The sequence below is a fragment of the Schistocerca serialis genome, chromosome 9 (assembly GCF_023864345.2).
Source record: "Schistocerca serialis cubense isolate TAMUIC-IGC-003099 chromosome 9, iqSchSeri2.2, whole genome shotgun sequence".
NCBI lineage: Eukaryota > Metazoa > Arthropoda > Insecta > Orthoptera > Acrididae > Schistocerca > Schistocerca serialis.
Genome location: NC_064646.1, coordinates 303,367,841 through 303,439,929, shown reverse-complemented (window position 1 = coordinate 303,439,929; position 72,089 = coordinate 303,367,841). Strand labels below are relative to the sequence as shown.

The window sequence follows — 72,089 nt, the reverse complement described above, 5'->3', positions numbered from 1 at the left end:
CCTGAGACTGGTTTGATGCAGCTCTCCATGCTACTCTATCCTGTGCAAGCTTCTTCATCTCCCAGTACCTACTGCAACCTACATCCTTCTGAATCTGCTTAGTGTATTGATTTCTTGGTCTCCCTCTACGATTTTTACCCTCCACGCTGCCCTCCAATGCTAAATTTGTGATCCCTTGATGCCTCAAAACATGTCCTACCAACCGATCCCTTCTTCTAGTCAAGTTGTGCCACAAACTTCTCTTCTCCCCAATCCTATTCAATACCTCCTCATTAGTTACGTGATCTACCCACCTTATCTTCAGCATTCTTCTGTAGCACCACATTTCGAAAGCTTCTATTCTCTTCTTGTCCAAACTGGTTATCGTCCATGTTTCACTTCCATACATGGCTACACTCCATACAAATACTTTCAGAAACGACTTCCTGACACTTAAATCTATACTCGATGTTAACAAATTTCTCTTCTTCAGAAACGATTTCCTTGCCATTGCCAGTCTACATTTTATATCCTCTCTACTTCGACCATCTTCAGTTATTTTACTCCCTAAATAGCAAAACTCCTTTACTACTTTAAGTGTCTCATTTCCTAATCTAATCCCCTCAGCATCACCCGATTTAATTTGACTACATTCCATTATCCTCGTTTTGCTTTTGTTGATGTTCATCTTATATCCTTCTTTCAGGACACTGTCCATTCCGTTCAACTGCTCTTCCAAGTCCTTTGCTGTCTCTGACAGAATTACAATGTCATCGGCGAACCTCAAAGTTTTTACTTCTTCTCCATGAATTTTAATATCTACTCCGAATTTTTCTTTTGTTTCCTTTACTGCTTGCTCAATATACAGATTGAATAACATCGGGGAGAGGCTACAACCCTGTCTCACTCCTTTCCCAACCACTGCTTCCCTTTCATGTCCCTCGACTCTTATAACTGCCATCTGGTTTCTGTACAAATTGTAAATAGCCTTTCGCTCCCTGTTTTTTACCCCTGCCACCTTCAGAATTTGAAAGAGAGTATTCCAGTTAACGTTGTCAAAAGCTTTCTCTAAGTCTACAAATGCTAGAAACGTAGGTTTGCCTTTTCTTAATCTTTCTTCTAAGATAAGTCTTAAGGTTAGTATTGCCTCACGTGTTCCAACATTTCTACGGAATCCAAACTGATCTTCCCCGAGGTCCGCTTCCACCAGTTTTTCCATTCGTCTATAAAGAATTCGCGTTAGTATTTTGCAGCTGTGACTTATTAAACTGATAGTTCGGTAATTTTCACATCTGTCAACACCTGCTTTCTTTGGTATTGGAATTATTATATTCTTCTTGAAGTCTTTGGGTATTTCGCCTGTCTCATACATCCTGCTCACCAGATGGTAGAGTTTTGTCATGACTGGCTCTCCCGAGGTCATTAGTAGTTCTAATGGAATGTTGTCTACTCCCGGGGCCTTGTTTCGACTCAGGTCTTTCAGTGCTCTGTCAAACTCTTCACGCAGTATCTGATCTCCCCTTTCATCTTCATCTACATCCTCTTCCATTTCCATAATATTGTCCTCAAGTACATCGCCCTTGTATAAACCCTCTGTATACTCCTTCCACCTTTCTGCCTTCCCTTCTTTGCTTAGAACTGGGTTGCCATCTGAGCTCTTGATATTCATACAAGTCGTTCTCTTCTCTCCAAAGATCTCTTTAATTTTTCTGTAGGCAGTATCTATCTTACCCCTAGTGAGACAAGCCTCTACATCCTTACATTTGTCCTCTAGCCATCCCTGCTTAGCCATTTTGCACTTTCTGTCGATCTCATTTTTGAGACGTTTGTATTCCTTTTTGCCTGCTTCATTTACTGCATTTTTATATTTTCTTCTTTCATCAATTAAATTCAATATTTCTTCTGTTACCCAAGGATTTCTATTAGCCCTCGTCTTTTTACCTACTTGATCCTCTGCTGCCTTCACTACTTCATCCCTCAGAGCTACCCATTCTTCTTCTACTGTATTTCTTTCCCCCATTCCTGTCAATTGTTCCCTTATGCTTTCCCTGAAACTCTCTACAACCTCTGGTTCTTTCAGTTTATCCAGGTCCCATCTCCTTAAATTCCCACCTTTTTGCAGTTTCTTCAGTTTCAATCTGCAGTTCATAACCAATAGATTGTGGTCAGAATCCACATCTGCCCCTGGAAATGTCTTACAATTTAAAACCTGGTTCCTAAATCTCTGTCTTACCATTATATAATCTATCTGATACCTATTAGTATCTCCAGGATTCTTCCAGGTATACAACCTTCTTTTATGATTCTTGAACCAAGTGTTAGCTATGATTAAGTTATGCTCTGTGCAAAATTCTACAAGGCGGCTTCCTCTTTCATTTCTTCCCCCCAATCCATATTCACCTACTATGTTTCCTTCTCTCCCTTCTCCTACTGACGAATTCCAGTCACCCATGACTATTAAATTTTCGTCTCCCTTCACTACCTGAATAATTTCTTTTATCTCGTCATATATTTCATCAATTTCTTCATCATCTGCAGAGCTAGTTGGCATATAAACTTGTACTACTGTAGTAGGCATGGGCTTTGTGTCTATCTTGGCCACAATAATGCGTTCACTTTGCTGTTTGTAGTAGCTAACCCGCACTCCTATTTTTTTATTCATTATTAAACCTACTCCTGCATTACCCCTATTTGATTTTGTATTGATAACCCTGTAATCACCTGACCAAAAGTCTTGTTCCTCCTGCCACCGAACTTCACTAATTCCCACTATATCTAACTTTAACCTATCCATTTCCCTTTTTAAATTTTCTAACCGACCTGCCCGATTAAGGGATCTGACATTCCACGCTCCGATCCGTAGAATGCCAGTTTTCTTTCTCCTGATAACGACATCCTCTTGAGTAGTCCCCGCCCGGAGATCCGAATGGGGGACTATTTTACCTCCGGAATATTTTACCCAAGAGGACGCCATCATCATTTAATCATACAGTAAAGCTGCATGTCCTCGGGAAAAATTACGGCTGTAGTTTCCCCTTGCTTTCAGCCGTTCGCAGTACCAGCACAGCAAGGCCGTTTTGGTTAATGTTACAAGGCCAGATCAGTCAATCATCCAGACTGTTGCCCTTGCAACTACTGAAAAGGCTGCTGCCCCTCTTCAGGAACCACATGTTTGTCTGGCCCCTCAACAGATACCCCTCCGTTGTGGTTGCACCTACGGTACGGCCAACTGTATCGCTGAGGCACGCAAGCCTCCCCACCAACGGCAAGGTCCATGGTTCATGGGGGAAGAACATGTCACCTTGAATTTAAATTCCGCTCTCGAATCTTTCTTTCATTTCCGTCGTTGCTTCTTCGATCGTAGACTGAACAGTAGGAGTCAAAGACTACATCCATGTCTTAAACCCTTTGTAAGCCTAACACATCGTACTTGGTTTTCCACACATAGTTTTCACTCATGGTTCTTGTACATAATCTGTTACCCTTCTTTCCCTTTAGCTTACCCCTATTTTTCTCAGAATTTGGAACATCTTGCACCATCTGACATCGTCGAATGCTTTTCCCAGGTCGCCAGATTGTATTAACGTGTGTTGAACCTTTTTTTTTTTTTTGTCATTGCTCAACTATTGTTTGCACTCGGTAACTCACGAGCGATTCCTTTCGCTGATGTCGTGCAATTTTTTGCAACCACTCTCTGCAATGGTGGACATGAGGCATGTCTCATATTTCTTACCTGTGGATGATGTCCTGCATCTTACGTCATAAACACGTCGCCAACAGTCGAAAGCTTGAAATGTCCCTGAAGGCTTTGCTGCTCAGAAGGCATGCAGTCCTAATCCGCGTTCGACATCACTAAGCTGTCCTCACCGACCCGCTCTGCTGTTGCCACTTTTCTAGTGACACCACAATACTCGCTGCATCCTTTTACATTGGACGATCAGCTTCTCGTGACACTGTTCACTTTCGGATTACACACGGGTGTGTCGATACTTTCAATAACCAACATTTTGGTTGTAAACATCCATATCTCTGTGATATTCTATATAGGAACATTACAGCTCATTTCTTACAATATAACTGCCCATTGCATAAAATATTCCACAGTGCTATTTGAAATCAAGAGTGTAACTTTATATTTAAATGTTCGAACTCAGTTTTATCACCGGCCCGAAGAAAGGTATTTTATTATGCTCACGAATTGCACGCCGTCTCTGTCATCCTATGTCCATGTTCAGTGTTCATTGTTTACCGATTTCGTTTGATGACTGTGTAACGCACAAAAGTTCATGTTATGTAGTTTAAACCTATAAGAAAATAGTATTTCTATGATCTAAGTTTATGTACCATAAAAAACTTGGCAAACCAACAGAATGCTGTACAAGTATTTTTTACGTAATTTTTCTTTTCGACCCTTAAATTAATTTCATTTCAAAGACACAATTCCCTGTGCCTGTCGGTATCGCAACATCACTACTTTAACGTCTTTGAAAAGAATGTTATTGTTTCTTTTGTAAAGTTGTTCCACGTTCTGTAAATGTTAAGCTTGTTTGCCTCCATGAAGGGTAGGATGGTGTTTATTCATCAGGTTATCTGAGAATTTTACAGTACTCATATAGTGGACGTGTCAAAGTGTAGAAATTTATAAAGCGAAACATAAAGACACGATGAATGCGACAGCAGAAGTACACACCATATAAACTGCCGCCGCGTATGATGTTTTGTAAATGTAAGATCATTTCAAGTAAGTCTATGCGAAGTAAAATAATAAAAATAAGAATTCCGCCGTAAGTTTGCAGAATTTTCAACCAAAAATCTTTCGTTTTCCTTAGTATGTAAACAACATGACACTACACGAGGACGCCCCAGCAGGAAAGCAAGAAAGGTGGTAAGAGCCATCTGAAGATAGGTTTGTAAGAAATCCGAAACATTTAATCGTTTGCTTTAAAGAAACAGCACTTGTGACTGACTACTGTTTCTAATTATCCACCTTTTCATTATGCTACAGCCAGAGTCATCACAGTGTCTACTTTCGACAATGTAGGAATTTCTTGCCATGTCTCAGAACATAAAGTCTGGTATGCAAGCAGTCTTCTCATCGTATTCCACGCTTTCTCCTTAGCTGAGAAGCCAGATGAGCTGCCAGGTTACCAACATTCCTCAAGGCGTTTATGGTGTGAACTGTAGTGTGGGGGTCTTGCATTATATCACTTGAACATGACATTTGGTACTCTTATCATGAAAGTTGTGACAACAGAGTTTACCATTCTTGCCTCATACCTGAACATTCAGCATACCGTTACCAAATCAGTCCTGTTGATACATCCAGTAGTTCCTCACAGACTGATTCCAGAAGATGGTGAAGTACAGGTCTCAAGGATCGCTGTCTTCTGTCACCGGTCATGCAGGCGCCTGCGGACATGTTTGTGTCTAACTGACCGCCACAGAAGTGAGTCACTGAGCGCAACTCAATGTCCCAGATGGTGCTGGATCTACTCCATGCGAGTCTCTCGTGTGTTGATGTGGTGTCAGTGACAAAAGAAACATGATAGCTCTAAAGTTCTACACAACGCCCAGTAAACAGTTCTCGACGAAGCGCGGTAACACTTTGCCTGTAACCTTTGCCCGATTTCATCTGTTGTCATCCGTCTACCTGCCATAACTAAACGAAGAATCCTATCATATCCTTCTTTTGCAAGAGGCCCGTCCCTACTGTTCTTCCCACAATGTTCTTCCGAGTGTGTACCGTCCTCACTCATTCTGGAATTTATGCACTACATAAAACTATATATTTGATTTATCGGTATGATATTCCCATTTCCCTCAAGCCAATGAGTCGACGCTTCTTAAAAGTCAGAACTATTACGATAAGGTCATGCTGTATTGGATCTCCATCTCAAAGGTTCCAGTTAAGTCAAACACAACCAGTAGCCATCATGTACTCACACCATACTTTATCTGCCGATATGTCATTTAGCTGTACAGAAATGATTGAAAATAAGCTCGTATAGTGCTGAAATTTTAATCACTATATCCCAAACGCATGTAAATGCAGGTCTATAAGTTTGTAAGCGTTTGGTCAAGGCGTTCGTGGTGTAACGCCTTCCATTTGCGTCAGCTCGTTAGAAAGCGAAATGTTCACTTCTTTTTATTCACAAATTTTATTTCCCTTTAACTTCTTAGTGTGGCAACGTCGTTGCCGCAGTGGATACACCGCTTCCCGTCAGATAACCGAAGTTAAGAGCTGAAGTGGGAGGCCGGCACTTGGATGGGTGACCATCCGGGCCGCCATGCGTTGTTGCCATTTTTCGGGGTGCACTCAGCGCCGTGATGCTCCGGTCGAAGAAAACCATCATCACGACCGGGAGAGCTGTGTGCTGACCACACGCCCCTCCTATCCACACCCTCATCTGAGGATGACACGGCGGTTGGATGGTCCCGACGGGCCAATTGTGGCCTGAAGACGGAGTGCTAACCTCTTAGCACAACACCTGAAAGAGGTAACCTCCTAGCGCAACATCTTAAAGAGACTCTTCTGCTATGTGACGGTATGAAGCATTACTCAATTGGCGCAACTTATACCCTTTTCATTATGTTCAGTAGGCATATACATCATGACAAACCCGAAGGTGGCAGTATTATGCTGAAACAGGTAATGCGGATATTACCAGTAATTATGTTATCTTGAAAAAAAGTAAAAGTGAAGTCGAACAGCACGTGTGGCTGGAAGACCCAAAAGGGCAGGTACAGCCGCCTGATTCGAAAGGTTTTTCCTATCCTTGGCACCCGATGGTACCATTCCTTCGCGAAGTACAAGAGTACTTTGGGTTACGTGTATCTGTTAAGCGTAGTGACTGTCATATTTGTATATCTGCCGCATGGTGTCCCATACTCGTGTTGAAGATGATGATAGAAGGGAGGGGCTGATAGTAGTTGCTGGCGCACAGCCTATAAAAATATTACAGAAGAAAAGGCAATAGAGACATGTTACAGATTCGCACGGCTTAGTCCACGAATCCACCTCGCCTGTTGCCTGTTGGGTGCGTAATTGATTAGATTACTAAACACGCCTTCGACGTCTGAATAGCGCCTAAACTGCGAAGGGATTTCCACTTGAAAATGAGCAGGTTTCTAATTTTGTACAACATACCGAACTTTGCTGATGTTTCTCTTATGCTTCGAGTAAGTTTTCTATTCATAACTTAATGGAAATTTTGACACGGTTGCCGTAGTTGGCATTCCTCCTCGTTCGTAGTCGACCTCAGGTATTGCCCTGACTCAAGACCGTTCACCGAACATCCAGTGCGAGACCAAACTGCTCATGTTCTGTGACACAGCAGGCTCGTTCCACACGTAGCGGCAGCAGGAAGGAAAAACTCTACGGGTAGACGAAGACCAGTCCGTGTAAAGCGCGTTTTAGCATCGTATCCATTGCTGTAGAGACAGTTATAGCAACTGATACACTGAACATATGCAAAGTGATAGAGCCAGAAGAAGCTCCCTCTAATCTCCGAGCAACTATATTTCAACTGAACACATTCCCCTACAGATCTAGTTTGGGCACCATCAACGGTACAAGGGAACGACGCCGTGGCTGTGCCTCTTTAACAATTTCTGGGTTACAATTACACACATTTTTTCTGACACGTCAGAGATCGCTGAGAGCTGACACGGAACGAGGTTCGAATTGGTGTTAATCACCGGAGGGCCCGTCATCATTAGGCGGAGGCTCACGTGCGAGCCACGTGCACCGACTGCTGGCTGCGGGGGTGGACGCAGGGGCGCTGGAGGCGACTCATTAAGGCCCCGCTCGCAGTCTGGGGACAGCCACGACTGACGCCGCGGCAGGATGTGGCCAACCCTACTGGTCCCAGGGCAGCGGCATTCCGTTCTCCTCATTTTCAAATGCTTTAGCCACTGTAAGGCACTGTTGGAAGAAATGTCCTTGAATATTACCTACCAAGTGACGTCTCGAAGTAGTAATGTCAGCTACAGCGTGAAACATTTTTCTGGTATCTTTTACATCTACATTGATATTCCGCACGCCACCATATCGTGCATGGCGAAGAGTTCTCTGTAGGACTACTGTTCGACTGGCGAACAGAGGGGGGGAAAATTCAGTATCTACACTTCTGGCCACTAAAAATGCTACACCACGAAGATGACGTGCTACAGACGCGCCATTTAACCGACAGGAAGAAGATTCTGTGATATGCAAATGATTAGCTTTTCAGAGCAATCACACAAGGTTGGCACCGGTGGCGACACCTACAACGTGCTGTCATGAGGAAAGTTTCCAACCGATTTCTCATACACCAACAGCAGTTGACCGGCGTTGCCTGGTGAAACGTTGTTGTGATGCCTCGTGTAAGGAGGAGAAATGCGTACCATCACGCTTCCGACTTTGATAAAGGTCGGATTGTAGCCTATCGCGATTGCGGTTAATCGTATCGCGACATTGCTGCTCGCGTTGGTCGAGATCCAATGACTCATAGCAGAATATGGAATCGGTGGGTTCAGGCGGGTAATACGGAACGCCGTGCTTGATCCCAACGGCCTCGTATTGCTAGCAGTTTGCAAGACAACAACCATCTGCACGAACAGTTCGACGACGTTTGCGGCAGCATAGACAATCATCTCGGAGACCATTGCTGCGGTTACCCTTGACGCTGCATCACAGACAGGAGCGCCTGCGATGGTGTACTCAACGACGAAGCTGGATACACGAATGGCAGAACGTCATTTTTCGGATGAATCCAGGTTCTGTTTACAGCATCATGATTATCGCATCCGTGTTTGGCGACATCGCGGTGAACGCACGTTGGAAACATGTATTCGTCATCACCATACTGACGTATCACCGGCATGATGGTATGGGGTGCCGTTGGTTACACGTCTCGGTCACCTCTTGTTCGCATTGACGGCACTTTGAACAGTGGACGCTACATTTCAGATGTGTTACGACCAGTGGCTCTACCTTGTATTCGATCCCGGCGAAACCCTACATTTCAGCAGGATAATGCACGACCGCATGTTGCAGGTCCTGTACGGGCCTTTCTGGATACAGAAAATGTTCGACTGCTGCCCTGGCCAGCACATTCTCCAGATCTCTCACCAATTCGAAACGTCTGGTCAATGGTGGCCGAGGAACTGCCTCGTCACAATACGCCAGTCACTACTCTTGATGAACTGTGGTATCGTGTTGAAGGTGCATGGGCAGCTGTACCTGTACACGCCATCCAAGCTCTGTTCGACTCAATGCCCAGGCGTATCAAGGTCGTTATTATGGCCAGAGGTTCTGCGTGCTGATTTCTCAGGATCTATGCACCCAAATTGCTTGAAAATGTAATTACACGTCAGTTCTAGTATAATATATTTGTCCAATGAATACCCGTTTATCATCTGCATTTCTTCTTGGTATAGCAATTTTAATGGCCAGTAGTGTATATGCCTCAGTACGAGCCCTAATCTCTGTAATATTATCTTCGTGGTCGTAACGCGAAACACTTGTATACGGGTGGCAGCAGTACCGTTTGGCGGTCAGACTCAGATGCAGGTTCTACAAATTTTTTCAATAGTGTTCCTCGAAATGAACTTCACTTTCCCTCCAGTGATTCCCAATTTAGTTCCCAAAGAATCTGCGTAATTATTGCGTTACTCGAATCTACCGGTAACAAGTGAAGCAGCCTGCCTCTGAATTGGTTCAATGTCTTCCTATAGCCCGTCTTGGTGTGAATCCCAAACACCTGAACAGTATTGAACAATGGATTACACTAGTGTCCCATATGCGTTCTCCTTTACAGATGAATAACAGCATCATGACAAGAGAACTTGAATTCGTCACTTAGATCAGACGCTTGGCGGAGAGGGGAAAGAGCCGCAGTAGTGTATAAAAGAGTGACATCATGCAAATAGAAGAAAGGTAGGGCGTGCATTAACCGCGAGTGGCTCGTAATTTACAACAGACCAGACATGAAGATGCGAAAAAAATCAGTGTATTTCACGTAAAAATGAAATTGTCTGGTGATTTCAGTATAGATACTAAATTAAACACTATTAAATGAAATAACATACTATTCCGACTATTTTTATATTTGTTTCACTAGCAGTTTGTTAATGAAAGCTGTGTTACGGGATATTAGCCCATTGTACTGTAAACAGGTTTACATGAAATAACATACTATCATGACTATTCTGCTATTTGTTTCTCTATCAGTTTGTTTTTGCATGATCTGTTACGAAATATTAGGCCACTGTATTGTGTTACTGACGTAGATGACGTTGTGCATAGCGTTTCAAGCTTAAACAGCAAAAAATATATAATCATACCACATAATTTTCCGGAAACCAAGCCCCATTCTGCAATAGATGTGTTAATATTGCGCTCTGAGCACAATGAACAGAAACTGTCACTGCTTGAAATGATGGAGATCAAGAGCCAAAACCATAAAATCCTGAACAGTTCCCAAATGACTTCATTCACTCTCCGATTCATAATATTGTCGAAACTGACTCATTACCAAATTAATTTTCTGTTAATTTGTGCCCATATACCATTTGAATTGCCAAAAATTTATTTTAGTGTTGAACGGTTGAGACCATGTTTCTTTACAGATTTTGTATTAGCAATTAATTCCTTAGATAATGTGAATTAATTGCTGTTTATATTTGTACTCACATGCACAACAACATCTTTATCTCCAATGCTAGACAGTCGGCTATTAATCCTAAACACATTCGCCGTGCGGTGCAGCAGCAAATCAGGCCAAATAAAACAATTAAACGATTAAAATACGAAACTAAACCAAGGCCGCAATAATAAATAACTAGTGCACCAAGTGTGATTTTACACAAATGCAAGTTTTAAAATGATTTGCGTAATGTTAGCCGAATGTATAATCCACAGCGCATTTCGAAACAATACTTTCCCATATATATATATATATATATATATATATATATATATATATATATATATATATGAAGAAATTACCAACACAGACCAAATTACACGAGAGAACGTCGAGACAAAAGAGTACTCAAGCCACAATAAAGTTTTTTGAGAGACGATTCATTTCACTAGACACTGAAAGATTAAGATCTAGTCGCCGAGCTGGCCGGAGTGGCCGAGCGGTTCTAGGCGCTTCAGTGTGGAACCGCGCGATCGCTACGGTCTCAGGTTCGAATCCTGCCTCGGGCATGGATGTGTGTGATGTACTTAGGTTAGTTAGGTTTAAGTAGTTCTAAGTTCTTGGGGACTGATGACCTCAGAAGTTAAGTCCCATAGTGCTCAGAGCCATTTGAACTATTTTTCTAGTTGCCGAGTTCTGTATTACACTCCTGGAAATGGAAAAAAGAACACATTGACACCGGTGTGTCAGACCCACCATACTTGCTCCGGACACTGCGAGAGGGCTGTACAAGCAATGATTACACGCACGGCACAGCGGACACACCAGGAACCGCGATGTTGGCCGTCGAATGGCGCTAGCTGCGCAGCATTTGTGCACCGCCGCCGTCAGTGTCAGCCAGTTTGCCGTGGCATACGGAGCTCCATCGCAGTCTTTAACACTGGCAGCATGCCGCGACAGCGTGGACGTGAACCGTATGTGCAGTTGACGGACTTTGAGCGAGGGCGTATAGTGGGCATGCGGGAGGCCGGGTGGACGTACCGCCGAATTGCTCAACACGTGGGGCGTGAGGTCTCCACAGTACATCGATGTTGTCGCCAGTGGTCGGCGGAAGGTGCACGTGCCCGTCGACCTGGGACCGGACCGCAGCGACGCACGGATGCACGCCAAGACCGTAGGATCCTACGCAGTGCCGTAGGGGACCGCACCGCCACTTCCCAGCAAATTAGGGACACTGTTGCTCCTGGGGTATCGGCGAGGACCATTCGCAACCGTCTCCATGAAGCTGGGCTACGGTCCCGCACACCGTTAGGCCGCCTTCCGCTCACGCCCCAACATCGTGCAGCCCGCCTCCAGTGGTGTCGCGACAGGCGTGAATGGAGGGACGAATGGAGACGTGTCGTCTTCAGCGATGAGAGTCGCTTCTGCCTTGGTGCCAATGATGGTCGTATGCGTGTTTGGCGCCGTGCAGGTGAGCGTCACAATCAGGACTGCATACGACCGAGGCACACAGGGCCAACACCCGGCATCATGGTGTGGGGTGCGATCTCCTACACTGGCCGTACACCACTGGTGATCGTCGAGGGGACACTGAATAGTGCACGGTACATCCAAACCGTCATCGAACCCATCGTTCTACCATTCCTAGACCGGCAAGGGAACTTGCTGTTCCAACAGGACAATGCACGTCCGCATGTATCCCGTGCCACCCAACGTGCTCTAGAAGGTGTAAGTCAACTACCCTGGCCAGCAAGATCTCCGGATCTGTCCCCCATTGAGCATGTTTGGGACTGGATGAAGCGTCGTCTCACGCGGTCTGCACGTCCAGCACGAACGCTGGTCCAACTGAGGCGCCAGGTGGAAATGGCATGGCAAGCCGTTCCACAGGACTACATCCAGCATCTCTACGATCGTCTCCATGGGAGAATAGCAGCCTGCATTGCTGCGAAAGGTGGATATACACTGTACTAGTGCCGACATTGTGCATGCTCTGTTGCCTGTGTCTATGTGCCTGTGGTTCTGTCAGTGTGATCATGTGATGTATCTGACCCCAGGAATGTGTCAATAAAGTTTCCCCTTCCTGGGAGAATGAATTCACGGTGTTCTTATTTCAATTTCCAGGAGTGTATTTATGTCATATGTATATATGTGTACGTTATCAAAATCAGGTGAAGTACACAAGTAACAATAAATAATCACAGAGGTTGAAAATACAGCTTCAGCTGTAAATTTGTTTATTTTCACACGACCGGTTTTGGACTGTTATAAGCCCATCCTTGTCCTGCACTCATAGGCGGCATACCACGCCTGGTACACGCGGCGCTCGAGGACCACAGTACAGCTACGACACCTGAAGATGGGCTTATAACATTCTGGTCGTGTGAGAATAAAGACATTTACAGCTGAAGCGGTATTTTCAACCTCTGCTATAATGCTTAGTTGCGGATGTTCTTCCAACAGGAATGTTTGTGAAAAATAATTAGTCACTTTATTCTTTTAACACGCCAAAAGCGGGTGAATCTATTTCAAAATGGCCCCCATGGACGATTTTTCGTAGTAATCTGTCATTGTCTTCCCTAATATGCACATCTTCGTGCGTTACGTCAACAACGGTGAAGTGTGTAATGTAAAAATTATTTTAAGAAGCAGACTGTGATAGCTGAATGGCAGCTTCGCAGGCTGTATATTACAAACAATGCATATTACTCTATATGACTAGTCCAAACCAACAACAAAATAACAATTTTGTTCGTCACAAATATATACTGTCTGACATCCATCCGACAATCATCAAAACACGGTCTCTGTGATGATCAGGACTTGTCTTCCCAATTTCCTGACTGCCATTATCATCCCATCCTCGCTTTATGCTAAGCACAGCAACTGACGGATACGTCATTTTGGTAGCGAACAAAATTAAACATTAACTTATTTCCTCTGATCGCTGGTAGGTGTCTCCATCTCAAGGAGTTGGGAGACCAAGATAAATGTTGCTATTATCAGTGAATAGTTTCCAAAACACAGATGACGATTAACAGCGAAAATAAATAGCGTATAGCCACCATTAAAAAGTTAATAGTAAAACCTAAAGAGTTCATTTAAGTTGTACATGGACTTAATTTTCAAGCAACTTACGGACATATGAGGAGAAGGGTAATGTAAGTATTTTGCTACACACAAACTGTAAAGCCGAAACGTTTACCAAAGTGTGAGTATTGCGTAAAACTCAGTATTTTACTCTGATGTTCAACCTGTTTCAATTTCTCGATAGCAGGCCACACTCTAGATAGAATATACAGAGATTAGAAGCAGCTATTTATCACAGTCAGGTGACGACGTGCTAATGGGACAACCTGATGGAGAAAAGATTATACACTACACTAATAGCCTGTTCAAAAACCTTCAGTTACAGTCGGTGGAAACGGAACGTCTCAAGCTCGCACATGATAATGCTGAACTCAGATCTTACCTTCGAGATGACTGTTCATTATGCCACTCTGTCCAGTCGACAGTCTGACTCAAGTTTATCTTCTGAAATGGTACGTGTTCAGCTATAAATCTTGAATTCACTAAACACGTACGATTGATTTTAAACCAAGCGTTCCCACAAGCAGTTCCGCATTAATATATGTTCAGTCGTGCTCAAAAGTATCCGAACGACCTGAATTGCATTTCGCCTGATTCCCATGCAACCTACATAACGCAGCTGTCTAGCAGGTCCTCTAATCGCTCCTTGGTACAGTCGTTTGACTATTCAAAATGGTTCCAACAAGTCACCACTAGAAAACACTGCTCTGTATCGCAATAACTCAAGATGTAAAGTAATACCACGGTACTACAAATATCAGGGAACACCTCATCACAGATAAGACTGTCCTTAAGGCTTGTAAGCTCACATTTATTGCAATAAATGACATACCTTAAATGTCAGCACTCTCATTGTTACGTCAGATAGGTAATGCACGTAGTACGTTCGTCGTATTCATGATTTCCTCTTCAAAGTAACATACCATACTTGTTATTTAACACAAAATGTCATTAAAAATTTACGTTATTCACGAGCAGCTAGTTGAGAATATGTATGAACGTCAAATGACACGACGAATCGCCTTGTTCTATATATGGATTCAAACCCAGGACATGCAGGCTAAGTATTCGTGGCCGACGGAAATTGACAGTCATTCCTGAACAGGCATAAAGAGAGTGATATACCTCGATTTTAGACAGTATCAGTTAACAAATATCAACTTTAAATTACATAACGTAAACATCTTTAGCGGACGCGAATTCCTACCCAGCATCTATTGTCCCTGTTAACGAACTACGAGAGATGTTAAATACTGCTTCTTCACAAGTAACATACCTGAAATGCAGTGAGGTAAAGCTTTGTGTTGGACAGGGATTCGAACCCAGAACCTAATCGGATTGTTAGCGAATCACAATCAACTTTGACATATCGGATTTTCTCGGCGGTAGCTAGATGTATTAACTGAAATGACGAGACGAAACATTAATTTTTTCCTTCCCAGGACTCCAACCCGGCACGTATCGCTGTTATATTCTACAGAAAAGGAACCTTAAGTATGAGTTTGTTACACCAGTAGCGACATGTGAGCATGTTTGAACTAGAAATAATATGACGAATAGTTCAGGACTGACTGAGAATCGAACCCCAAACGTATCGTTGCTGACTACACACAAAGAGACGACAGTTACCGAATTTTTCTCCACCAGCAGCTCGGAATAACAATCTTGAACTTACAGTGATCTCGCAAGGAGTTCTGTGTCTCACTGGGAGTCAAAAACGTCAGATGTCGTTAGTGTTGACAACGAATGAAAATGCTTTAAAAATAAAAATTATTATCCACCAGCAGATAGGTGTTATCTTGCTAGAGCTTGATAATACATGGTGAAACCTTTAGTGCTGGGCCAGGATTCCGGCCCATTCATGCGCAATATGTGGATATGTTGAGGAATCTGCAGTTTTGAACAAACAACAAGTTGTAGTCGAGCTGTATTGTCACGAAGGGCTCAAATTCCGCGTTAAGGGCGGTCTGAGTTGCATTCCCAGTTCAGAACCAATTTTATCGACATACAGAAGCTCAGATATAAGATGGAATAAGTGTCCTATGACCATACACAGGGTTTGTTTCGTCACTAGAAACAAATGACTAGTATACGAAAGGTTACTGGTGAGAGAGTTTCTACATGTCGCCACTCCTTACTTTATTGTGGTTCCACCTAACGTCTACTTGGTAGAGAAGGAATATCGTGTTTAACGTGATTTTCAGGCCACAATGCCATTATACCTTCTTCACTTGGCGAAGCCAGAAGAGAATAGAATCTGCCTCTAGCTATCAAAAAACAACGGCAGAAGTTGGAATAGAAGCCAGACCATCATCACATGAAACTATCATCAATCCAACAGACCACCAAATACTCTTCCCTACGATTCATTTCTCTATCAGAACACCGTTGCAGCACACAAGATGAGAATTCTGACACACAGGTTCCCTGTAGTGTTTTGCAGCATGTTCAGTACATTCATTTACTTGGTTGACCGAATCGCCATGAACTAGCTGCCTTGGCTACCCAGTGCATACATTCGACTCTACTTTGTAATCACCGAAATAAAATAACGTAACTGCCACCTACACAATACTGCCAACAGTGTAGGATGCAGAAATTTAAATAGGAAGCGTTCCTTTCCATTTGAGCTACCCTATTGCGCTATCTGTGTGTTGAAACCGTCGTGCAGTGCAAAAGAAATGTTATAACTGTCTATCTCTCAGAAGTCTATATCCGGCCATATGCATTATCTCACAGCACTGTGGAAAGCCGAAGTTCTGGACGAACTGTTGTTCACTTCCAGAGCTGCCGTAGCTACGTCACAGGTAGAAGCATAACGGTAAACATCGCGCACTTTTGATAAGATGTTGCGTGTTCTATTACATTCGCTGCTACATGTTTTAAAGATGCAATTCTGCTGTCTGCTGAAGTTATCAATTTAATGGAACTTTGAACATAATTCTCTTCACTTCTCAACCCAAGATAGTCGCATGTGGAAAAAAGGCTACCTTCTGCGTCATTTAGTTCTTTTCAGGTTTAATACACGGCCAGGCAGCAGATGCGTCTCGAAGCTTTTGTATTTTGTATGAGGAGAGCGCATCGTGCCAAAATAGTCAGAAAAGTATTTTCTACCTTAGCTGTCGTCTGGTAGTGGCATTTTATTCTTCTTCAAACCTTGTTTGACAGCTTTAACTCAGAACAAGTTTCCTACATGCATGTAATCAATAAACTGCATGTGCATTGTCAGTCTGTTATAGATAACATCAGAGAATTCGCATATATCGTTGATGATTAATTTCTCTTTCCTCTTTAGTATTGTTTTAACAACACTAAAAGAAATCTTCTGAAAACTGTGCACTGTATTGTAAGAAATGAAATAAAACTACCCACGATAACCTTACGACGAAAGTCTGTTTTGACAAAACTGAGTACATGTACACAAGCGTGCCTCTATCTGCACGAATTAGTAAAATACTACTCACTTATATTTAGATTTGGTCTGTGATCAAATGGTATGCTGTGTCATACTCAACAGGTATGCATATGTGGCATTTCATAAACAAAGTTACGTATTCCTAGAAACCCAAAACTTGCTTGTCAGCAGCGGAAAGAGGCGTTACCTGTTGTGCAGCGTTGTAGGTTTTCCACCATTGCACTATGAGCTGAAAGTATTTTCTTGCGATTTGCTGATCAATTTATTTCCTTCATACTTATCACCCTGGCATGTGAGTCTTAAGTGAAGAACAATATTGAATTTCGTATCGACGGTCGATTCGAATTTCTTCAGAGACCCTTGTATTGTATAGCAGCTTGGCAGTCAGAAAGCCGAGATCTACGACAATTAACACAACTTATTGAGACGAGCTGCCAAGAGGAGTTGATGTGTAAAAGTTTTCTTCTGATTTTGTTACAGAATTTTTTCTGGGAATTCGCAGCTCCATGAAATAATGCCCAAAAAATGTTCGCACGCTCTGCCCCTACCACGGTTAAAGCTGACGATTCTCTTAGCCGTTGGAACACGAGACACGCGCGGTACCACGAGGCTGTGGACACACTGCCGCCACTATCCCACTCTCATCATGCTATTGGTCTCTCAGCCTCATAACGCATCGTGAAAAGATATTAAAAGTTGTCACTTATGTGAAGAATAGCATTTCTTTCGCCAAAAAATTGAAATTTCTGTCTCAATGTCTTAATTTACTTGAGGATTATATACCACGAGTCATTCAAACGGAAAGGGAATTTCAAGTGAATGTAGCAAGTCAATTCAGTACCATACGCGGAAGTGATTGCACTGTCACATCGTTGCCAAATGTTTGTGACGATGGTGCCAACTCTCACCTGTGCTAGGAACAGCTCTGTAGCGTTATAGGAGGAGAATCCTGTGCTCGCGTCATTGGAGGATACGGAGAGGAGGCGCGGGGTTTGGTTAATATGCAGCGTTCTCTCCTACCAGCTGTGTCAAACATTCAGGTGTGTAATCTTCCATCACGATTACAGTTTCCCACAAAATATCTACGAATAAAACACTTACCTTGTTACTTCATGTCAAAAGATTATTTCAGTACAATAAGAAGTGTTAGGAAATCAACTTTGCCCACCTGACATGAAAAGTAACATAACAAACACTTCGCACCTCGAAATCGATTGCATCTATGTGCAGTCTTGTGATCATAGAAGTAGAATTTCATGACTTGCACAAGAATGTAGAAAAATGTTGGTGCGAATGGAAGCCGTAAGAAACATAATTACCTAATTATTCTGTACCACTTAATAATCAATTCCTTTGATAGTTCAGAAGAGAAGGAACTAAAAATTATGCCCGTTAAGACAGAAATTAAAGTGCAGATGCGGGCACTGTGCAGATCTGCGCTTTTTCATCTTCAGATCTATACAAATAATGTATACTAACCAGCGTATTAATTGCTTTCGTAATGTTTCCCTCTTGTTTAGTCTTCTTATGATGAACTGGATCCACACCCATGAGTCTGAATTTTTCTTTGTATCCTTCCATCTACTATCTTTGTGTGTTATTGCTCGGTGTTCAAAAAGCAAAATATTATGCATGCACCCACGAGGTATTAAAATGAGGTCGCAAAAAGGCTAACGAATTATAATTAAAATACAGTGAGACGCCAATTTGTCTGTCGTCATGGTGTTAAGTGGACAGAAATAGTTGGGTGTTATTGCCTGCATCACCAGCATCTCGTTGTCGTCTTCTCTTATTGAGATTTTCACATTACCCTGAACACAAGACGCCGAAATAAGTGTGTATATTCTCCGTGATGAAACATCCCACATTCCATTCATCCTGATACATTCGTTACGTGCATCGGCGGCAATGAGTGATAGGAAAGCTGTTGCGGGGTGACGAATAACAATAACAATGGTAGTAATTACAAATCAATAATCAAGGATGTTTACTGCATTACAGACGATTAACAAAATAACCAAGAATGGCTGAGTGTTTAATTGACGAACTGAGTAGGTGTTCTTACCACTTTGTTACTGAATTCTGTTCTAGTTGTTTGCAGAGAGAAAACAAAGAACCCCGTAGCCATACATGTCGCTAGTACAACGAGATATTACCTATCAACTATCCTTGTTTTACATCACGAGACGAACATGGCGTCACTGAGTTGATATTTGAAATACAATCTGTTTTCTCTCTCTCTCTCTCTCTCTCTCTCTCTCTCTTTATTTTAATTTTAATTTTTTGAGGAAAGCATCGAGAAGCGCGGTAATAAGCAAGTAGGCATATAACCTGTTTACAGTTACTTTCATTGGGATACATAATGCAAAAATACACCTTTTAACTGTATTATTACGTAATTCCAGTTATTGACAGTCTATTCGTGAGCTTGCTCGCATTCAGTGGCGGGAAACCTATCACAGAAGCAATCAAAACACAAATATTTCTTGCACCATGCGCAACACATAAACGAAATCTCGCTGCACTGACGTGTTGTCCGATATATTGCACGGAAAACATATCTGATTCAAGTTGCTAAATACAGCTCTGTCAGATATCAATTTGGAAGCGTACCAAGTGTATAAAATTATATCTTGAAATACGCAGAAAGGCCTATAGAGGTATTCGACTGAAACATAGCCATGCCTAAAATTGTAACTGGCGTCGACAGCATCGTCGTCTACCACCTTGACAACTCGAACGGTGACAGTGCTCGGCCGGTTACTTACGTTTACTAGTATCAAAGCTACAGGATGAAAACACAAAAATGTTAATAACCCGAAGATCATTAGTTTTGGAACCCATCGAAAGTAAAGCAGTCACCAGTCGGAAGAGTTCAAATGGCTCTGAGCACTATGGGACTCAACTGCTGTGGTCATAAGTCCCCTAGAACTTAGAACTACTTAAACCTAACTAACCTAAGGACATCACACACATTCATGCCCGAGGCAGGATTCGAACCTGCGACCGTAGCGGTCGTGCGGTTCCAGACTGTAGCGCCTGTAACCGCTCGGCCACTCCGGCCGGCAGTCGGAAGAGTGGTTTGAACACCACAGTGCTTTAATAGGCACGGTCTTGTTGGAGGTGGTATGCTGTTGCTTTCATCCGACCTTTGAGCTGACTTACCTAGCCAGTTAATAGGGGAACCTACAGTTTTACGTGGCTTTCGGACCACAGTGCAACTCGGCATTTTTCACATCAACAAACACTGCCCGAGGGGAAATGTGTGTAAAACGGCACATGAAAATCGTGGGACTGGTGAGGGATGGAACCTGAGACCTTCGTATCCATACTCTTCCTCTTCATCACCTTGCCACCATGCAGCCAACACTGTGGTTTCTGCTTGTCAGTAAAATTAAGGATCTCTCGTTTGTGTCTGCGTTGGCTCTTGCGTCTCCCTAAAGAGACCTCACCTTTGGAATTACCCTCGTATACGTGTGACTAAATGCCTTCCAATGCCCACTCAAGGAAGACAAGGATACATAGTCTAGCTTCAATATTACAAATACGCCTCAGTTTGTGGATGAACGCCGGTTGATAATCATTTTGAATATTTATCAGTGCTGTACCCACTGGTGTGAAACTCGTTTTCCCACAGCTACAGAAACACTACTTTAATACCTCTAAGACAAAATACTTACGCAGTGCTATCAGACGGAAAGATCAACCTGACAAAAACTGTGGGAAGTTTGTTTTACCTGGATAAAGAGCTTTTCCTATTTGAGATATCTGTGAACGTTCCTGCATAAGACGATTTAAGAAGAAACTAAATTCCTTCAGCTACACCAGTGTTTAAAGAAATCGTGTTAACGGCACTAAATCGTGGTTTGTAAATCGTTTACCAGCCGAACTCTGCCGCATTTCGCTGGTTCTAAGGCAAAAAGCTTACTGACAAATTTCACACAAGGAAAAGGGGGACGAAATGACTCCCACTCGAAGGTCGTGTTGTTTTACTTAAATGATTACAAAATCGGGTAAAACGAACAATGAGGTTGTCAATATAAGCACATTACTGTTGTCAATATGATGTTGCACCGCCCAGGGCCTGTACTGATAAAGGGCCCGTTTAGGTCAGGCATATTGTACACAGAAGTGGAAGAGAGAGCACCCCTAAATTCTACAATCCGTATGCATTGCATACACACATAAATTATTGTTACAGTGTACTTATGGATCCCAATGAGTGAATTGCATATTTTCCGGTGGAAAACAGCACTGACAAACAGTCTTCGCTACGTTAGTTTACTTAAACTGGTGTCACTCTGATCTAGAATTTATGGTCAGCGACTAAGTGTAAGGACAATGAGTCGGATGCGGATTTTGCAACTGTGAAATACTCTCCTACATTATAAAAGCGAGTATTAAATTTGAAATAATATTGCAAAAATTTTGATCTTGGATAGCCTAGATTGAAAATCTTTCTTTTTATTGCAAAGGAAAACAACGGATTTTCTAAAACATTCTGTGTCATACACAACTTGAAACAGGTCACGTCGACCAAATCATATGGAAGAACTGAGAGCGACGTATATCGGAAGGCAGTAGGACCCCTTGGCTTTTGGTTTGGCAGTATTCGACAGCCATTTCTAGGCGCAAGCAAATGAAGAAAGGCAGCGCGTTTTCGTTATCAAGTAACGTCTTCATCAATTACGTTACTTTTAATGTGATCTACGAGTGATTGCTGATGTTTGATATTAACATGAAAAGGATTCCGTAGACAGTGAAAGATCTTGTTCTTGGGTAACTAATTCTATAATGACCAAAAGGCCTTAAATGATCTTCAAGCACATGTGTTCCAGCAGCGGTATGAAGAAAATGATAGTAATAATGACGGTGATAATCGAATTATCCGGTAACTTCACACTTCACAGTGGGTTTTCTCGAACTAAGAAATTTCCTGAATTAGCGAAAATTTCAAAATGGCTTCAAATCGAGGCTATGACGCCTAGAAGAGTCTTTACATCCTGCTGACATGAGAACAGCATAATCTCCACGTCAGAAGCTTGCTTCTACTTAACCATTTAATAGACTCGGATTATTTCGACCATGACTAGTTTTGTAAGCTAAGCAATCATCCATTACAGCACACTCCTGGGGCTCGGAAATGTGGCCACAATGGTCTGGTGGAACGAACTATCACAAGTGCAATGCATGGGTTCACCCATTTACTTTTAAGAGGCACACACGGATTTACTTTACTTCTGGTAACCTCAAGAGAAAGCTGTTATAATCCAGAATCCGCGTTAAACATCACGTTCCTTCATTCCAAACTGGGCAGAGCCGGTTTACGTTGAAAAAGTGACATAGGTGGAGGTCAGGGTGAACAGGAATACTGTCGCCAGTAAACTTACTTACATTAGAAAATGTTATTTTATTTGATGAACTGAAAGCCGTCTAAAGGAACAGGGCTCTTATTTTACTTGTACTTGATTGAACTAGAGACGTTGAAAAATTTGGTGCTGGACTGTGATTCGAATTCGTATCTCCTCTTTCGAGGACCTGAATCTCTCGGAACAGCATAGTTCAATCATTTCGTTCCATTTCCCAAGACTGCAGTCTTCTCTAGGTCTCCTCCAAAAGTAAATCTGTGGGTCCGAATCCTGATTCAGTACAAAAATATTCATAATTTCATTTCAAACCCTATCACGTGCACACCGGCCTGCTAGTGAAAATTAACGTGCATTTTTAATGTCTGTTCATGTTGCCAACAATTTCTGGACAAACACTCACACATCTTACTGTTAGTGAGTAAGCAATTTATACTTAAGCAATATTTGTGGACAATAAAGAAGAACGATAGGAGTAGGGTTCGATTGTCGCTCAGGCACAAAAATTTGTGTCTTTATTTTAGATTCAAACACCTCGCATCTGGCAAGAAAAACCGATACGTAACATTTGATTTTACTTAATTAACAATCCGATTACATCTTGGGTTCGTATCTCCGTCGCAGAACTTCACATCATGCGCTTCATCTTTAAATGCATACACACTTTGTTACTTCTGAATGGAGGTATATCAGACATCTTTCGTGGTTACTTAACAGGGATGAAACGGTCTTGATAGGAGTCTCGGTTTATTACAAAAACAGTCGTCGTTTATTTCTCTCTCTCACATTCTCTTTTTATTTTTATTTGTTTGTTGTGCTCGACTATCGGCGAGGCACGAAAACGTCCGTGAATGAGTTTCTTAGTTTTGAGTACAGTAACGAAAGAAACATAAAAACAACTCTAAGAGTTACTTCAAATGGCTCTGAGCACTATGGGGCTTAACTGCTAAGGTCATCAGACTCCTAGAACGTAGAAGTACTTAAATTTAACTAACCTAAGGACATCACACACATCTATGCCCGAGGCAGGATTCGAACCTGCGACCGTAGCGGTCGCGCAGTTCCAGACTGTAGCGACTAGAACCGCTGGCCACTCCGGCCGGCTGAGAGTTACTGATTTATGATGCTTAGTAGCAGTCAGTTCTGAGTCTTATGAGTAACTAAGCTCCATTCCCTAAGCCTAGTTACAGAAATACCAATCAGACGCATTCTGTAATCCAAGCCGTAGCAGCCGCGTCTTTGAGGCGCCAGCTATGGTCACTTCCCAGCCCGCTGTAGAATCACATCGGTTCGACTTCTTCCTGCTGGTAATGTAACTGAGATTTGGCAATAACGCAAGGTCTGTTTGGCAACTCTGTGATCGACGAGTTACTTTCTGGTGTGCACGGAATGAAGCCTCAAAGTTCACTTGATTTCTCCTGTCATTTCCATTGAATAATCTGAGTTGTTATCGCTTGAGGTGTAACAGAAGATTGTAAATTTACGGTTTTCAGCACAGCAAAGTCATTGAACGTGGCAATCGCCACTAATCTCGTACTGTAAATAGCGGTGTACGAGTTCTACCCACTATTGGCCTCGTAAGAGGAAGGCGCAAACCATATTTATCCGCTAGCTGTGTGTTGACGTTCTAACCTGTGGAAAAGCGACTGTTATGGTTCGCGGTTCCAGACTCCCTGAATGTAACGTTTTTATCCCTTCTGTGTAAAAGCTGCAAGCAGTCAGATCAAACATCGATAAGCAAATCGAAAGAAAATACTTTCAGCTCATAGTGCAATGGTGGAAAACTTACAATGCTGCACAACAGGTAACGCCTCTTTCCACTGCTGACAAGCAAATATTGGGTTTCTAGGAATACGTAACTTTATTTATCAAATGCCACATTAGTATACCTGTTGAGTATGACACAGCATACCATTTATACACAGACCCAATCGAAATATAAGTGAGTAGTATTTTACTAATTCGTGCAGATAGAGGCACGCTTGTGTACAGATACCCAGTTTTGTTAAAACAGACTTTCGTCGTAAGGTTATCGTTGGTAATTTTATTTCGTTTCTTATAATACAGTGCACAGTTTTCAGAAGGTTTCTTTTAATGTTGTTAAAACAATCCTAAACATAAAAGAGAAATTAATCATCAACAATACATGCGAATTCTCTGATGTTATCTATAACAGACTGACAATGCACATGCAGTTTATTGATTACATGCATGTAGAAAACTTGTTCTGAGTTAAAGCTGTCAAACAAGGTTTGAAGAAGAATAAAATGCCACTACCAGACGATAGCTAATGTAGAAAATACTTTTCTGACAAATTTGGCACGATCCGCTCTCCGCATACATAATACAAAAGCTTCGAGACGCATCTGCTGCCTGGCCATCTATTAAACCTGAAAAGAACAATATGACGCAGAAGTTAGCCTTTTTTCCACATGCGACTATCTTGGGTTGAGAAGTGAAGAGAATTATGTTCAAAGTTCCATAAAGTTGATAACTTCAGCAATCAGCAGAATTGAGTTTTAAAAAAATGTAGCAGCGAATGTAATAAAACACGCGACATCTTATCAACAGTGCGCAATGCTTACCATTACGCTTCTACCTGTGACGTAGCTACGGCAGCTCTGGAAGTGAACAACAGTTCCTCCAGAACTTCCGCATTCCACAGTGCTGTGAGATAATGCATATGGCCGGATATAGACTTCTGAGTGACAGACAGTTACAGCATTTCTTTCGCACTGCACGACGGTTTCAACACACAAATAGCGCAATAGGGTAGCTCAAATGGAAAGGAACACTTCCTATTTAAATTTCTGCATCCCACACTGTTGGCAGTTTTGCGTAGGTGGCAGTTACGTTATTTTATTTCGGTGATTACAAAATAGAGTCGAGTGTATGCACTGGGTAGCCAAGGCAGCTAGTTCATGGCGATTCGGTCAAACAAGTAAATGAATGTACTGAACATGCCGCAAACCACTACAGGGAACCTGTGAGTCAGAATTCTCATCTTGTGTGCTGCAACGGTGTTCTCATAGAGAAATGAATCGTAGAGCAGAGGGTTTGGTGGTCTGTGGATCTGCTGGTAGTTTCACATGATGATGGTATGAGTACGATTCCAACTTAAGCCGATGTGAGGCAGATTCTATTCTCTTCTGGCTTCGCCAAGTGAAGAAGGTATAATGGCATTGTGGTCGGAAAATCACATTAAACATGATATTCCTTCTCTACCAAGTAGACATTAGGTGGAACCACAATAAAGTAAGGAGTGGCGACATGTAGAAACTCTATCGCCAGTAACCTTTCGTATACTAGTTATTTATTTCTAGTGACGAAACAAACCCTGTGTATGGTCATAGGACACTTATTCCATCTTATATCTGAGCTTCTGTATGTCGATAAAATTGGTTCTGAACTGGGAATGCAACTCAGACCGCCCTTAACGCAGAAATTGTTCGCTTCGTGACAATACAGCTCGACTACAACTTGTTGTTTGTTCAAAACTGCAGATTCCTCAACATATCCACATATTGGACATGAATGGGTTGAAATCCTGGCCCAGCACTAAAGTTTTCACTATGTATTATCAAGCTCTAGCGTAATAACACCTATCTGCTGGTGGATAATAATTTTATTTTTAAAGCATTTTTATTCGTTGTCAACACCAACGATATCTGACGTTTTTGACTCCCAGTGAGACACAGAACTATTTGCGAGATCACTGTAAGTTCAAGGATGTTATTCCAAGCTGCTGGTGGAGAAAAATTCGGTAACTGTCGTCTCTGTGTGTAGTCAGCAACGATATGTTTGGGGTTCGATTCTCAGTCAGCACTGAACTCTTCGTCATATTATTTCTAGTTCAAACATGCTCACATGTCGCTGCTGGTGTAACAAACCCATACTTAACGTTTCTTTTCTCTAGAATATAACAGCGATACGTACTGGGTTGGAATCCTGGGAAGGAAAAAATTAATGTTTCGTCTCGTCATTTTAGTTAATACATCTAGCTACCACCGAGAAAATCCAATATGTCAAAGTTGATTGTGATTCGATAACAATCCGATTAGGTTCTGTGTTCGAATCCCTGTCCAACACAAACCTTTACCTCACTGCATTTCAGGTAAGTTGCTTGTGAAGAAGCAGTATTTAACATCTCTCGTAGTTCGTTAACAGGGACAATAGAGGCTGGGTAGGAATTCGCGTCCGCTAAAGATGTTTACGTTATGTAATTTAAAGTTCATATTTGTTAACTGATACTGTCTAAAATCGAGGTATATCACTCTCTTTATGCCTGTTCATGAATGGCTGTCAATTTCCGTCGGCCACGAAGACTTAGCCTGCATGACCTGGGTTTGAATCCATATGTAGAACGAGGCGGTTCGTCGTGTCATTTGACGTTCATACATATTCTCAACTAGCTGCTCGTGAATAACGTAAATTTTTAATGACATTTTGTGTTAAATAACAAGTATGGTATGTTACTTTGAAGAGGAAATCATCAATACGACGAACTTACTACGTGCATTACCTATCTGACGTAACAATGAGAGTGCTAACATTTCAGGTATGTCATTTATTGCAATAAATGTGAGCTTACAAGCCTTAAGGACAGTCTTATCTGTGATGAGGTGTTCCCTGATATTTGTAGTATCGTAGTATTACTTTACATCTTGAGTTATTGCGGTACAGAGCAGTGTTTTCTAATGGTGACTTGTTGGAACCATTTTGAATAGTCAAACGACTGTACCAAGGAGCGATTAGAGGACCTGCTAGACAGCTGCGTTACGTAGGTTGCATGGGAATCAGGCGAAATGCAATTCAGGTCGTTCGGATACTTTTGAGCATGACTGTACGTAGCATCCGCTGGTCTTCCCAACCGTAAACTACGTTAGTAACTAGTCGATATACTTCTCAACAACTTAAATTAAACATTTTCCGCATAACTAGTTACTCATTCATGTAATAGTTGTGCAGAATAGGAAATGATAATTAAAATTACAATGTGTTCAATAAACATCTATACGTGACAAAGAGCAGCTATGAAATTTCTTAAATTTAATTATATGACATCGTTGTGTCGGTTATCGCACGAGGTGAGTACAGCTGTCTAGCGCACACTTACCGCTGTCCTTGCAAATATAGGAGTTGTGTCGTACATGCATTTGTGAACAGTAAGTCAACGAGATTATTTCCTCTATGAAGAAGCTGGTATTGGTACCATGGTTGTTCGTAAGGAACTTGATTCTGTTAGGTTGCCGAGATGACTTGTATGTTGCGTTTGATTGGAATCATGACAATTTTAGCTTCTGGAGTGCTTTTTACATGCCTGTGGGAAATACCGTGTGATCAAAAGTCAGTATAAATTTGAAAACTGAATAAATCACGGAATAATGTAGATAGAGAGGTACAAATTGACACACATGCTTGGAATGACATGGGGTTTTATTAGAACCAAATAAATACAAAAGTTCAAAAAATGTCCGACAGATGGGGCTTCATCTGATCAGAATAGCAATAATTAGCATAACAAAGTATGACAAAGCAAAGATGATGTTCTTTACAAGAAATGCTCAATATGTCCACCATCATTCCTCAACAATAGCTGTAGCCGAGGAATAATGTTGTGAACCGCACTGTAAAGCATGTCCGGAGTTATGGTGAGGCATTGGTGTCGGATGTTGTCTTTCAGCGTCCCTAGAGATGTCAGTCGATCACGATACACTTGCGACTTCAGGTAACCCCAAAGCCAATAATCGCACCGACTGAGGTCTGGGGACCTAGGAGGCGAAGCATGACGAAAGTGGCGGCTGAGCACACGATCATCACCAAACGACGCGCGCAAGAGATGTTTCACGCGTCTAGCAATATGGGGTGGTTCTAATAGAACTCCATGTCATTCCAAGCATGTGTGTCAATTTTTACCTCTCTGTCTACATTATTCCGTGGTTTATTAAGTTTTCAAATTTATACTGACTTTTTGATCACCCGGCATATGTAAATAAGGGTTTTTGTTTTCTTCAGTTGTTTTCAGATTCTAACAGGTCTTATATACACACTTAACTTTCTTCCGGAGTACAAATGAGACAGTCTTGGCTGTCGTTCCCAACGTTCGAGTTGTGGTATGCATAGTTCGGTACCCTACTTTTCTTAAATGTAATTCAAGTGTTGTTTTTAGTGTATTTAAGAATTCTATTTTAATTATTGAAACACGACAAATTTCGATATTTAGTTTGTGAAGTTCAGTATATTTTGTTACGTGGCTGATGAACACTGGGTCTTACATGATAAACCAGTTTGTAATTTCTGGAGACTGACTGACCTATGTTAATGATGTTCGGGTACAATCGTAGACGACATATCAACACAAAAGCCATATGTTTGCACGGCATAGTATGCGTCATAGAGAGAGATAATTCGTTACATTAATGTATTGCTTGTCAACAATTTCGAGCAGAATACTGATTAGAAACCAACATAATAATTTTGGACGTCTAATAACACTGATATCGCACACGATCACATGGATCACCATTACCTTAACCTTGGGTACTACGCTCGTAAGTAAATGAGTAATACCGTCGTTCGGTCTGATGGGGAAGGCGATTTGGCGATTTCAGATCTGCCGTCACCCAAAACTGACTGAGATCTGTCGGCTTTGGACATGCCTTGGACACCTCGGTCGATGGGGTTGACATTCTTCTGCATTGCAAGACCCATGAGCACCTCTTGTTAAACTTTGCTATCGGTTATAGCGGTCCTTTACTGTCTCTAAATTAGTTACGTGTCTCCTTGATGACTACAACAATGGAGCTGTGATCTAAAACCAGTGGTACTGGAGTCATACATGACGTCAGCATCAAGTTAACTACTACTTACCGAATTTCCTCGTGGTAACTAAGCCTTCCATTTCCCTTCCTGACTGCTAATTTCGTATGTTCGTTCCACTTGCGTAACGTGTAGCCGTCTGTACTTTGGAGCTTCCGAGGTATACGTGTAATACTGAACCCTAGTAAATGAAGTTTATCCAGCTTTAAGGAGGCCTGGCGTTCAGTGCATGAAATAAAAATACTATTTCAGTCCTGTTTATTGAGACTGTTCATTTAAAAACAAGAATGAATTTCTGAAAAATCGCAATCTTTAGAGATAAGCATACCAGATGAAAAATTCCTGTAAACACCACAAGGAAACATGACGCTAAAGCTGAATAACGCTGCCTCTAAAGTTGTCAGTAGCCTCAATTCGGTAGTATAACGTCAAAAGATTTTGCCACATCATGATGAAAGCACTGATTGATCATTATATCCCGTAGAGCTTAGGATTATGGGGATGATAATTGCGAGGTCTCACACGCTGTTCCAGGTAGCCCCAGATATTTTCCATTGGACTACGATCGAGTTATTTAGTGGGCAGTTCGAGGTGCTGTAGTATGTCTGAGTCTTCAGCAAGCAAGGAAAGCAGGCGTGCAGTCTTGTTAACGCTACTGTGGTGATCTGTAACATGAGCGTTTAGAGATGTAGAAGAAATTGCCCCACTTCGTTGGTAAGAACGTAAACCTGAACTTTCAGTTTCATACTCACGGGTCCCTTATCGAATAGACCCAAGTTATAATACGAAAAACGAACACAAAACACCACGAAAGTAATTCCGGCCTGAATTAATCCTTCACTGCGTGTTAGAGGTATCACTGTGGCCTCGGTTTGCTCGGCACTACGCATCATCTGGAAAGAGTCAAAATCGCAACTCGTCGGAACACGTAACACGTCTCCAACGAGTTTTTGTGCATTTTCTGTATTGTTTGGCCCACTGGAGACGTGCTGTTATAAGCAAGGGACTGTTGCGAGGTAGCCGACTCTATAGGCCGGTTGTTTGCAGCTGCCTTAGCAATACTCTCTCGGAAATTTTTAGAGGGACCTGCATACAATGGTACGGCAGCAGTTCCTGGCACGTTTGATATACGTTGTCAGTGACAAGTCGTGGCGCGCGGCTTCCGTCTGGGTTGGAGTGTATATTTCTTCGACCTCTGTTCTTATCTCGTGTTACATGGCTGCGAGCGGCACGCCAGTCCCTGCAGACTCTCTCAGGGCTCTCGCGTTCATGCAACCACAAATCGGGCAACATAATTCATGGTGTAATATCTGGGACTCCTAAATACTGTAGTTTTTTTCTGCTGTTCTGTCATGTCCCCATGTCGACCCATCATACTGCATTGATTGCTGATTGCATCCGTCTACCATCACCTACGTGAGCGGCGGGTGGTCACATGACCGCCATTTCTGCCCACCACCCTCCTAAGGGATCAGAGCACTGCATGAAGTTGCTGACTAATACTTTGTCCAGTGGGTTTACCAAGTTAATCAATACATGTTATAAGAATTAAGGGTACAACTTGCGTTCCGCTAAAGTCAGAAACGAGACCGGGTAGATCAAGGGAGTTATATGGTGTGGTAGTTCTCTATTCCCCATCCATGAAGAGGGTTCCCGTCATTACGTGAAGGGCGTGCCTCTGAAGATGTAAGGGCTGGGAGGTTTCTACCTCTAAAAATTTCTGGAACATTCAAAAATATTCGAGTACATTCCACAATATTCGAGAGTATTCGAGAGCATTCCAAAACATTCCACATTGTTCCACAATGATCCGGGATGGTCTAGAATTTTGTGGAGTAGCCTGGAAGATTCATAAAGATTCCAGAACGTTTGAGAGCATCGCGGAACATCCCAGATCATTATGGAATATTCCAGAACATTTTCTAGTGTTCTGGAACGTTGTGGATCATTCGATGCTTTTCTGGCATCATCTGGAATTCACCACTGATGGGGCCACACACTGTTAGTTGTATATTAAACAAGATCCGTCGTGGGTTCGAACGTCAGTTTTTTATCAGTGAGAAAGTGAGGAAACAAAAAACTAATTCAGAGTGAATAAAAACAAACACTGAAGTGTGAGCAGTCAAAGTGATACAGTGACTGAATAGAAATTGCAAATAAAGCGTGAAAAGTCTGTTAAGCGTATTTAGTGTATTTGCCAACAAAAATTTCATTTAATCTATATTTTAGAAAATGCCCAAACGTAAAATAGGAGGAGACCTTACTAATTCTGAAGCAAAATGGTGAAAACAAAAAGGACAGTGATAAAGTGAAACAGATGAACAGTGTGATGCATGTTTAAGTTCCCAACGCACGACAAGAGCACCGTGAGAAGCAGAGAAATCGAAGAACAACGAAATGAACGGTTTGAGGAATCGTGACTTGCAGCACAATCTTATATTGAAAGACTGAGTTACAATGAAAGACTGGAAAATCGAGTCAACTGTTAAAATATCACCCAAAGAGAAGCCCAGACGAACACAGGTAAACAGTACAACCAAACCAATGAAGTATTCTCCTACGACCCGGTGAAAGAATATAACAAACACGTCGTAATCGTAAAAATGGATAACATCTGCAATTTTGCAACGCGAAAATGTTCAGCAGAGAAATACCAGGATTCTGTTGCATGAATGAAAAATTCGATTACCACTAGTGGAAGCACCTAAGCAGAAACTTTCACATTACGTGGCCGGGAAAACACTTTCTTCAAAGAATAAAAGCGTACAACGCCTGATTCCAAATGACTTCTATCGGTGTCACTTCGATCAACAAAAACAGAGATGAAATCGATTATGTTTCTTCCACCCAAGGACAATGTTGCAACCTGAGATCATTACTACCACTGCCGCCCGGGATTAGCAGAGCGGTCTGCGGCGCTGCAGTCATGGACTGTGCGGCTGGTCCCGGCGGAGGTTCGAATCCTCCCTCGTCCATGGGTGTGTGTGTTTGTCCTTAGGATAATTTAGGTTAAGTAGTGTGTAAGCTTAGGTACTGATGACCTTAGCAGTTAAGTCCCATAAGATTTCACACACATTTGAACATTCCTACCACTACCCAACTAAGACCATAATTTTCTGCAGGTATGTTTCATCGGAAATGAAGAAACACAAATTGATCAACGATGCTGTACAGAGAATCTTACACAAATACGATCAACTGATTGATGTATTCAAAGCAGCACTAGACCGAATGATTTCTGAAGACTATAAAGTTATAATTGGAACCGACAAAAGACCACCTAGATAACACGAACGTCAATTTAACTCACCTCAAATAGACGAAGTCGCTATCGTAATTGTGGACAACGAAAACACAAACACATAACTGTACAAAGAAGAAGGGAACGACTACAACGCATTGCACGGACACACTGTTCATATAATGCCCTCCAAGAGCCATTAATATTTCTGCACGGAGAGAACGGGTATAATTCTAATGTGAAACAAATCGAACCTGAAACATGCTTAGAAACAACCAAAAAAGACACTTCCAAGGAGGTCTATGTTTATCACTTAATGATCTGAGGCAATGAAACATATAATCACATTCTCAATACTCGTTGTTTATCCCAACAATTCCTAATGGATATGTGTGCAAAAACAGAAGCGGAACGGGAGCTTCACGTAAGACTGAATCAGAAGAAACTACGCACGGTGTAATACATCCACCTTCGACATGCAATCATAAATGACGGAAACACTGACGACACTGGAACAATGGTAATCTCATCCTCATTACATATAGGAAGCCCGAGACACATGCACGAATACAATGATGATGGTTTGACCGTCATAAGAATACTGCAATTCAATGAAATCCTTCAAATATTTCTGTAAGTATGCGAACAAACGCACTGGCATGGCAGTATTTCAAATAGCAAAGATCGCGAACAACAAACAGGAAAGACGAGATCCTCATGTACCAAATGGGAAGATACATCAACAGTAGCGAAGCAGCGTGGCAGATTTTCGGTTTTCCCATACACGAGCGCGAAGCAACTGTGCAATATCTAGCAGCACATTTGGAGAATGGACAGATAGTTTACTTCACCAAAGACAACGCCAGAAAAACTGCAAGCGAACCTCCTCAGATCACAACATTTACAGATTTTTACCAACAGTGCCAACGGATCCATTCTCGAAAACATTACTATATGTGGATGTGATTACCTATTATATGTGGAACACAACAAGAAAATTTTTTTAACGACGAAAACAAGGAATTATAGCAGATCATCCAGTAATCATGAAGACTGGCTCTCTAAGCCGAGTATACACCGTACACCCGAACAGCGCCGAATGTTTGTCTCTCCAGATCTTGCTACACAAAATACTGTGACCAACAAGTTTCACAGATCTCAAGACTATTGACGGTTACCTCTGCCGGACGCACAGAGAAGCATGTCAATGCTTAGGAATACTAGAAAACGACAATCACTGGACGGGGTGAACTTCCCAAGTAAGCTAAAATTATCTTCTGGAACGAATGCAGAATGGCACATAAAAAGTGACTTGAAGCTATGTATATAACATTACAAGACTTGCGAGGAAACTCTGAAGGATGGAGCAGCTCTACTCGTGCTCTCAGGAGATTTTCGACAAACACATCCAGCTGTCCCCAAATTAACACCGGCAAACGAGATCAACGCATGCTTTGAAAACCATATCTGCGGCCATATATACCAATATTGCGACTAACAAAAGATATGAGAGTTGAACTATCGAAAGACGAAACAACTGCACGTTTTGGTCAACAACTTTTACAAATAGAAGAAGACACATATCCTACTGACCATTCGACCGGCCTCATTAAACTCAACAGCGATTTCTACAACATAGCATTTGATGAAAACGAACACAATGACCAAATACATCCAAACACTCTTCACAAACATTGATCCGGACTGGCTATTTGAAAGGGCAATTTTGGCAACTAAAAATTAAATTGTCAACGATACTAGTTTTTACGTTAAAAAAATTCCCGGGGAAAAGAAAATATACAAATCGATCGACACGATCGCAAACGTTGAAGGAAGTGTGAACTTCCTTAGAGAATAACTCCTTGTAAGTACCAGGAATTCCATTGTACAGCCTTCGACTTAACACTGGATCTCTGATCATGCTACTCAGAAATCTCAACTCACCAAAATCATGTAATGGAGCAAGAATGATATTCAAAACAGCTACGGAATAACATCATCGAAGCCGAGCTTCTGACGGGGAAGTACGCACAATATTTATCCCCAAAATAACAATCATCTCTACTGAACTGCCAGTCCAATTTAAAAGACTGCTATTAACCATTTATTCAGCCGACAGTTTTACAGTTGCTGTAAAAAAGCTCAAGGACAAACTTGAAATTATTGCACCATCAAGCTCAAAGATTCCTGCTTCTCTCACGGTCAACTATACGTAGCCTACTCTCGAGTAGCAAATTTGGAAAATTTGTACATACATACCGTGGATAACAAAATGAAAAGTGTTGGTTATAGGGAAGTATTGTGAACAGTTAGAACATGCTTTAAATAAAATTGTTTCACCTCTTTTACTTCAACAAATATTGTAAATAGTTACAACATATTTTCATAAAAATTTTTTTATCTCTTATACTTTTATTCCAACTACCACACGATCTCATATCAACTCCCTGAGCGAAGCTGGCTACCTCAGCTAGTATAAAATATGTGCACTCCGTCTTCAGGCCACAAGTGGCCCATCGGTACCATCCGACCGCCGTATCATCCTCAGTTGAGGATGCGGACAGGAGGGGCGTGTGGTCAGCACACCGCTCTCCCGGTCGTTATGATGGTTTTCTCTGACCGGAACCACTACTGTTCGGTCGAGTAGCTCCTCAATTGGCATCACGAGACTGAGTACACCCCGAAAAATGGCAACAGCGCATGGCGGCTGGATGGTCACCCAACCATGTACCGACCACGTCCGACAGCGCTTAACTTCGGTGATCTCACGGGAACCGGTGTATCCACTGCGGCAAGGCCGTTGCCCTACTATAAAATATAATATAATACAAAGTCCAGTCATATTAATGTGACCACAAGCCAGAAGCCAGAGAAATTACCTTTGCATACATGCACACTTGTGTTGATTCATTATGCTTTCCAAAGTGACGAGGTGATCCAGGTAATGCGACGAAAACCTTCCCCAGACCATAACGCTCTCTCCTGCGACCTCAACCCTTCCGACGGTCGTTGCTGAGTGTTTCCTTTCAGACGTTCCACGCTGTACACTCCAACAGCCGCCTGACCGATAAAGGATAAAGCGTGATTCATCTGAAAAGGTCACTTCGTGCCAGTCAGTGAACGTCCAGTTGCTGTACTGGCGTGCAAATTCCATCCTTCTTCACCTACGAACGTCAGTCAGCGAGGGTGCATGAGCCAGGAGCCTGCAGCGAAGGCTCGTACGCAGCGACGTTCGCGGACCTGTCGTTGAGGAGACAGTATTGGCGGCCCGTTAGTTCATCTGGTCGGTCAGTTGCTCGAGAGTTGCACGTCTATTGGTCCGTCCACATCTCCGCAGCCGTTGTTCACCCTCTTGATGTGTGGTTCGTGGTCTACCACAGTTGCCTCTGCACCGATTTTGGACAGTGCCCTTTTGCCATGCACGGTATACTTTAACCATGACGGCAAACGGATAGTTTACGAACTTAGCCGTTTCGTACTTGCTTCCACCTTTGGCCTCAAGCCAATCATTACTCCCTTTTGTACATCATATAAATCGCTCCGTTCCTGCGTAACGACAACTGTTTTCTGCGTCTCCGAGACACGCTTTATACATCCTCTGTTGCTAGTGCTGCCACTTGTCATCTGTGAGTAGTTACCGCCCACTAAAGTCGAACATAGGTGTGGTTGCATTACGGGGACAGAGTACGTGAAATTCGACATTTTCTGTTTCTTACTCGATAATGTACTTTGGACTTTTCTGAACAGTTCGGTATACAATATATTAAAATCAGACAATTATGGCACCTTCAAATGGCTCTGTGCACGATGCGACTTAACTTCTGAGGTCATCAGTCGCCTAGAACTTAGAACTAATTAAACTTAACTAATCTAAGGACATCACACACATGCATGCCCGAGGTAGGATTCGAGCCTGCGACCGTAGCGGTCGCTCGGTTTCAGACTGTAGCGCCCAGAACCGCACGGCCACTCCGGCCGGCCCTTCAAATAATATTTTGAATGTTGACGTGTGACTGTCAAATTTCGCGGCTACGCATATACTGCCACAATTGAGCAGTCATATCATGGGAACTACGCAGTCTAGAAGGTTGTGAGTCGCTTTGTCTTGTGCCTACTGCTACATCTCAGAAATTGGCATTACGAATAAACCTAAAAACCAAGCTGGGTAACACAAATCTGTCTGATGGCAAGAAAATAAAATGTGCTATAAGACTAAGGGGCAAAGTAATTGATGAATTACAGAAATATTATGGGAAAGCCATTAGAGATAACTGTGACAATTTAGAGAAGATGAAAAGAACTGTGTAGAGCACTTTCTTTCATCGAATATCAGCCGATGAAAAGCCATGTCATGCTTTGTGTCCACCTCCACCAAGCACTGGGTGTAAATATAGGCAAACTGAATTTTCTGGCAACCTGCATGAATTTACACAGACACATTCTCCTCCTTTGGTAATAATGGAAGCAATCAAGCTTATTTGACAAATCCTGAGAATCGAAAGAAGTGTTTACACGGGAAGACCCAGAATGTGAATGAGTCCTTCAGTAATGTTGTGTGGTGCCAAGTGCATAAAAAATTATTTGTTGGCCTTATGACTCCAAAGCTAGCAGTGTCTGATGCTGTAAAAACTTTTAATAGTGGGAGCTTTGAAATACTTAATGTTATGGAGACGTTAAGGTTAAGGATTGGACAGAACACAGCTAAAGGACTGCGGGAACTGGATGACCTTCGTCTACGTGAAGCATAGTTAGCTGCTCAGCAAATGATAAAAGAAGCAAGAAACAAAAGGAGGAGGCAAGCACTGGGCTGTTGCGACACTGAAGAAGACACAGACTATGGGCCAGGGAAATTCTAGTGCATAAAAGACGCAGAAATGTAAGTCTGTATAACAGTTTCTAATAAAAAAAAGTTTTAAACCTCAATATCTCTGAACTTCATTTTTTGCAATAAATGACCCGTTTTCCAAATAAGTGCTGATAGTAGAGACATGAAATTGGTCTACCCGACGGGAGGCCCTAGCCACACGACATTTCCATTTTTTTTTACAGCATGACAAGTGTGAGATTCAACACATATACAACTAGAATAATTAAAATATCCTGAGTTGTTCATTTATTTACAAAAATCTGTCAGAAAATTTAGTGTCTGAAGAAAAAAAGATAACATACCCCACAATACAATTTTAGTAATAATTCTAGCTCATTGTATCTAAAAAGGTGCATTCAATAATTATGGCAAATTGCAGATTGGTGTCTTGAAAAGTTTCCAAGATAATGTGTCACAAAATTCGATAATTTAACATTGGCGGCATGGGACATACAACGTCCCCTTAAGGTGACTGGGCCGTGTACAGTATAATATGGAAATGAAGTCCACTGTTTCTTGACAGAGGGTAGGGGACTCGCACCGACGTACTAGGCACGTTCCTAAGGAAGGTTGTTTGACGTTGGCCGCGCGGGATTAGCCGAGCGGTCTTAGGCGCTGCAGTCATGGACTGTGCGGCTGGTCACGGTGGAGGTTCGAATCCTCCTTCGGGCATGGGTGTGTGTGTTTGTCTTTAGGATAATTTAGGTTAAGTAGTGTGTAAGCTTAGGGACTGATGACCTCAGCAGTTAAGTCCCATAATATTTCACACAAGTTCGAACTTTTTTTTTTGTTTGACGTTGCCTTCCTCCGACTGTAAGAGAGATGAATGGTGATGATGAAGACGACACAACAACACCCAAATCTCGGGGCGGGCGAAAATCCCTAACCCCGGCGGAAATCGAACCCGGGATACCGGGCTCAGAAAGCGAGAACGCTACCGCGAGACCACAAGCGGCGGACGTAATATAGTATGATAAAAAATAAATAATACAAAGTAAAATTTCGCGTTCTTGCCCTAGATAGACCGAATGACGTCGACAGACGATCGTGTCATTCTCTGCTAATGGCATCATCGGATGCAGTATGGAGAACGACGTATTCAGCGTACCGCTCTCCGGGTAGTTGTGTTTCTTGACCTTTTCACCCTACTAATCGGTCGCGTAACTACTCAGTTGGTCTCGCCAGGCGGAGATCACCGGGTATCACTCCTCCCACCAATGAAAAATCCCTGACAGCACCGGGAGTCGAACCCAAGTCATCCCCATAGTAGTCACCCACGCTGGCCACTCAGTTACGGAGACCACCAAAATGTACAATGTTTCAAAACTCGACTCCACAGCTTCAGGAATGGATTCCTCATATAAGAAGAAAAAATGTGTCTAGTAAACATTGGCCCCGAAATATACAACTTAAGAATTACAGGCAGCTCATTATCTTCGACATTGTGAAAGAAATCTCTTCTACAGGGTGTTACAAAAAGGTACGGCCAAACTTTCAGGAAACATTCCTCACACACAAATAAATAAAAGATGTTATGTATACCCATGTGTCCGGAAACGCTTAATTTCCATGTTAGAGCTCATTTTTGTTTCGTCCACCTACGCTCAATGGAGCACGTTATCATGATTTCATACGAGGTACTCTACCTCTGCTGCTAGAACATGTGCCTTTACAAGTACGACACAACATGTGGTTTATGCACGTGGAGCTCCTGCACATTTCAGTCGAAGTGTTCATACGCTTCTCAACAACAGATTTGGTGAGCGATGGATTGGTAGAGGCGGACCAATTCCATGGCCTTCACGCTCTCCTGACCTCAACGCTCTCGACTTTCATTTATGGGGGCATTTGAAAGCTCTTGTCTACGCAACCCCGTTACCAAATGTAGAGACTCTTCGTGCTCGTATTGTGGACGGCTGTGGTACAATACGCCATTCTCCAGGGCTGCATCAGTGCATCAGGAATTCCATGCGACGGAGGGTGGATGCATGTACCCTCGCTGACGGAGGACTTTTTGAACATTTCCTGTAACAGAGTGTTTGAAGTCATGCTGGCACGTTCTGTTGCTGTGTGTTTCCATTCCATGATTAATGTGATTTGAAGAGAAGTAATAAAATGAGCTCTAACATGTCAAGTAAGCGTTTCCGGACACATGTACACATAACATATTTTCTTTCTTTGTGTGTGAGGAATGTTTCCTGAAAGTTTGGCCGTACCTTTTTGTAACACCCTGTACAGTGCAGGTGTTCATAGCTCCTATGGTATGTACTTCATAATCCATGTTTACTGTACTTTTTTTTTCTCTCGTTTTGGTCCGCCGAGCATGGTGGCGCAGTGGTAAGCGCACTGGACTCGCATTCGGGAGGACGACCGAACTCCCGCGTCCGGCCATCCTGATTTAAGTTTTACGCGATCTCCCTACATCACTCAAGGCCAATGCCGGGATGTTTCCCTTGAAAGGGCACGGCCGACGTCCTTTCCTGTCCTTCTCTAATCCGTGGAGACCGATGACCTCGCAGTTTGGTTCTTCCCCCAAACAACCCAACCCAACCCTCTTGTTTTGGTCCATACTATCTCCTCACAAAATATGACAAGCAATGAGCTTTCAGTAAAACAGATTTGTTTCACAGTATCGAAGATGAAGAATTGCTCATAGTTTTTAAGGTATGCCTTTTATAACCTATCTTTACTACAAATTTTTGCCTCTTTTCGTAAGAGAAATTCATTTCCGAAGTTTTGCGGTCGTTTTGAAACATGCTTATGGTACATTATGCTTTCCTTCCGTTGCAGTCTAGAAAGCCAAGCCGCTGGCTGATTCTCCTTACGAAAACGGTGGTTGATCCATTCTGTGGTGTATAGCATTATCCGTGTAATTTTATAGCAACAAAGTGTAAAATTAAACCTGAAAATCATTGTGAAGATGGCATGAATCTGTGAAACAGAGATAATCGTGTTCGTTCATGCCGATGATGGAAGTCGGAGTTGAACGTCCTTCTTGATGGCCACCATGGGGAAGGAAACCAAAAGCTGCAAATACGTCCGCGATCCCTGAAATCGTCCACAAATTTAAATCGCACCCGCTGTGACGTATAGGCGGACATCCCGTTTCCAGATGAAACGCACAGTCAATAAGCCCCGCCGTTCGGCACTAACAGCAAGTGCCGGATAATCTGAATGAATCACCGTGTGACACCCCGATTTGCGACGGGGCCAAATGAAACGGTTAATTTGGATCGGCGGTTCGCCGTGCGGCGGCGAGCAATAAAACTCGGCTAAGTTGATTGCTTTCGGGGGCGGACGGGCGTAATTAAATTTTGAACAGCGGTAACAACTAAATTAAAGTGGTTGTTACGGTCAGTCGGGGCACCGTGGCCGCCCGCCATCTTTAATTAATTAAACCCGAGAGGATGCGAGGAGCTGTACACAGCGACCGCCACACCGCGGCGCATCGGCGCCCCGACCTGCAATAATGAAGCCACAGGAACGCGGCTACCTGCTACCGCTCGTGGGGCTGTGGGCTGCCGCCACTGGGAACTAGGTTCGATGCCCGGTGATCTTTCTTGACACCCCATTGCTGCAAAGCTCTAGGAAGAGGTCAGTTTAGCTAACGGCCAGCCTATCGCATCACTAGTGTTGAGCCTTCGGCCACTTTTCTGTTACCGTTAAGCCGTTAAGTTGAGAGGCGCCCTCGTGCCTTGCTCATACTGTGGCATCAAGCAGTCAGGCCTGCAAAATGAGAGGTCTGCCAAGCGAGTGGATTTATTCTTATTTATCGAGTAACATCAATGACTGATTATCAGCTGTAGTATTCATAATTAAGCTACAAATTATTCTCCTGTTTGAATATTATGCAACGGAAACGGATAACGCACATCTGACTATTAGTAATTTACACAACTCTGATTGTTCACTACGCACTGGCAATACCACATTTTCTTTCTTACCCAACGGCTTTGATCAACACGTGGCCATCGCACTGAACATGAATGGCGCACACATTATAAATTCTGGATATCATGACTACACACTATTCGAAGAACAAGGCCACCAATCTTTTTCTTTTCACTATGTTTTTTATTCCCATAAATTCTACTATGATTCAAAGATAACCTAAACACACCATTACATTTTATACAACAATTACACATGAGAAACTCCTCCCAGTTGGTATGACATTAAATTGGTGATTCTCTATCTTATGGTCTCGTAATTATCTAACGCTACAGTGCACTTTCTGGATAGGATGGTGGGTCTTTTGCTATATCTCACACTTCGACTCTCACACCCATCATCACGAAAATTTCCCCAAAACCGAGCGTTACAAAAAGGAACATGCATAACCCACTGCCTCTGAACCTATCTTGCTACTCTCCCATGCAAACCACACATAATTAAATTACGTGAAATAAATCACACTGGCAACATAGAATACAATCACAAAGAATAGTCACAACGTTAGAATCACTTCACTTTCAGCTAACCAATTCAATTAGTATTCATCCTAGTTTCACACGACACTGCCCCACTTCGTAACTTTTATTTCCTACTATGAACTCTGGAGGATATATGCACGTCTTCCTGTGCGATGCAAACCAAGTGGCGATGGTGGATAGACGGCTGACTCACCTTGCTTCTCTCTCAGAGTATTAGAGTTTCAATCTAGCGTCGGACGGAAACATAACACGCAAAGGTAATATTAAGATCATATTCATCTTTCCTACCACGAATTCTGGAGGATATATGCACGTCTTCCTGTACAATGCAAGCCAAGTGGCGTTGCTGGATTGACGGCTGACTCGCCTTGCTTCTCTCTCAGAGTATTAGAGTTTGAATCAAGCGTCACACGGAAACATAACACGCTAAGTAATATTAAGATCATATTCGTCACACACACGAGTCCTAACTGATATCTTGGACGAGTACTTCTCTTTATCCTTTGTCTCAAACACAGATTGAGACTCACACAGAACTGCTGGAAGTGCTTGTCTCTAATTTCAAGTCCTGCACACGCCATTTCTTAAATTTTCCCAACTTATAGTACACACGCCAGTAATTCAGCTTAACTTTGGCACTCGCAAGTATTCCAACTTATTGCTACACGTGGTTTCACTGTGACCGTTGGTCACTTCCGAAGATTACTACGATCCCCTTGATATTACCTGCCTGTCATTTAATTCTCTCCCCAAAAGTTCCTGAAACAGAGAAATAATTATTCCAAACTACTCTTAAGTATTTCACATGCATACCATTCTCTCCACTCTTTTGTCTTTTCGGAGCACACTTAAGACAGGTCTTACCAACACTAGATCCAGCGGCAGAGTGCTGAAACATGGCCGTTCTTCAGGTCATCTCGCACCGCCGCCGAGGTTGGTAGCACCATGCTACCATATTGGTCAGCCACATTTCAGGCGCTCAAAGCTCAGGACGGGCGTAGAACTGCTACGTTAGATCAATCTTATCCATAACCAGTCATGTTGTTCTGTCCGCAGTGTACACAAATGAAAAACGTCAGTATCCATGAACATGTTCTAAGATAAAAGACGTTTTCTGTGTCCAGTGAGAAAGGACACTCGTTTATAACGGTTCCATTACAAACAGAGTGATACAGATGTACTCCGTCCGAACTGGTGTCTGAAGGTCCAATGGTAAGAATCGATCGTCCTTTCACCCTCAGCCGATAGGCGTAACTGGATGCGGATATGCAGGGTCATGTGATCAGCATACCGCTCCGGTCGTTGTCAGTTTTCGTGATCGGAACCGCTACTTCTCAGTCAGGTAGCTCCTCTATTGGCTTCACGAGGGCCGAATGCATACCGCTTGCCAACAGCGCTCGGCAGACCCGGGCAATCGCCTATCCAAGTGCTAGCCAAGCCCATGTAATGCGCCGTGCAGATTAGATTGACACCCCGTTTCGCGTTGGACAGATTAGAAAAAGTCTACATTTTCAATCCTGGTATACCCAGACCAACTGACAGTGAACACGGGGTGGTACACCACATTGCATATGATGGAACCTGGCGGCAGATCAGTTACAGTTTATTAGACGAGCCTTTTTTTGTACTATCATGTCCAAAAGTGAACTGTTTACAACGAAGAATTCACTGACGACGTAACTAACGGCTGATCTCCGTAGGAAGAATGCCGCTGACAAACACAATAAATCTGTACCTTAACACAATGCTAATTTCGGGCTAGATGGTCAATGTTAGAAATCTTAGTTGTAAACGTTTTATGATAAGGCGTCTGAATTTAAATAACAAGAAGAACTCCAGAGTTTCTACGATAACCAAGACCTATGAGACTAATTTGGCAGGTATTAAATATAACATTGTTGAAACCTGAGTATGCTCTCACTAGCATAAACAACTCACGTCAGCACGTAGACACCACGTATCAACGTCACTCTCCGAGTAATACCGAGTATTATGATGGAACACACGCTAATAACGATCGACAGTTATGAAATTAACCAACAGCTCTATTCACTTATTAAAAAAAAGCACCTAGCACTGCTGAGCTTTTGTATGCACCACTGCCACTAACAAACTTTTACTACTGGTGATAACAAAATCTAACTTTCACTGTGGCTCATTTCACCCAAATGCTTTCGTCTGCTTAAACTTACGTGTAGGATATGCACTCGCACAAATAAAACAACGACATCCTTCTAGTACGAAACCAAATTGACAAACACCAAGAGAGTACTATTCCGGTTCAATGTGAGCATACTCACCCTTGTTTAGAGTATTATCCTTTCATGAAATATTGTGCATTTGTAATTGTGCATTGGATAATTGACGGATGAATTTTCCAACATGTACATAAATCCCTAGCCAAAGAAAAAAAAACTCCGCAACATCTAATAGCCGGTACGACCAACTATTTTTCAAAATTCGACAACAGATATACCGTAGAATCACGTACGGTATATCCGTACTCATTATCCACAGTGCTTAGCGTTACACGGACACCCACCTAGGTGTCTTCCGAATCTAAATGATCATTCGCTTTTATAGCAATCACGTTGAGCTGCCACGCAGACACCAATACTTCTCAGTACTAACCCAATCGATTAAACTCCTGACCTCAAAACTGGCTGCCGAATCTTGAACAAATTAATTTCAATTAACTTGACGTTACTTAACATTACTGATGACGAACGAGAATTCAGAAGTAAACTATGACACGTCAGTGTCCTGTTACACATCACTACAACCGACCGTTCCCCGTCTGCGCCATAACAGTGACTACTCACTCTTCCTTCCTCGAGGATCGAACAAAAACCATTTTTCGGACAATCTTAGAGCAGTGATTATCCCTTGTGAACGTTACATTCATTTTTAGTGGCCTTCGGTAAGGTTTCTGGTGGCCAGTTGCAGTAGTTTCAGCGTCGCTGACTCGCGCTGCTACCCACTCGCTCTGGTGATGGAGCATCTCTAACTACGAACTGGCTTTCGCCAGTTTTTCCTCTTGGTCTTTAGATACTATAACATGTCAAAGGAATACACTTTAAAACATAGCTTTTACAGAACATGAACCATGGGCCTCGCCGTTGGTGGGGAGGCTTGCGTGCCTCAGCGATACAGATGGCCGTACCATAAGTGCAACCACAACGGAGGGGTATCTGTTGAGAGGCCAGACAAACACGTGGTTCCTGAAGAGGGGCAGCAGCCTTTTCAGCAGTTGCAGGGGCAACAGTCTGGATGATTGACTGATCTGGCTGTGTAACATTAACCAAAACGGCCTTGCTGTGCTGGTACTGCGAACGGCTGAAAGCAAGGGGAAACTACAGCCGTAATTTCTCCCGAGGACATGCAGCTTTACTGTATGATTAAATGATGATGGCGTCCTCTTGCGTAAAATATTCCGGAGGTAAAATAGTCCCCCATTCGGATCTCCGGGCGGGGACTACTCAAGAGGACGTCGTTATCAGGAGAAAGAAAACTGGCATTCTACGGATCGGAGCGTGGAATGTCAGATCCCTTAATCGGGCAGGTAGGTTAGAAAATTTAAAAAGGGAAATCGATAGGTTAAAGTTAGACATAGTGGGAATTAGTGAAGTTCGGTGGCAGGAGGAACAAGACTTTTGGTCAGGTGATTACAGGGTTATAAATACAAAATCAAATAGGGGTAATGCAGGAGTAGGTTTAATAATGAATAAAAAAATAGGAGTGCGGGTTAGCTACTACAAACAGCATAGTGAACGCATTATTGTGGCCAAGATAGACACAAAGCCCATGCCTACTACAGTAGTACAAGTTTATATGCCAACTAGCTCTGCAGATGATGAAGAAATTGATGAAATGTATGACGAGATAAAAGAAATTATTCAGGTAGTGAAGGGAGACGAAAATTTAATAGTCATGGGTGACTGGAATTCGTCAGTAGGAAAAGGGAGAGAAGGAAACATAGTAGGGGAATATGGATTGGGGGGAAGAAATGAAAGAGGAAGCCGCCTTGTAGAATTTTGCACAGAGCATAACTTAATCATAGCTAACACTTGGTTCAAGAATCATGAAAGAAGGTTGTATACCTGGAAGAATCCTGGAGATACTAAAAGGTATCAGATAGATTACATAATGGTAAGACAGAGATTTAGGAACCAAGTTTTAAATTGTAAGACATTTCCTGGTGCAGATGTGGATTCTGACCACAATCTATTGGTTACGAACTGCAGATTGAAACTGAAGAAACTGCAAAAAGGCGGGAATTTAAGGAGATGGGACCTGGATAAACTGAAAGAACCAGAGGTTGTACAGAGTTTCAGGGAGAGCATAAGGGAACAATTGACAGGAATGGGGGAAAGAAATACAGTAGAAGAAGAATGGGTAGCTCTGAGGGATGAAGAAGTGAAGGCAGCAGAGGAACAAGTAGGTAAAAAGACGAGGGCTAATAGAAATCCTTGGGTAACAGAAGAAATATTGAATTTAATTGATGAAAGGAGAAAATATAAAAATGCAGTAAATGAAGCAGGCAAAAAGGAATACAAACGTCTCAAAAATGAGATCGACAAGAAGTGCAAAATGGCTAAGCAGGGATGGCTAGAGGACAAATGTAAGGATGTACAGGCTTGTCTCACTACGGGTAAGATAGATACTGCCTACAGGAAAATTAAAGAGACCTTTGGAGAGAAGAGAACCACTTGTATGAATATCAAGAGCTCAGATGGCAACCCAGTTCTAAGCAAAGAAGGGAAGGCAGAAAGGTGGAAGAAGTATATAGAAGGTTTATACAAGGGCGATGTACTTGAGGACAATATTATGGAAATGGAAGAGGATGTAGATGAAGATGAAATGGGAGATAAGATACTGCGTGAAGAGGTTGACAGAGCACTGAAAGACCTGAGTCGAAACATGGCCCCGGGAGTAGACAACATTCCATTAGAACTACTGATGGCCTTGGGACAGCCAGTCATTACAAAACTCTACCATCTGGTGAGCAAGATGTATGAGACAGGCGAAATACCCAAAGACTTCAAGAAGAATATAATAATTCCAATCCCAAAGAAAGCAGGTGTTGACAGATGTGAAAATTAGCGAACTATCAGTTTAATAAGTCACAGCTGCAAAATACTAACGCGAATTCTTTACAGACGAATGGAAAAACTGGTAGAAGCGGACCTTGGGGAAGATCAGTTTGGATTCCGTAGAAATGTTGGAACACGTGAGGCAATACTAACCTTACGACTTATCTTAGAAGAAAGATTAAGAAAAGGCAAACCTACGTTTCTAGCATTTGTAGACTTAGAGAAAGCTTTTGACAACGTTAACTGGAATACTCTCTTTCAAATTCTGAAGGTGGCAGGGGTAAAATACAGGGAGCGAAAGGCTATTTACAATTTGTACAGAAACCAGATGGCAGTTATAAGAGTCGAGGGGCATGAAAGGGAAGCAGTGGTTGGGAAAGGAGTGAGACTGGGTTGTAGCCTCTCCCCGACGTTATTCAATCTGTATATTGAGCAAGCAGTAAAGGAAACAAAAGAAAAATTCGGAGTAGGTATTACAATCCATGGAGAAGAAATAAAAACTTTGAGGTTCGCCGATGACATTGTAATTCTGTCAGAGGCAGCAAAGGACTTAGAAGAGCAGTTGAACGGAATGGACAGTGTCTTGAAAGGAGGATATAAGATGAACATCAACAAAAGCAAAACGAGGATAATGGAATGTAGTCAAATTAAATCGGGTGATGCTGAGGGTATTAGATTAGGAAATGAGACACTTAAAGTAGTAAAGGAGTTTTGCTATTTAGGGAGTAAAATAACTGATGATGGTCGAAGTAGAGAGGATATAAAATGTAGACTGGCAATGGCAAGGAAATCGTTTCTGAAGAAAAGAAATTTGTTAACATCGAGTATAGATTTAAGTGTCAGGAAGTCATTTCTGAAAGTATTTGTATGGTGTGTAGCCATGTTTGGAAGTGAAAATTGGACGATAACCAGTTTGGACAAGAAGAGAATAGAAGCTTTCGAAATGTGGTGCTACAGAAGAATGCTGAAGATAAGGTGGGTAGATCACGTAACTAATGAGGAGGTATTGAATAGGATTGGGGAGAAGAGAAGTTTGTGGCACAACTTGACTAGGAGAAGGGATCGGTTGGTAGGACATGTTTTGAGGCATCAAGGGATCACAAATTTAGCATTGGAGGGCAGCGTGGAGGGTAAAAATCGTAGAGGGAGACCAAGAGATCAATACACAAAGCAGATTCAGAAGGATGTAGGTTGCAGTCGGTACTGGGAGATGAAGAAGCTTGCACAGGATAGAGTAGCATGGAGAGCTGCATCAAACCAGTCTCATGACTGAAGACCACACAACAACAACAGAGTATAAACATCCAATTTCTTGTAGAGAGTATGTTCAGTCGCCTCTATTACGTAATGCAAAACGAAAAAATCGTAACAAAAATTTCTGGCGCATTACACCCGACAGTGCTTAATTTCGGTGATTTGACGCGAGCCAGCATTTACACTGCGGCAAGGCGGTTGGCATACTACAAATGTACAACACTCGTGAAAATTATTTCACCAGTCTCTCTTTTTAGTCACGCCCTAGGATCATTCTTACTAGATCGTTACTTCTATTCAGTTTTCTGCACTTCGTGTAACTTTCTTTTTGTAAACAAATAATCACCCAATTGCGACCGAATCGAGCAGTGGCGTCGAAAACTTTCTTGCCGTTCGTTGGTCTATGTTCCGCGGCGTGTTATGGTAAAATATTTTATTTTAAGTAGCCACCACGACTGAACTTAATATTTCGATATTAGAGACAAGAATAAATAGCATCTTGATCTTTTTTTTTTATTTGGTTAAACTATTAAAACTGATATTCCTTCCTGCTTCCTCTTCGAGAATCGGTGATATAGAGTTGCATCATTCCGGTAACTAACGTTTAATGTTAAATAATAACGTTATTTCAATTATTTCCTCTTCATTTTGGTTTCGTACTAAGAGCCCCTGTGCTCCCGTAGGGACTAAGTTGTTTTTGTATCATTCTTGGCCGGCCGGTGTGGCCGAGTGGTTCTAGTCGCTTCAGTCTGGAACTGCGCGACCGCTACGGTCGCAGGTTCGAATCCTGCCTCGGGTATGGATGTGTGTGACGTCCTTAGGTTAGTTAGGTTTAAGTAGTTCTAAGTTCTAGGGGACTGATGACCTCAGCTGTTAAGTCCCATAGTGCTCAGATCCATTTGAACTATTCTTTTTATCATTCTTGGAAGCAGTCAGTTCGGTGACGCGACGATGGCGCGCTATAAGCGTACCATCCTTTTCCCGTTCCAACACTTTTACGTCGAAACTGTAGCCACTGTTCCCAGTGCAGTCCAGTTGTGTTTATTATTATAATGCAAAACTATTTTTTCCATTAATGACTGACACTGTTTCGCTGGCATGCACATCCAAAGGAACGCTTCGTCGTACTTCTTGCAAACAAAGGCACTGCAATGTCCTATTTAGCCGCCGATACAAGGCTAGCGACTTTCGATTAACGTCTCCCCTATACGAGGATTGCAGTAAGTATACGAGTAAGGGTTCATGACACATGGATGACAAGATATGGATATTTGAGTCTGGCCATGAAACGAGCCCAGATCGTTTAGGGCGACAGTTCGTGACAAGCGGGAAATCCGGATGCGAGTCCTGGTTGGACACAAACTTCCTCTGTCGTTATTCCATTCCACACTTGCATGTTGCCCATTTCCACAACTGTGAATCCGTTTCCTGTATTTCATAACGGCTGTAGTCGCCGCGTTGTCAGTTCGTTTGGACATGCACTCCTCTCCGAAGGAACATTGCGTCTTACTTCTTACAAACACAGGCACTGCAGTATCGTCAAATTTAAAATAACAAAACCCAAACTGGAGAAGACAGAACATACTTTACACTTCACAAAATACACCATAAACAGTTTTGAGAGAATCTATGAATTGGTGTTCTAGCGGCAAATCCCGTGACGTCGCTGAAATGTCGTGGGATTCAAACTCGGTCGGATCCTGGATATCGCCATCCAAGTTTTAACATAGCCTTTACTTCTCAAAAAAGTCCCAAGTCGCCAGAAAACGACAGCTGATTCGGATTCCAAGTTAAACTGTAGGTCCTCATTTCCCAGTTGGATGATTCAGCTAGGTTAGCGACACGCAAGTTGCAGAAGTGGCATAAAATGGAAAGACATGCACGAGGACATTGAGCCACACGACATAATTATTATTATTACTGTATTCTTGTGATAGAGACCTCTTATATTTACCTAAGGCCGAATATTACAGATGGTACTTCTATTACGAGAAAAATAAATAAGAAAGTTCCAGAAGCAGTTGTGAAACTCGATGATGATGATGATTTGAGGTGAGGAGCGCTCGACATCATGGTCATTAGCACCCTGACGAAAAGTCAGCATGCTGATCTCGTGGGTGAGGACGAAGGCTGTCCCCACATGCGGAGCAGTTTATTACGTATTAAAATGTGCCTACCTTCCCCACCAATTTAGGGATGAGCCCTGTCACATCACAAAATTTCATCATCCTTTTAACACTGGAATTTGTATCTGCGAGGATGGTGGGCACATTTCCATCGGGACTGAGGACTGCCGTAATATCAGTATGTACAACATACGTTGCCACAAAATGCTGAACTGAAAGTGGCACGCGACAAGCTTCACAGAGTGGTGGAGGAGGAAGCCATGTGTTAAAGGGCTATGTCCGATGTGCAGTCTGGTAAGCATAATCTCCTTCCAGCGGTGAGGCTGTCATGAAGTCCACCATGCTTTGCAGTCGATTTGAGCAACCTCAGTTTGTTTTCTGTCACCTCCAACCATTAAGACTCCCACCGACGTATGATGCGTCTGTCAGAAAATGAGATGATAGCGTGCAAAAGGATAACACATTGTTGGATAGCACTATCCCGACATGCTTCGTTGGTGGCTTTATCGGACACGTCGTTGCCCTGTATCCCAATTTGGCCAGGTAGCCAGAAAAAGATCACCTCCTTGCCACAGTGTTGGAGGCGCTGTAAGGAGTCACGAATCAGCTGACCTACTAGATACATTTGGTGAAGTGCTTACAATACAATAAGCGAGTCTGAACACACAAGAAATCTTGCACGGCGATGTCTGTGAACCCTCTCCAGCGCCGTCAGAATGCCATATACTATAGTAATTTGTAAACTGTTCCGGAAGACACACTTTAAAAACCCTATCATGGAAAACAACAGAATGACTGAGGACATTTGCTGTGATCGATCTGTATAAACAACAATAAAACTGTAGTAGGTACTTAAAATGGACGAAAACAAAGTTGTATGAACATAAGCTGGACTACAAAATTTCTCTTTCTGAGTGAAGTTTAAAATCTACATGAAGCGCTTGGTTGAAAGGTCGTGTAATTTTAATCATTTGACGCTGCTGAAAACCCGAGGATTTTTGTCATCAGGCATTGGTCTTCTTCGTGACGATGCTCGACCTTGCATAGCAACTGCAACAAAGGCGCTCCTGCAGCGTTTTCGATGGGGAGTGTTTGATCGCCCACCATACAGTCCGGACATAGTACCATAGTACCGTCTCATTATCATCTCTTTGCTCACATGAACCGCTGGCTATGAGGACAGAATTTTGGCACAGACAACCAGCTGCAGATGAGCATGAAGTATCCCAGGCAGCTGCTTTCTGTGATGAGGGTACTGGAAAGTTGTCAGAAGACAATGACAAGTGTATTTGTAGGAGCGCCGCCTATATAGAGATGTAGCTGGAAGTTGTGGTTAAATGTTGCCTTCAAAATATTTTCCATTTCCACTGTGGTTCACATTTCTGACATTGATAAAAAAATAGTTCTCATACTTAGTGCTTATTACTGCGTTTCCCTTCTTATCAGTGTTCTAGTTGATATTACCCTGTGATCATGCCACCTGCAAGCTCGCAAACGAACTGCCTTAGTACAGCGACTACTCATCAGCGGTAGGGGGTTCGATTCACGCTACCCTTTATGTTAGGCTCCAGATTCATTTTGTTGAATACAACATCGGTCACCCCTTTAATAGACAACACTGGCGACGTTGGAGAGCTGTAGGTGGATTAGAAATATTACCACAAGTGACTCTCCATCTCTGGCGTAAGGTATGAGCTTGAAGTGGTGTGTTTGTGCCAGACGTTTGTATTGAACCAGCGGAGCAACACTGATGTACGCGAAGACGTGACAGATTAACAGAAAAAGCAATCGGTATTGCAGGTGCCCATGACTGCACAATGGATAAAATTGTACGATATGTTGGCGTATCAATGAAGACTAGTCGTTCAATGTGGTTACAGTGAATAGTGTGCCAAATGCAGCCTAGCCATATGGCATGAGAACAGTGGTCGACAGGGACAAGAGCTGAATGCCACACCTTGATAAGGACAACCCATTTTAAGCCCAGCAGGAACTGTTGCTGCCAATTCCTAGCCAAAATTTCCACAGAGCTACATGCAATCACATATGGTCCCGTGTACCTCGCGAAAGAGCTACTCTTCTTCGATAGGCCATATAACACAGAAACTAGACAGTAGCTGATACCAGGCGCACAGTATGGTCCGAGGAGTCACGAGTTTCCCCTTTTACAAACGGCGCAAGTAATCAAGTGAACTTACAACTCAATGAGGCGACTGATCCACAAAGTGTGGATGTTGTGGTTCACACACGAAGCCATTCTGTTACGTTTTCGAAATGTTTCTCGTGCAGAGGCTTGGGTCCACTTTACCGTGAACACGAACCAGGAGAATTATTTCAACGTTTTTGATGAGGCAGTGTTGCCTTTGTTCTACCTCTTCATTGTGAGTACGATGCGGACAGTCCCATCTTCCAACATGATAAGAGCTGTGTTCACAGGTCTGCACTTGCACGTCGTTGGCTCGACCAACACTCGGGCACACTATCGCATCATGACTGTTGCGCTAGATCACTCGATATTAATGGCAGAAGAAACGTCAAGAATCATTCGGAACTACGGTCGAAACGTGACAATCTACATCCCTACGGTATAGCAGCTCTACAGGATCAATGACTTGTTTCAGTTGTGTGGTATGCCTGAAAAGATTTGTTCTCTTCTTTCCCAACTCGATACCATTTTCAAGGTCAGATATCATTTTATACGGCATTATACTGAAATCTGCTGGCCATAATAATTCTTTTGTCCTGTGTGATTATCTTGGTCATTATTATTTCACTCAGTGATGGATGATGTACGTTGCTTTGCAAAACTTAAGTCCGAAGTAGGTAAAGTAACATACCAAATTAACTACTCGGTGGAAATGAATGAAAGTGTGGGAGCATATTGCCAGAGGTCTCCCAGTCGTGCACATCAAGTTGGACGACAGCGTGAGCGCGTGCGTGCGAGCGTGCGTGTGTGTGTGTATGTGTGTGTGTGTGTGTGTGTGTGTGTGTGTGTGTGTGTGTGTGTGCGTGCGTGTGTGTCGATAGGAGAGCACTTATCGTGTTCTATGATGGTATTCTTCATTTCAACATGGCCCTGTGACAACATTTCGATTACTCTACACGGGGAAGAACAATCGGAAAATGGAAGAAGGACGAAGTGTGAGGAGGGTATCCAAGGAGTCTGATATCGCTCACAGTTTTTTTCTTTTCTTTTTTTTCCACGTGCATGTGCAGTTTTCCGAATTACACGCGCTGCTGGCCGAAGGAGAAGAGGTAGTCAACCATGGTCATCTACAACAGCAGATGACGGCTACGTTGTGCAACAGGCAATAAAGGACGCACGTAAAACAGCAGCTTCAACTGCAAAGTCATTTATCTGGACTACAAGGCACACACACTTCACCGTCACAAGGCGACTGCAAGCCGGGGTCTCTTCGTCCGACGAACATTACATTGAGTTTCCTTCACACCGCGTTTCGACAGCAACGTTTGCTTAGGTTCCACGAGTATCAGGACTGGACCAACGAGGAGTTATTCTTGGATGAATGGAAATTCTGTCTGAGTAGTGATTCTAGTCATGGCACCATGTTGCGAAATGTGAGAATACGTAATGCACTCAGGATCATTGCCGAACATAATAGTTTTGGTTGTCGATGTGTGTAGAGAGGCATAATGTTGCATGGCCCTATTGACCTCCAGATCTTTGAAAACGGTACAGACACAGGTCAACGTTGCTATGACTCTGTATTCCATATCCATGCATATCTTTTCTAGGCTACATTCGGCCTTGACAACATTCTTCTGGATGACAATGCCCGACCGTATCGAACAGGAGGAGGACCTCTGGAACGACAGCGTATTCGGCCAATGGACAGGCCTGCCCATTCTTTCGACTTAAGTTCCATCGATGACGTGTCGGTTAACATGAGGAGAGCTACAGAGCTACAGCAGCACGTCCACATACAGCAAAGATTATACAGCAACTGGCAACTACTCTGGTGGAAGGAAAGATCGCCCTACCGCCAGAGCATTGCTGTCCGTGATGATCAAACGTCCTACTAAAAATCATGTCCCGCCTTTTTTAATTTCCTGGTATGGGCATGATTATTGAAATACAGAGATATGTAAACAGGCAGAACACGACGCTACGGTCGGCAAAGCCTATATAAGACAATAAGTGTCTGGCGCAGTTGTTAGACCGGTTACTGCTGCTACAATACCAGTTTATCAAGATTTAAGTTAATGTGAACGTTGTGTTATAGTCGGCGCACGAGAGATGGGTCATAGCATCTTCGAAGTAGCGATGAAGTGGCGATTTTTTCGTACGACCATTTCACGAGTGTACTGTGAGTATCAGGAATCCGGTAAAACATCAAATCTTCGACGTCGTTTCGGCCGGAAAAAGATTCCGCAATATCGTGACCGATGACAACTGAAGAGAATCGTTCAACAAGACAGAAGCGCAACCCTTTCGCTAATTGTTGCAGAATTCAATTCTAGGTCATCAACAAGTCTCAGCGTGTGAACCATTCAACGAAACAGCGTCGTCATGGTCTTTCGGAGCCGAAGGCCCACTCCTGTTCTCTTTATTACAGCACAATAGAAAGCTTTACGCTTCGCCTGGGCATGTCAATGCCGACATTGGACGGTTCAAGACTGGAAACATATTGTCTGGTCGGACGAGTCTCGTTTCAAATTGTATCGAGCGGCGGATGTCAGCAGGGGACTGTTCAAGCTGGTAAAGGCTCTGTAATGGCGTGGAGCTTCTCCAGTTTGAGTGATATGGGACCCTTGATACGTCTAGATACGATTCTGAAAGGTAACACGTACGTAAACATCCTGTCTGATCACCTGCATCCATTCATGTCCATTGTGCATTCCGATTGACTTGGGCAATTCCAGCAGGACAATGCGACACCCCACGCGTCCAGAATTGCTACAGAATGGCTCCATAAACACTATTCTGAGTTCGAACACATTCGCTGGCCACCAAACTCCCTAGACATGAACATTATTGAGCATATTTGGGATACCTTGCAACGTGCTCTTCAGAAGAGATCTCCACCCCCTCGTACTCTTACGGATTTATGGACAGCCCTTGAGGTTTTCATAGTGTCAGTTCCCGCCAACAGTACTTCAGACATTAGTCGCGGCACTTCTGCGTGATCGCTGGGCCCCTAGACGACATTATGCAGGTGTACCAGTTTCTGCTGCTCCTCGGTGTATATCGCTTTTACTTCAGTGCAATTATTTGCGTTAAATAAAATCTTCATTTCAATTTGTCTCAGTTAGAATTTCCTCCCGTTACCTACATACCATATTGTAGCAGTTCCTTCTACATACTGTCCGACTTTCCTCTGTGCTAAGTGGCGGTGACACTGAAACGTCCCCTTAAAAAAATTAGTGAATTACTGTGCTGGTAAACCCCTTAAGTTACTTGATTTTCAAACAGCTGAGCAAAACTGAACGTACTCAGACATTTCTCTCTTTACTTATTCTGATCATCACTAAACTGACACACAACATTTTTAGCGCAACGCAATCTGACTTTCAATAATCCCTAGAAAAGAATGGCCCTGACTAACGATAACCTATACCTTTCACAAATCACTTACCTCACAAAAATCTTCGTTACTCGAACTACTGCAATACAGCGAGCGCCAATACTGCCAGCTAAATAAAGGATTCTAACTACTGAAGGCAATAGAGAACAAACAATGTATTTACCTTAATAGTGTTCAAAAGTCATTATATATATATATATATATCAGTTCATGACATCCAGTCTTACAAATTTACTCTCTCTAATGGACACACGTCCAGATCATCCGCTCCCAAAACTCGGCCATCTCACTCCCCACATCCACCACTGCTGGCGGCTCACCTCCAACTGCTCAGTGCTACGCGCTGTTAACAGCCAACTGCACAACAATGCAAACCAGCCACAGACTGCACACAGCAGAGTCAGTGATTTTCATAGAGAGCGCTACGTGACGTTACCAACATAAAAACCTAAACAGCCTACTTACAACTCATAATGCGTAAACTAGTTTCGTCCTTCAGTTTTGCACACCAATGCATAAGGGAACAATGACATCGTTAAAAAAGTTACATAAATCGCAGGAGTTATTTGCGGAAAAGGAAATACGTTTTGTTAAGTCACTACTTATTAAAGAAACGCAACAAATAAAAATAGTACTTAAACATAAACCACGTTCGACGAATCTTACCAAGTTTTTCACACTGAATATCTTCCGACGTCCAGAACTTTGACCCACGCGAACACGCATACTAACAACCAAATACGAATTTACCAGTCCGTATTAAGACGTTAATAGAATCCACGGCTATTCACAACTAAAAATTAAGGCATTAATACAATAGCACAGTTAGGGACAACGAAGGCTAGCGGTGGAGGAACACGACTGTTCATCACGTAGACGAATGCCGCAACTGACCATACAGAAATAAGAAAATACGACACAGTGTAACTAAAGTATAACTTTGATTTTGTCGTTAGTACAATATGGAGCAGCTGTTTAACTCATCACAAAAAAAAAATTCCTAATTTGTTTAAGCACAGTCTGAAATTTATTGATTGAATCAAACCAATTTAAATGATTTATTACCTCAAGTGTAAGGCAGGCAGTCCACATCACTCCAAGCTTCCAGCAACTGATAACACCTGGCTACTAAAGTTCGAATCCAGCCTGAAGTAGCAGACTATGTAACATGAGAAACAGTTTACCAAGATACGACAAGCTATGGTCAGAAACAGTCATTGTCCACTTCCGTAACCAAGCAGTCACTGTGTCTCATTGCTTCGCAGAGGATCCGGTTTCAGTTCCCGGTACTATCAGGGATTTTTCTTGGTGAGTGGATTAGAATGGGGCGCCCTCAGCCTCATGATGCTAATTCTGGAGCTTGTCAAGTAGCGGCTCCAAGGTCAGGGAAACTGATAATGGTCAGGAGAGCAGTTCGTTGACCGCCATACCGCCATGTGGCAGAGGATAAGATGACGGTCAGTCGATAATCTGATCCATCGTGGAGCTGTAGATGTAGTCAGCACCGTGCACGTCTCGGTAGCAGTGCAGCTCATATGTTAGTGGCGCTCGTTGCTGGTAGGACGGCCACGTGGTGCAAATTGGTCGTGGCAATTGCTAGTGGTCACTGAGCCGACAGGAACTTCAATTTTTCAGTCTGTTCGTTCCTTCACATCCACCAGGCTGTTACAGTTTTATTTCCTTATAAAAGGTTAGGAGGTGATACTCGACACCAGCCGATGACATCATACAGGAAGGTAAGAAACTCAGTTTAATATCCTGTCAACGTCGATATCACTACAGATGAAGCACAAACGCAAAACGGACCATAATGGTGGAAATCTTTTGTGGGCTAAACAAATATTGAAACGTCCCCTTTGAACAATTATACATGACTGTGCTTAACCTGACACACAATATTTTTAGCGCAACGCAATCTGACTTTCAAAATACAGAACAAACAATGTATTTACCTTGATATCATCATATATAAATATAGCAGTTCATGACAAATTTCAAAACTCCGCCATCTCTCTCCCCACATCCACCACTGCTGGCGGCTCACCTCCAACTGCGCAACGCTACGCGCTGTTCACATCCAGCTGCCGCTGCCCAACACTACAATGGCAGACAACAATGCAAACTAGCCACAGACTGCACACAGCACAGCCAGTGATTTTCATATTGAGCGCTACGTAACGTTGCCAATAAGAAAACATAAACAGCCTACTTACATAGAGAAAACATAAACAGCCTACTTACAATATGTCAGCCTGGGCTTTGTCTTTTATGGGAAAATCACGGGAAAGCTAGATGTGAAAGGTCAGACCGTCTTTCCACTCCCCCCCCCCCCCCTTCTGACTACGAAACGCGCGTCATTGCCATTTCTCGACACACTAAGTTCAGCTTCTCAAACATGAATAAAGATGGAACGTAGTGTCATGTCTGTGGTATGTAGATGATATAGAAGTGTACATTCAAGCGATAAGTAGCTTCAAGGGTGTGCATAAGCCCTGTATAGATGGTATTCGTAAGATTGCCAATCCAAACCATTAGGACACGTTTCTGAACTATTAGAGACGGAAGAGTCCCTTTCAGCAGAATAGCTCGTATGACGACATGAGAGTGAATCTTAACGACCAACATACACTCCTGGAAATGGAAAAAAGAACACAGTGACACCGGTGTGTCAGACCCACCATACTTGCTCCGGACACTGCGAGAGGGCTGTACAAGCAATGATCACACGCACGGCACAGCGGACACACCAGGAACCGCGGTGTTGGCCGTCGAATGGCGCTAGCTGCGCAGCATTTGTGCACCCCCGCCGTCAGTGTCAGCCAGTTTGCCGTGGCATACGGAGCTCCATCGCAGTCTTTAACACTGGTAGCATGCCGCGACAGCGTGGACGTGAACCGTATGTGCAGTTGACGGACTTTGAGCGAGGGCGTATAGTGGGCATGCGGGAGGCCGGGTGGACGTACCGCCGAATTGCTCAACAATTGGGGCGTGAGGTCTCCACAGTACATCGATGTTGTCGCCAGTGGTCGGCGGAAGGTGCGCGTGCCCGTCGACCTGGGACCGGACCGCAGTGACGCACGGATGCACGCCAAGACCGTAGGATCCTACGCAGTGCCGTAGGGGACCGCACCGCCACTTCCCAGCAAATTAGGGACACTGTTGCTCCTGGGGTATCGGCGAGGACCATTCGCAACCGTCTCCATGAAGCTGGGCTACGGTCCCGCACACCGTTAGGCCGTCTTCCGCTCACGCCCCAACATCGTGCAGCCCATCTCCAGTGGTGTCGCGACAGGCGTGAATGGAGGGACGAATGGAGACGTGTCGTCTTCAGCGATGAGAGTCGCTTCTGCCTTGGTGCCAATGATGGTCGTATGCGTGTTTGGCGCCGTGCAGGTGAGCGCCACAATCAGGACTGCATACGACCGAGGCACACAGGGCCAACACCCGGCATCATGGTGTGGGGAGCGATCTCCTACACTGGCCGTACACCACTGGTGATCGTCGAGGGGACACTGAATAGTACACGGTACATCCAAACCGTCATCGAACCCATCGTTCTACCATTCCTAGACCGGCAAGGGAACTTGCTGTTCCAACAGGTCAATGCACGTCCGCATGTATCCCGTGCCACCCAACGTGCTCTAGAAGGTGTAAGTCAACTACCCTGGCCAGCAAGATCTCCGGATCTGTCCCCCATTGAGCATGTTTGGGACTGGATGAAGCGTCGTCTCACGCGGTCTGCACGTCCAGCACGAACGCTGGTCCCACTGAGGCGCCAGGTGGAAATGGCATGGCAAGCCGTTCCACAGGACTACATCCAGCATCTCTACGATCGTCTCCATGGGAGAATAGCAGCCTGCATTGCTGCGAAAGGTGGATATACACTGTACTAGTGCCGACATTGTGCATGCTCTGTTGCCTGTGTCTATGTGCCTGTGGTTCTGTCAGTGTGATCATGTGATGTATCTGACCCCAGGAATGTGTCAATAAAGTTTCCCCTTCCTGGGACAATGAATTCACGGTGTTCTTATTTCAATTTCCAGGAGTTTATAAAGTAATCAGGTTACCTGCTTCACTATTGTGTCGTTCATTACTCCTTTGTCTTTTTGATGGGCTGGTTTTCGACAGGTAACTTTGGAGTGGAGAATGTCTTGGGAGGATGTAGAATGCACTTTTCTTGTGCTGGTTACACAGTGTGATACTTGTGTAATTGCTTCGGAAGTGTTTGATGTCATACAAGTGGTAATACTTCCTCGATAGTTTGAATTACCAAGGTCTCATAACAGATGGTGCCAATCCGAGTTGCGTTCTTGTTTTCTACGAACCCAGTACTATTACATGTTTTAAACATACGTGAGATCGGGATAAATAGTCACGCACACATACGCGATAATTCATGTTTGGTTTTAGTAACTACCTTATAAACGTTCTCACAATGTAAGAAAGTTGATTTTTACTTATGACAACACAAAAGACTCACTAATACAAAAAACACTAAGAAATTAGGAGTGACTGAGAAGAAAACGACGCCTGAGAGTCTTAGAATAGTCACCTGGGCCAGTTATAAGAGCAGCCACAAAAGCTAACGTAACACGACTTAATGTGCAACGCCGTAATTGATAATAGGTACTGCATTCGAGGAAGATACTTCTGGACCGGGTAATGTTAGCTCCGTGGCCGGACTTGAAAGACGTCGAGCTGTCCGCCGCTTTCTTGCCACCCATCGTAAACGAGGAGTTACGGAAGAAGGCTCCAGCGCTAATTATACCCTCCCCGGCCGCCTTTATGTGACGGAAACAAAGGTGCGCAGCCGGCGGAGGGTTCAAGGCTCACCGGAACGTTCCACTCAAATAACATACAACACGCTTAATGGAGGCTCTCCGCGGCGTCCGACTGACGGCAAAATTCATACCGGCGACGTAAATATGGTATACGGAAGAAAATTCTCCTTCCCAGACAGAGCAAAAACTCCAGTGTCTCTACGTTTCTACCTGGGCCGCACAGGGAGTTTCCCACACCACGGTACTTATACGTTCCTCATTTGTACGGTTTTACAGTCCTCGACCGGGCTATGACCAGCCGCGCGTTTATAACACCTGAAACATTCTGTTTCTTGGTCCTTGGAGCTTTCTTAGCATCACGCAAGTACTTACATTCTTCGACTGTTTTTCTTATCATGAATTAACGGAACGGTATTTATTTGTTCCATGGAACCTTCCGAACCCAAACTTCATGCTCATGTAACGAGTAATAAAGTAATTTACACAGTGCAGATTATAAAATTTATAAACACATTTTCAAAGAATTAGTGAGACATGGGGAGAGTATACAAATAAACAACATAATTCAGAGAAAAGTTCCCTACTACCGTAAGGAACTCCTGCGCTGAACAGATGCAGCGTGCTACAAGGATATCTTTCAACATGGATGTGAATGAAACAATTTTATTCTCAATTACTTTCAGTTCTGCTGGCACGAATGTTGCAATTTCTTCCCAGCCAGCCAGTGAACATAGCCAACAAGTGCCATGGTGGGAATGTGTGTACAGGGTTTCAGAGCTAGCATTCCGAGACACCTGAAGAACAATCTACACAAAATTTGCGAACGAACGCTGCCCTTTTCTGAGCTAAGAATCCTGTTAGTGAGTGTACAGAGCTGCTCTCAAGTAACAAACTGGACGAGATAATAAAGTGAAAGTAAGCGAAGTAAACAGTTAAAGGTTTTTAATTGAAAAGCAGTATTGACCACATAAAGTAATTTATTTACAATTTAATATGTGACCGGTTTCGATCTGTATGGGAGTATCTCCAGATCAGTTACTTTATGATAGGAGTAACATTAAAAGACATAAAATATGCATTGTACGATAGCAAAATAGTATAACTGCAATAGAAATAGATGAAAAATCCAGGATGAGTGTTGGAGACTGTGGAAAACAGCGGAAACCGCTCTGGGATGGCGTGAAGACCAACTACTGCATGTCGTGCAGTTGCCGTCGTAACTCCACACACCGTCTCTGGCATTTCGATAATGATAGATAATCCACGTGAAATACGGATTAGATACGATCAAATACAGATGCAGAATGCAATATCTAGATCACAACTACAGTGTCAGAAAAATAAAAATAAATCTTAGCGTAATACGACAAAAGTTCATGTAAAAGAAAAATAATAGAGAAATATGTAACTGACTTTGGATTTAGACACAAGGAGGCCTCTAAGAGGACTTGCCCAATGGCTCGGAATGGACGCCAGAAGTAACCAAGATAGTGGTATGAACATCGATGAGTTCTGAATACAAGTCAGAAATAAAGGAGAAATGGCCTATTATTACAACAGTGCCACGGAACAACATACGCCTCACAATATCGTCACATGCAGTAGATATAATAGACACAGTAGATACAATCGCAACATCATTACACTGCATCATTACGCTGCAATGTTAAAAGTTCGCAATTATTTATTGTCAAACATGTTGAAGATTGTAAATATCAAAAACAGTTGAATGTTTCGTGTGTGTGATAACGTAGACTATTGGCTACTTCACCTTTTAAGTAAGTACAGATCTCGATCGAAAACAGAAAAATCATGAGCTGAATCAGAAAACTTTGTTTGTCATTTACTAGTAAACCGTATTGCACTTATCAAAATCGAGATAGTTCCGGTACAAAACAGGAGCTAATCATAAACACCTTCATCAAGAACCTTGTTTGTAACTGTAGTCGTATTACGGAGGTGGGTACACTTTCACCCGAGGTATATTTGATATACAGCACTGGCATTACCTATTTTTTAAAATTTTATTTATCATTTTATTTGTCCATGTATGTCCACGTATGTAAGCTATAACTATAGAATTTTGCTCACTGGATGAAGTTTTATTACTTGCAGACGAATTTTAAAACTCGGAAAATCGTTAAAAGTGAATGGTTCAAATATATGTATTGTATTTCAGTTTTTGGGTTGTTCCACTCAATATCAACCACTAGATAATAATAATGCGAGTTGTCTGTAGCAAAAATAAGATTTTGTATCTGATAGATTTGCGTTGAGCAAGCGAATTCATTTAATACAACAGGTCGGAGCACCAAGTCAGTAGTCTCAATCGTGAGCGAGCAATAAAATTGTTAGCTCGGATAGAAGCCGGAAACATTTAACTCGATTTCTAAACTGAAGGAAACACTTCACGGAATTCGCTTCGGAACTGCTACAAATTTGTCGGTCAGTAGACCGCGCCGCCCGAACTGTCAACACAACTGGCACTGCTTAGAATATCACACGACTTCCACATCGCTGGTAACGGGTTATACACAATACTGGTAACTACTCTGAAGGTCTGTAAAACTTCGAAACACGTATATATTTTGTACGAGCTGTAAATAAGTAGTTACCACTATTAAAGTTCCAACCCTCGTACTTTGTCCTCGATCGAGTGACACTACTGTTGTGGACTGACAAGACAGCCAGTCCACAGTGACGGGTAACCGAAAGCCACGCACTTAAACTCAAGCAGGATGGCGTGAGGTCTGAAACAGGATACGTAATGAATGCTATAAAGAAAAGTACGTAGCTTCTGGAATACTTAACTTTAATCCATCATTTGTATACATCGTTCTTGATCAGACATGCTTCATACGATAACTATCAATTGCTATGTAAGGCTAATGGCGCCTTGCTAGGTCGTAGCCATGGACTTAGCTGAAGGCTATTCTAACTATCTGCTCGGCAAAGGAGCGAGGCTTCGTCAGTGTAGTCGCTAGCAAAGTCGTCCGTACAACTGGGGCGAGTGCTATTCCGTATCTCGAGACCTGCCTTGTGGTGGCGCTCGGTCTGCGATCACACAGTGGCGACAGGCGGGTCCGACATGTACTAATGAACCGCGGCCGATTTAAAACTACCACCTAGCAAGTGTGGTGTCTGGCGGTGACACCACAACTATTCAGTGAGAAGATATTGAACACGTATTAGTATCCAGCTGCTTGACCTAGGGTCCTGATTACTTCACTGTTGAACACCCCATGAATACCAGTACCACCACAAGCACCATTGCGGCGGTCTTTGATTTGCCTAATTCGGTTAAGGAAAATAGGGGGATGATTCGATTAAAGGGGCACAGCTGATTTTCATCCCCATCATTCCTCGATCCTCTGCGTGTAAGAGCTAGTTGTCGATGAGGCAGTAAACCCTATCTTCCTTGACTCTGTTACACTCCTCTAGCCAACAGAAACAAGGACGTATAGTATCGGTAATAACCCGTCCAGTCACATTAATGTGACTACCAGTCACCATCGAAGTGTAATGACGATTCACAGACAGACGGGCAGCACTGGCAGTGGAGGGTATATAAAGCGTGTAGGGGGGACGGGTAAAACAGTGAAGTCGTTGTCGTAATGCGGCGACGGAGCGATTTATCTGACGTCCAAAAGACATGATAACTGGCTTTCGGTCCAAGGGTGGAAGCACTTCCGAAACAGCTAGATTTGTAAAGATTTCGCGTGTCGGCAGTGATTAAAATGTACCATACATGGCAAAATGTCTTCATATAAAACCGGCGCTGTGGCAGCAGTGGTGCACCACCGGGATGACTGACGGTTACGGAGATGTATACAGGCGAATAGACGTGCAACTGTTGGCTGGTTGGTTGGTTGGATGATTGATGTGGAGGATGGGACCGAACAGCGAGGTCCTCGGTCCCATCATATTAGGGAAAGAAGTCCGCCGTGCCCACTCAAAGTAACTATCCCAGCATGTTGCTAAAGCGATTTAGGGAAATCATGGAAAACCTAAACCAGGATGGCCGGATGCTGGTTTGAACCGTCGCCCTCCCGAATGCAAGTCCAGTGTGCTAACTACTGCTCCACCTCGCTCCGTTTGCAACTGTTGAGCAACTGACTGCCCACATGAACCATGGAGCTACCAACAGCGTCTCCTAACTGACCACTCAGTGAGAGTTGCTGTGTAAGGGTCTCAATAGCAAGCGCCTTGTTCATGCACTTTCGCTGACAGCTGGGCATCGTCGGCGAAGTCTGGAACGTGCGTACCAATACCGCGACTGGACTCCCACTGAGTGGCGACAGGTGGCCAGTTCAGATGAATCACTTATTATGATTCATCACACAGATGGCCGTGGGCGTCTACAGCGTGAGGCGTCTGGCGGCAAGTATCCTGCAACCAGACAGCCTTACGGTGTGGGGAATGTTATCGTCGCATTCCCTGCATGATCTCGCTATTCTGGAATGGTTCAAATGGTTCTGAGCACTATGGGACTTAACTACTGAGGTCATCAGTCCCCTAGAACTTAGAACTACTTAAACCTAACTAACCTAAGGATATCACACACATCCATGCCCGAGGCAGGATTCGAGCCTGCGACCGTAGCGGTCACGCGGTTCCAAACTGACGCGCTTAGAACCGCACGGCCACACCGGCCGGCTGCTATTCTGGAAGTCACAGTGGATTAACACAAGTATGCATCTACTGATGTAGAGCATGTACGGGGTTTTCAAAAAGTCTCTCCCCAGTGCCGTATGACAGTTAGCCGCGCGTGTCGTATGATTTTCCGCCTGCCTGGGTTACTTCCCTTCAAGTGGACTCTCCCAACATTCCACTGTTTCGTTTGTCTCAGCCAGCGTCAATAGTATCGTTGGTGTGTGTCGTTACGTGATGACGTGAACCTTTAAGTTTAGTTCCTTTGTTTGTCTTTTTCGTTTTTGTCACTGTTAAAATGCTAACCACTGAAGAACGTGTGTTTTTAGTCGAACAACTGTTCAAAGCTGGCGGTAAATACACAGATTCAGTTCGTCAAACATTTAATTCACTTTTCCCAGAGACAACACTGCCACATCGCGATACTGTGCAAGATTTGATGAACAAATTTCGGAGTACGGGTTCAGTGACAGATGCACCGAGAAGTGGTAGTCCTAGCATTTTGTCGGAGGATAAACTACTCGACATTTCCGATAAAATGTCCATGAGTCCGAACAAGTCAGTAAGAAAACTCGACCAGGAAATCGATATCAGTGTCTGAATGGCCCACACAGATGTAAAAAAAAAAAAAAAATTCTCCACACAAAGTGACAGTCGTGCAAGAACTGAAAAGAAGAGACTGCATTATTGTCAATGGTTCAAAAATTTCGATCAACAAAATGGAAGGGATATTCTTAATGAAACATTTTTCACTGATGCGGCGTGGTTTCATTTATCTGGGAACATGAGCTCGCAAAATTGTCGTATGTGGAGTACTGCAACCCATTGTGTATTCATCAGGAACCACTTCATTCTGTGACAATAGGAGCTTGGATTGCAATTTCTAGGCGTCAGATTGTGAGTCCCATATCCTTCAACGAAACAATAAACGCACAACGATACTGCAGTGATATTCTGTACCCATTCACAGAAAAACTCTTGTTAAGTAAAATACTGAACGATTATTTTCAAGAAGATGGTGCAACCCCGCATACAGATCACGTTTCAATATCACTACTTGCTGATGTTTTTGGTGATCGCATAATTTCACTGGGACTTTTGCGTCCACGATCGCCTGACCTAACACCACATGACCTTTTCTTCTGGGGTGCAGCGAAAGCAACTGTCTATAAAAACCGTCCAAAATCCATCGATGGATTGAAAACTGCAATATCCACTTTCACTGCTTCTGTTGCAGAAGAAATGTTACAACTTGTGTTTGGAAACATGATTAGACGAATTGAATTGTGTATTCAACAACAGGGGGGAGACTTGCAACATTTAATGTGAAAATTTGTAAGTAGAAATGAATATTCAATAAATTAATAGCTCGTATTTCACTGAGTTTCATTTCGGTATATTCACTGAGGCATACGGCACGCGCGGTTAACAATCACATGGCACTGCGGAGAGACTTTTTGAACACCCCGTATTTAACCATTCATTCAGTTTGTTTTTTCCCCGGCACGTTGGCATCCACCAGCAGGATACTGTAACATGTCAAACATCTCGCAGTATACGTGCGTCTTTCAGAAAGCACAAAGATGAGTTTCCGGACTCCCCTGGCCACCAAACTTAGCGGATGTAAAGCCAATCAAGAATCTGTGGAACCTCCTCGGTAGTGCTTCTCACGCCATGGATCCGCAATCGTAAAATCTAGCGCTTTTGGCCACACCCCTATCGGTATCTTCCACTATCTCATTGATTCTCTTCATGCATTAGTGTAATTGGACCGTGTGTTATACCACACTTCAGCGATGGGTGTTTACTGACAGCGATAATACTGTTCCGTCAGATTTAATTTCTGGTGGCCGGCCGCGGTGGCCGAGTGGTTCTAGGCGCTTCAGTCCGGAACCGCGTGACTGCTACGGTCGCAGGTTCGAATCCTGCCTCGGGCATGGTTATGTGTGATGTCCTTAGGTTAGTTAGGTTTAAGTAGTTCTATGTTCTAGGGGACTGATGACCTCAGATGTCAAGTCCCATAGTGCTCAGAGCCATTTGAGCCATTTGTTTCTAGTGAGTTTTGGGGTGCCTTCACGTCCTCGACGACTTGTAAGGAGGTAGGATAGAACATTGACCTTCATATTACAGTTCTTAATCCAATAAGCACCGAAACAAGTACTAAATGCTCAAACTAATCCCATAGCACCTTACAAAGCGATAAGGTTTAACGTGCAACCACCGATGAGATCATCAGAGACGAAGTGCACGATCAGATTCGGGAAAGAAATCAGCCGCGTCCCTTTCGAATGAATGCCTTAATCGATTTAGCAACGTGACGCATAAAATAAATCGGGATTGCTGGACGGGATGTGAAGGCTTGTCCTCCCCACTGCAAGTCTAGTGGCTTAACACCGTGCCATCTATCTGAGTTGTCAGCCTGGACACACTGCGGGGACGCTAAACAGGCAGAAGACGCTTCAATTTAAGCTTCTCGCGGGAACATACACAGTTTCCCACAAAGCGCCCCGTGGAGGAGAAGCCGTATCTTTGCGTCAGACAGTTTGCAAGGTTAAATCGTGGACGGCGACTCTATAAATCACGCCATTCCTCGACATAGTCAACGTTTTTCTCGTAACTGTCCCTGTCAGAGCAACACACTCGTTATGTTTCAGCAGATGTTGCTTTAAATTTTCTTTTTCTCCGCACAGTTTAATCCAGGTACCATCTGTCATGTGTCCTTTGATGTGCTAAAATCTCTTTGTGTTTTCCGTTCCCGATGTCTACAAGAAAGACATCAAAATAAATCAAAATTACTAAGCAACCACAAATAAAAGTAGAAAATATTAATTTGTATCAGAGATACAACGTTGTGGGAAGTCGCTAGTGTGTGCGATGCTGCCTCTTGGCGCTGCTAGTGGCTCGTAAAACGGTCAACGACGCGCGTGCGCCGCGGGCACACACGGACGGGACTGGCCCCACTTCGGCCCTGGGGCCGGGATGGCGACAGCGTCAGGCGTCACGCGTGCCGGGCGTCGCTCCGCGCCGTGGATATACGACAAACAGGCCGGCGGCTGCGTGGGTGGCGCCACTAGGCGAGGCGGATGCCGCCACACAAAAAGGAAGCGACCTCTTTGTCCGCGCGCAGCGGGAGCTGCTCGAAAGAGCGCCACCGCTCCCGTGCCAGGAAGACTGGCGCCAGCCAAGACGGCGTCTCCGTCTCGCCGTACCCTGCTCGCTTTCAAAGCCAACTCACTCATTTTAGACGTACCGCGTTACTAAATTTGATCCCTGTACACTACAGTTACATTTATGATAAATGACAATCTAAATGATCTAATCGCTTCAAGCGGTTCCTTGAATCTTCGACCATTGTCTAACTACCTGCTGAAAAAAAAATCTTTGCTAACAATAATAACAATTATACCAAATAGCCCACCACCTTAGTTATTAGTGGGTCCCAAAGTTAATACAATATTATATGTTATTTGCTGCTATTACAGTTTTTACAGTTATTACATTTAATTTGTGAGCTACGGACAGTGCGACATAGTACATGTTAATAGGCAAATTACGATTTGTTAAACTGGACACTACTACCTACATGTTAATATTCCTAACTGCCTGCAGCGTTACAGGTGTGTCAGCATATATATAAACCTACTTCAAGGCCTTGCTCATCGAGCTAATCCCGATGACCGTGCCCATGACACTGGGCAGGCCAAAAACTCTTTGTCACTGCAGGTTCCTAGTTTAGTATCTACTTCTAATCCTACTAAGTACTAACTAAGCTACGTGAAATCCGGTGCTGTCATAATCATGAATAGGTGTACCCCAGTCCCCCTAGCCCAGCACTTGGCGGATTTCAACTAACAAGTCGACCTGTCCACGCACAGGCTGTACAGGATTAGGGTACTAGGACACGTTCAGTGGTTGGTTCTAATCGCGAAAGTCCCTCAGGTATGCAGCCAGAACTTTACATGATACCTCATTTGCCAGGTTCCTCAAGGTTTCAAAAGTCTCTTCGTGTCTTAATAAGTCGTATGTGTTGTTGATTGGTAGTTGTTGTCTTAATGTAATTGCTACATCACTCGTAAACCACATGGTCGGGAGTACCCTACGAAGCGCCACAGTCACACTTAGGTGTAGCCCTTTCCCCAAACCGACGTAGGTATATCGGGTAGGGCCCATGACCAGTGAGAAATTGAATTAGACCCCGGGTTGGTTCTAAATACCTCATGCTTTACCTTTCATTAACATTTGGCAAGAGTCTGAAGGTTCTTCTGCCAGATTCATCCATTTCCAAAGATTCCTGCCAAAGTCCTCACCCCTTCTCCGTATCTCTCCCTTGTCCCTAGCCAGAGCTCCCAGTATATTTTCTATTTTCGTGTCGTTCTCTTTCTTAGCCCAGTACCATGCTGCTTGCACTCGAATTTTAATATCCAGAGGACAGAGCCCCATTATCACTAATAGGGCACTTCCTGGGGACGATCTATAAGCCGCCACAGGTCTTAACATGTTCCTTTGCACTCTTCTCACTGTCATGGCAGGCACCACCCTTGTGAGCCTGTACGCCCAGATTCCCCATCCGTAAACCACTACTGAAGTTAATATACTGTTATGATACAACTTTATTAGGTGTGGTGGAAGCTGAAAACTTTTGTGTCCTATGGAGATGAGGTTATTGAGTACTTGTAATGCTCTTTGGGGTACGGACTCAATGTGCTTTCCGAAGTTCCTTTCATCGATGATAACATTCAAGTAGCGAGTCTCATGTCATCTGAGAACTGGTGAGCTCCCAATTCTCACTGTAGGATTTCTTACTAGCTGTCCGTTCAGCAATAGGTATGTTGATTTGGTTGGTGAAATTGACATTTTAGTATTACTACACCATAGTTGCAGTTTCGCCATGGTTCTTTCTATTGTTGGTTCTATGTCTCCGGCCGCCGACCAGCAGAAGTAGGTCATCTGCGTATGCTATCACCTCTAGTACCTCTTCACACTGTTGCAAACTGTGTAGAAGTGGTTCCATGTGGATATCCGAAAACAGGGGACCTAAAACGGAATCCTGGGGACATCCCTTAGTTAAGGTTTCTCCAACTTTACCGCTGAGGGATGATAGCCAGATCTCCCGACCCTCACAATAGCTCCTCAGGCAGCCATGTAGCGGTCCTGGACACCATGTCTCCCGCAGGCAGGAGAAGACCTAAGGCCACCACAGGTTGTCAAAAACGCCACTGATGTCAACCACGACGCCAACAACGTACTTGTACGGGGCTGAGCCACAGACCTCGGCTGCCAGGCCGAGTGCATCGGTTGCCGATCGCCCCGGCCTGAAGCCGAACTGCCTGCCGCTCATCCCACGCAGCACTCGGTGTGCAGTCACTCTGTCAGCTAGCAATTTCTCGAATAACTTCCCAAAGATGTTTAATAAGCATATTGGTCTGTAAGACTTAGCTTAAACTGGGTCCTTATTGGGTCCTTTTTTAATAATCACTACATTCGCTACTTTCAAAATTTTTGGGAATTTTTCTTGTCTAAGACATTCATTGTAAACGTTGGTAAGTGGAGCTACCAGTTGGGGCGCTATGAACAGCACTACCTCCGCTACAATGCCGTCTGGCCTGTGGGCTTTCCCTGTCTTCAGTGCTTTAATGTGGGAAGCGACCTCCTCTGAACCTACTTCCTCTGAACCTACCTCCTGAAAGTATATTTTATTTACATTGGTATTTTGAGGTAAGAGACAAGGTCGAAATGCTGAATTCTGTCTTCCGCAATTATTAATTCACCGCGGAAGATCGTAACATGATTCCTCTTTTCAGTCATCGGACGAACGTCGAAATGGCAGATATTGAGATACTCGAGAGCGGAGTAGAAAAGGAACTACCATCGCTTAGTAGTGGAAAGGCATCAGGACTTGATGAGATACCTGTAAGATTCTACAAAGATTATGCAAAAGAATTTGATCCCCTGCTACTAGAGCAGCTTATCGTAGTTCGCTCGAGAGTAAGATACCCAGCGACTGAAAAAAAAACCGCAGGTCATTTCCGTTTTCAAGAACTATCGTAGGACAGATGTACATACTTACAGGCGCTGTAGACAATGGCGCTTAAGTTGACGCACTGTTTCTTGACTTCAGGAAGGCATTTGAAACGATCCCGCACTGACGTCTACTGAAAAAAAAAAAAAATTGGAGCTTACCGAGTGACAGACCAGGATCTGTGACTGTATTCAGGACTTACTTGGAAGTAGAACTCAACATGTCTCTCTTAACGGAGCTGAATCCACTGAAGTAAAATAATTTCCGGAATACCCCAAGGAAGTGAGATAGGACCGTTACTATTTACAATCTATATACAAACGATCTAGTAAAAACATGGGAAGCTCTTTAAACTGTTCGTAGATGATGCGGCTGTCTGTATGAAAGTAGAAACGCCAGGAGACAGTATCGATTGCAAACTGAACAACCGAAGATTGGTGAATGATGCAGTCTCTTGTAGTTGACTCTGAACGCAAATAAATGTAACATATTTCCATGCATACGAAAAGGAATCCACTACTCCACAACTACCGTATTGACAGCAGATCGCTGGAATAAGTACCCACCCTAAAGTATCTGGGAAAACTATTCAGAGCGACCTTAAATGCAGTGACCGTGTAAGACAAACTGCAGGAAAAGCACACTCCAGAATGGGATGTGTTGGAAAAAATCTTATGCAAATGTAACTCGTCCACGAAAGGCGTGGCTTACAAGGCGCTTGTTCGACCAATTCTTGAGTATTCCTTATCAATCCGTGACCCTTACCAGTTGAGGTTGATAGATGA

At 43.2% G+C, this 72,089-nt stretch overlaps 1 pseudogene; it reads right to left on the bottom strand.

Moving 5' to 3' along the window:
- Window positions 1-35,223: 35,223 nt before the first annotated feature.
- LOC126420292 (5S ribosomal RNA) lies at window positions 35,224-35,340 on the bottom strand (annotated as a pseudogene).
- Window positions 35,341-72,089: the final 36,749 nt, after the last annotated feature.